The sequence below is a fragment of the Helianthus annuus genome, chromosome 4 (assembly GCF_002127325.2).
Source record: "Helianthus annuus cultivar XRQ/B chromosome 4, HanXRQr2.0-SUNRISE, whole genome shotgun sequence".
NCBI classification, from domain to species: Eukaryota; Viridiplantae; Streptophyta; class Magnoliopsida; order Asterales; family Asteraceae; genus Helianthus; species Helianthus annuus.
Genome location: NC_035436.2, coordinates 5854061 through 5926149, shown reverse-complemented (window position 1 = coordinate 5926149; position 72089 = coordinate 5854061). Strand labels below are relative to the sequence as shown.

Below are 72089 nucleotides of genomic sequence, written 5' to 3'. Positions count from 1 at the left end.
TTATGAAAGTAAAGTATAGGGTTTTGTATGTTATAGACCTTTTAATGTATAAATACCCATAACGGGTCGAATAATTCATAAGTGAATAATAAGCCGATAGTGTAAGTTAAGAATTTCCTTAATCCGGATATGGGATTTTAAGTTCATATGATAGAATGTGAATTTACAAGCATGTAGGAAGAAACGGGAGGTTAAACGGGTAAACGGTTCAAAAGTTATGCGCGTTTTAGTGCGTACGGACGACGAAACGGAGCTGCAGAAAAATGCAAAATCTAGAGGGCGTAGCCGACGGGCATGGGGGCGTCGCCGACGGGCTCTAGAAAATCAGTTTTTGTGCTGACGGGTTAATTACCTGTCTACGGGTTTTTGGGCTACGGGTAAATGCAAGGCCCGTCGCCGACGGCCCTAGGGGCGTCGGTGACGGCCTTCCCAAGTCCCAAAAGCTGAAATCTTGTTATTTAAGTTAATTTATGTACCGTGGGCTTCGGTTTGATATCCGTGGACTACGGCGGACTTCCAAACATGATTTCGAAGGTTCCTTGGATGTTTATGGGCTATAAAGCTAAGACTAAGACCCACGTTAATAATGTATGATTATGTAAGAGGTACGCGTGATCTAGTACGTGTTCGTTAAAGTATGTACATATATAGATAAGCAAGATTGTGTGCTTGTATGTATTTGTATACGTATGTAGAAGTTAGGTAAGCATGTATGTAGGCATACACGTATGTATGTTTATAACTCCAACTGTACGTATGTAGTAGGATATGTAGTTATGCTTAATGATATGTATGAGTGTATGTACGTATGTCTAGTTGTAGGAAGGATATGTAAGTATGTAGTTGTGTATGTAGGTATGTATAAGGGTATGTATGAGTGTATGTACATATGTAGATGTATATGTATGTGGGTATGTAAGTACATATATGTGTATGATTTAGACACATTGAGGATTAACGTTATTAATGGTGTACCTTGAGAATGATAAGTAATGCAGGTACGTTCATGAAGCCTCGCCAGGAAATGGATACGCAGATGAAACGCTTGAAGTTTGATAAAGAACGAGATGTGAAGTGTATGCGAATGATCTTGTTTATACATTGTGTGCTAATGTTTTTGAATGTATGTGGTGAATGCAGGTTGTGCGGGTCACGGAGGATCATCAAGGAATAAAGATCGAAGACCGAGTCACTTAAGGGATTGTACGGGGTTGTCTAAGGATGTAAATTTGTTGTACATAAGCTATGAATTATTCTATAATAGAGTCAGTTTGTTGTATTCGATATAAAAGAGTTATTTTAAAAGTGAACTTTCAAGTAAGACGTAAGGTTTATAATGAAAGAATTTTTATGGCATGAACTTCCGCTGCGACTTTCGCTAATTACGTGTTAGGGTGTAACAAGTTGGTATCAGAGCCCTGGTTTGAGAGAATCAAGTACAAGAAAGTAAGTACTTGAACTCAAACTTGTGTGCTCTTATGATAAGGAACCCGTACAATCCAAGACTCGATCAAGGCCTAAAGGCAAAAGCAAATGTAAGTAAGTATTAATTAGCTTATGTAATTGAAGGAAATTAATAGTATGTTATGTGAAGGGTAAGCGCAATTGTTTGGAAGGGATGATCCGTGGATGCGGTCTAGGACCGACATCAAGGCAAGTAATAAGGCGAATTGACCCCAGGTACGTAAACCTAACGTGTGGGCATATGAAATGGTATAATTAAGCAAGTAAAAGAAAATTTTTAGCAAAATATAATAACGAAATAATAAATAAGTTGAAAAGGTCACACGAGCCGAAACTAAACTCTTCAACATAAGGTGGCAATTACACGAAGGCACGAAACTAGTACGTGGAATGTGTACCTGGCCAGTACACAAGAAACGTATGACGTTCGTGAGACCGTGATAATTATTACAGGTATGTCCGATAGAGTTTGGTAGCAGCTAGGCGTGTGGGTGAAATGGGTAGTAAGACTCTCGGAGGATTGAGAGTACCTTGTAGGAACGAAAGATGTGAATGCAATGCTTGAATCCGCGAGACGGATTCAAGGAATGAAAGATGTGAATGCAATGCTTGAATCCGCGAGACGGATTCAAGGAATGAAATATGCGAATGCAATGCTTGAATCCGCTAGACGGATTCAAGGAATGAAGGATAAGAATGATGCAAATCCCTGGCGGATTTGGTTATGATAGCGAATGCTATGATAAGCTATGTAAGTCGACCGGTTCAAGTTGAACAAGTCGAGTAAGGATAAGGTACCATCCGTCTAGAACGGGTGGTCGTGAATGCAATAACGAATGTATGAAGTTCAATCCGTTATACGGATAGAACAAAATATTTATGTTGAAAGCAATTAGCCCAATGTGACCGGGTCGTAAGTGGTATGCTTGAATCTCATTATGAGAGTATATGCCATTACCCATTTAATTGGGTAATCGAATACGTAAAAGAAATAAAAGTATATAAGCGAATGGAACTAAAACGATGGAATTGTAAGCGAAATAAGTATTATGACTAACTTTTAAAACGGGAAGGGCAAGTGTTTGCAAGAAAACACTGAAACAGTGAAGCGATGAGATCGCAAGCATGTCTGAATTAAAAAGGGGTACCAACATGTACTCCGATACGCATATTTATATATATATGTATAATAAGAAATAAGTGACAGTTTGACCTTGAAAAGTCAAACTGCAGAAGCTAAGAAATAATTTAATTTCAAACCGTGGGGCTGCTAGAGAAGAAAGGAAATGTGTAGAGTAGTACACCAAATAAGTTATAGAATTACGAAATAATGGTTATGTATCTACCTGTCAAGAACGTGTCAAATAATAAGAATGATATATTAAGAAATGGCCATGTATTGACCCGTTATGAATAGGTCTAACACACTAATGTCTTACGAAGGAATTGAGAAAGTATTAATATATAAATAAGGCGATGTGATAAACATTATGTCTGAATGAATCGAATGGAATGTGTAAACCCCTAATTTTATAATGAGATTGGCAGGAATCACGATGCGAAGAAACTACCTAGAACGGTGAAAGAATGCTCATGAATGAAAGCTTATGACACCTGATGGACAAGATCAACCCTATTAAGTTATGGATTCATGAAGGAGCAAGTCAACTCGGGTTGTTACACGTTGGTTTGTTCCAAATTACCGAGGTTAGTAAATGGTTTAACTTGTGGATGTTAAATAGAAAGTTACATATTGAATAATACTTCTATGCGAAATGGTGGTACTGAATTGAGTGATCGTAACTGTGGAAAACTCTGATAGAATATAAGAGACGACAAGCATCGATAAGAAATGCTAACCTTGATGCTCGGCTTGTTGGCCATGTTCATTTGAACAAGGCATTGTAGAAAAGATATGCATGGCATAAATAACAGTAGTAACCATGGAAATAATGCTTAGTCTTCGTGTTAGGTACGGATAAGTAAGTTTGAGGAGGGTGATTTTAGTTGCAATAATAAGTCCTTGGATGATTATAGTATGCGTATGATAATATATCGACCCCTCCTAAGGGCTTTAAGGTGATCAGAAGTAATGATAGTAATGGAATGTTTAGGTTGGCTCGTAGTGAACAAAATGAAAGATAGCATATGGTGTATGAGTAGGATGAAATAATCGATTTATTTCGATTAGTAAATAAATGAATGTAATATGCTTAAATAGGAAGCTAGAAACAAGCCATAGACTTGGGTTTGCTAGATTAATAATTGTATACAATTGGAATAAATTCGATGAATGAAACGTTAGTGATGATAGGCGTTAAGAGCTAGTAGCATAAAGTGAAAGACACTAATAAGAGCTCTGGAACAGATTCTGAGTTTCATGTAATTATGGAAGTAACTTACATAATTTAAGAACGTAAGGACAATGCGTACAATCATGTTTAGGTATGAAACGAACTTCTGACCAAGATCCTGAATGTATTCATGTTGTGATGAGCATCGTTAATGAATAGATGGAAAATAAGAGTAGTTTTAGTCTACTAAGAATGAGAAAGGTTTCGGGGACGAAACCTCGTTTAAGGGGGGTAGACTTGTAACACCCCAAAAACGGGTTTGGTAAATTAAAAACCCGGTTGATGTAAACAAATAAGTTTTAATCTCTTATTTAACCGAAATGAAACTAGAGGGACCAAAACCGTTAAGTGGGAAACATGATTTTATAAAAAAAGAAATTAAAACACCACACACACACATAGAGTGTGTGTGTGTGTCGATGAGCAGGAAGGAAGAAAAGGGTTCAAACCCTAGTTTCTTCAAAATCTTCAAATTAAAAGGGAAATCGAAGGCTAGTTGACTGCATAAACTAAGAATGGTGATCATCTAAGTATTTCCTACATCAACATTAGGGATCATGTGGATGTGGACTCAAGCACGAAAGACTAACGGGTCAAGATGAGGCAAGCAAGCGGGTATGAACACGGATGCACAAGGTAAGTGATTCCGTAATCACTTCTTAGTTATTTATGTAAAGCTATATGCAACTTAACTAGGTATGATAATTGAGGTCGAATAGGAACAAATGGTATGATATCGATGAAGTATTAAACGGATCTCAGCTTTGATCCGAGCAAGGTATGCGTGATTGAGAATCGTAACTAGGAAGTAGGATTAGTTGCTTATGCAAGGTAGTGCTTGTTGTTAATAATGGGGCAAGGTTGACAAAAACGCCCTTGGTGGGGATTTCGGGTAAACGACCTTAAAAGTCATTTGGAAGTGAGTTATTCGATTAGAGTAATGTCTTTGTCTATTATGAAAGTAAAGTATAGGGTTTTGTATGTTATAGACCTTTTAATGTATAAATACCCATAACGGGTCGAATAATTCATAAGTGAATAATAAGCCGATAGTGTAAGTTAAGAATTTCCTTAATCCGGATATGGGATTTTAAGTTCATATGATAGAATGTGAATTTACAAGCATGTAGGAAGAAACGGGAGGTTAAACGGGTAAACGGTTCAAAAGTTATGCGCGTTTTAGTGCGTACGGACGACGAAACGGAGCTGCAGAAAAATGCAAAATCTAGAGGGCGTAGCCGACGGGCATGGGGGCGTCGCCGACGGGCTCTAGAAAATCAGTTTTTGTGCTGACGGGTTAATTACCTGTCTACGGGTTTTTGGGCTACGGGTAAATGCAAGGCCCGTCGCCGACGGCCCTAGGGGCGTCGGTGACGGCCTTCCCAAGTCCCAAAAGCTGAAATCTTGTTATTTAAGTTAATTTATGTACCGTGGGCTTCGGTTTGATATCCGTGGACTACGGCGGACTTCCAAACATGATTTCGAAGGTTCCTTGGATGTTTATGGGCTATAAAGCTAAGACTAAGACCCACGTTAATAATGTATGATTATGTAAGAGGTACGCGTGATCTAGTACGTGTTCGTTAAAGTATGTACATATATAGATAAGCAAGATTGTGTGCTTGTATGTATTTGTATACGTATGTAGAAGTTAGGTAAGCATGTATGTAGGCATACACGTATGTATGTTTATAACTCCAACTGTACGTATGTAGTAGGATATGTAGTTATGCTTAATGATATGTATGAGTGTATGTACGTATGTCTAGTTGTAGGAAGGATATGTAAGTATGTAGTTGTGTATGTAGGTATGTATAAGGGTATGTATGAGTGTATGTACATATGTAGATGTATATGTATGTGGGTATGTAAGTACATATATGTGTATGATTTAGACACATTGAGGATTAACGTTATTAATGGTGTACCTTGAGAATGATAAGTAATGCAGGTACATTCATGAAGCCTCGCCAGGAAATGGATACGCAGATGAAACGCTTGAAGTTTGATAAAGAACGAGATGTGAAGTGTATGCGAATGATCTTGTTTATACATTGTGTGCTAATGTTTTTGAATGTATGTGGTGAATGCAGGTTGTGCGGGTCACGGAGGATCATCAAGGAATAAAGATCGAAGACCGAGTCACTTAAGGGATTGTACGGGGTTGTCTAAGGATGTAAATTTGTTGTACATAAGCTATGAATTATTCTATAATAGAGTCAGTTTGTTGTATTCGATATAAAAGAGTTATTTTAAAAGTGAACTTTCAAGTAAGACGTAAGGTTTATAATGAAAGAATTTTTATGGCATGAACTTCCGCTGCGACTTTCGCTAATTACGTGTTAGGGTGTAACACGCGAGAGGTTTGTTTTTCAGATTTTTAAAATCTTTTGTCATGATTATCAGAATCCGGTAATTAATAACGAAATCTTTCGTAATGATTTACCTGACCTTTCGGGTTTGAAGGGGTAACTTTGCGGTTTGGCCCTCGGTTATTTACCGATAGGGGCCTCGTGTTATTTACCCGCATTATAAAGTCCCCGGTTAGTTTATTAATTATTTGGAAAGCCTTAACTTTCACTGTTGACGCTTTTAACCCTTCTCATACGAATTCGAGTATAACTTCCTCGTTTTAAGACGGAACTTCGCGGAATTTATATAGTATATTCTAGTGAGCGTATAATACTGTTACGAAGCCTTGGGAACGTTAAAGGGTCACTCAGAGGTATAATTAAACATGTTGACACAGTTAACCCCTGTAGCTCGTAATCTCTCACTTTCTTCCGCGTTTCGATTCCGTACGATTTATGATTTATTCGTTTGAAGGTACAAGCATTATTTAGGGTTACTATATAGTATATTTACCCTTGTTGACATTTATAACCCTCGAATTTATATACTTTCAAGGTTTGTCAAAATTAGTCCTTTATTTATTATCAATGCCACGTGTAAACAAATGACACGTGTTAACACATTATTGGACACAAAATTTCGAGGTGTTACAGCAATCAATTAAACGAAAGCGTAGCTAAACGAGATAGAGGAATAATGGATTGATCGCTAGGGAGGGTTTGGAGAACACAAACTGCCGTCACACAGAAGAGGGGAACTCTAGGGTTTTCAATTGTGCTAAAAAGTGTGACGGATGAACCCGTTTCACGTCCTTTATACGCATATAAGCGTACCAGGCTTAATGGGCCTCGGCGAATCTCTGGGCCGGCGAAACACTCCGTTTCGTCGGAGTGTAGATGACGAAACTCTCCCTGTTTCATCGATCCCTGTTTCGTCAAAGTGGTTATGGCGAAACGCCCTGTTTCGTCGAACTCATTCAGGTTTAAATAGTTCATTTTTTTCAAATAGGTTACATGTTATAACAACAAACATATAGATGCAACAATCACAAAACGTCTCAACATATATCAAACACGTGTACAATTTCACTAACGCCTTGAGTCGGGGGCTCCACCTGAGTGCACTCGACATCCTTAATACCATTTAAATTCCACTCGCACACTTCCTCATTAGGGTGAGGAAGTGTAGAAGATGGCCCCCAACTGTCAAAACCATTCGATGTAGACCCCTCAAACAATTGAATACAAAGCTTGGGGTAAGATAGTGGTGCTCTTCACAAAGCTTCTACGAATTTGTTTGACTATGTGAAAAATATTATAGAATACTATAAGATTAGTGAAAAATAATAATAACTATTATTTTGAAAAAAAAATACCTTGATCTCAGTTTGCCATTCTTCTTCTGATAAGTTAAATGTGTTTGTTATAGGATCATAAACATTGCCGGTTTTGCTTTTAAGTTTTAACCAGGCTGCAAATTTTGATTTTGCATAGTCATATCGGTTCTTCATTTGTTTTTGATCCGCTATGAAATTGTGTTCTACTTTTAACTTTTTAGCTACATTCTTCCATGAGTATTGTTTAAGACTGCTTCCTTCATGTCCACGAAGTGTGATTTCTTGAAGACATGTTTCAAGAAACGTTTTCTCAACACCCTCTAGGTTCCAGTTAATCCTACCCTTTTTTTGTTCCATTTCTATGAATGATTTAAAACACACACATACAAAAAAGGTACTTAATACGAGTCAGGTCAACAACAATCATGGCAACACAACAATCAGGTCAACACAACAAGAACAACTCAAATCATTCAAAAATAACATACTAGTATGGCAACACACACATACTGTTTAAAACACACACATAAACAGTTTCTAAAATCATTCAAAAATAACATACTAGTATGGCAACACAACTGGGCAACACAGATCCACACAACAATCAGGTCAACACAACAAGAACAACTCAAATTTTGACAAAAAGAATCAAATTTTCTATAAAAAGAAGGACCAAATTCAAATCAACAAATCAAACCCACAACTTAAAGATCAAGAAAAATCAAACCCACGGCTTAAATCGAACCCATTTATTCAAAACCAAAAAAGCATACTACTAGATGGGTTGCAGGTGGATTTATTAGTTGCTGTGGACCATACATATATACATAAAGATGGTTGAAACCCTAATCACTCGAGTGGACCATACATGTATATATAAAACTTTGGACGAGATCACAAGAGTTCAGGAGGAGACAAAAAAAAAGAGCGAGAGGGATGGTACCTGAGAGACGCAGCGACAGAGGAGAGCCCACAATGGACGTGCGACGGGGTGGAGGAGGTCGGTGAGGTGGAGGAGACCGGTGGAGGAGGCCAGTGGAGATGGAGATGGAGGCGGGTCTTCTGTGCAGAGCGAGAGGGAGAAAAGGTAGGGCAAAAGGTATTTTGTGAAAAAGTTTCATTCAGCGACTTTTATTATCTGAATGGATCAGATCTGAATAGACCCATTTAGATGTGGGCCTTTAACCGAACCAAACAAGCATACCTCTAACTGGTTCAGAGGTTTCATCTGAATGAAACCATTAAGTGGCTAACAAACAGCCCCTAAGTAAGTTTTAACTCACTTCTACTATTTTCTTGAAGAATTTGGAATTCATCAAAAAAGTTTGGAATTTCAAGGAATTGAAAATTTCCAAAAGAATCACATTTTAAAGAAATTAATTTATCAAGGTAATTAAATATGTAGTGACAAAACCGTCATAAAGAAAACGGAAATATATCATTGCGATCGCTATACCGGTCACACCACCGTCATAAATCCCAATAGTCATTAAAGCACTAACATGATTCCAAATCAAACACAAATTAACGAAACACAATAATGGTTTGTTGCCTTAAACCTTTGAATGTCAAATGTTTAGCGTAAGTTGAGTAAAGAATGTAACTAGTTCCACTGGTTAGCTTGGTATTGGTGGTTCGAAAGTTTTCTCTAAAAATTAAAAAACGCACACACAACTAACATCCATATTTTACTGTTTTTCCCGCATCAGTTAGTTGTATATTGTGCAACATCAGTGAGACGGAATGCGAGTCAATGAGTGATCTAAGCAGATCCAAATTCTAAATACCAATTTTCATGGCGTTCAATATCAACTGCAGAAACACTGGGTTGGACTCTTTTGATGGCTTCTTCAAAGTCGCGCATGGTGACCGGCACTTTTGCAAAATTATCTTTAGGCATGTTTCTAATTTCCTCACGTGTTTTTCCTGCTAATTTACGTCGCATGCCTTCGAAAGATGCATCACGGCATACGTTTGTCAAATCATCACCACTGTATCCATCTGTCCGGCGTGCTATAACAGTGAAGTCCATGTCAGCAGCTACCTGACAAAGTATATTTGTTTTACAGATATGTTGTTCACAAACTGAACACTAGTCCCTTGATTGACTCACAAGTTAGAAATTAAACCGTAAACAAACCAAGTAATTAGTGAACCCTTCATCTCATCTATTTTATAAAGGAAAATTGGTTTTTAATAAACCAACCTTTGTCTCGTTGGTAAATAATAATTTTACCTACGTGATTGGTATACAATAATCCTACCTATCAACATATTGGTACTCAATGAACTTTCGTTAATTTTTTTAACTGAAGTTAGCTTTTAAGTTTTATTTATTACACAAACAGTCCCTGTAGTTGTAATTTACTAGTTTTAACTATTTTATAAAACAAAAAAAAAACCTCAAGAACAATTACTAGTTTTAAGTTGTCAACGTTTTTTTGTTTCACAAAATAGTTAAAACTAGTAAATTACAACTACATAGACTGTTTGTGTAATAAATAAAACTTAAAAACTAACTTCAGTTAAAAATAATTAACGGAAGTTCATTAAGAACCAATATGTTGATAGGTAGGATTATTGTATACCAATTACGTAGGTAAGATTATTATTTACCAACGGGACAAAGGTTGGTTTATTAAAAACCAATTTTCCTTTTATAAATGAACAAACACGAACAACATTCTTGTTAATTTAGTAAACATTCTTGTTAATTTAGTAACATGAAGACAAGTCTTATTTGTTCATTAACATTTGATCAATAAGGTTCATGTGTATATTATTTGATTATATGTATTTATAAATGTGTCTGTTTTGGCTTGTTTAGCTTGTTACTAAATATGAACTATATGAACAAATTTGAACAAGAAAATATTTCCGTTTGTGTTCTAGTTTGTTCATTTGTTCAAATAAAGTTAAACAGATGAACATGAATAAAACCTTGTTTGTTACGATCGTAACTAGACAACTAGACCTATTGTTATGTTTTATCATAAATTATTAAAATTAATTAAAAAATATTAGCTTAAAGGAAAGGTATAAACGGGGTCAAACAAGATAAAAGTTTCAATGCATAAAATCTTGTAAATCAATTTATACGTAAAATAATAATTTATTCTCAAAGTAATATAACCTTTTTAATCATATTAGACACTAAATTTGATACTACATAAACCGTCCATATTGCTACTACATGTCTAGTGACAATTATTGAAGACATATTTTCTTGTGAGTATATTTTTTTAACTTGTTGGCAAAAACCGAGCTCTATGGATAGAAATTTGTTCAAACTGTAAAATTCGATGAGAAAAATAGTGGGATGGGTAGCAGGTCAAACGGGTAAAATTTTTTACAAGTTGGGAGGTCGGGTTAACTCTACCAACACTCATTGTCAACTATATTATTTCTATAGCTCATAAACATAACTAATATACCATTACAATACTAGTTTTATCAAAGAGAATGATCTAGTTCATTTTATATAAAACAACCTACGTGGTTCGGGTTATATCTCATCATCAAACTTTAAATAGAACTTCTAAAAGAGAAAAGGGTCAAACTGATAAATAGTCGCTCAAATTGCGCTTTTAACTCTAACACTTTAGAGATCATTTTTTCAAGAGTAAAATGCTAAAATGGTCCCTCAGTTTATGCCACTTTAGTAAAAAATGAAACCTTTTGTATCGGGGTCCCTAAGGTTTCATTTTTATTGTCATTTTCATCCAATTGACAAACTGTGTTAGAATTTTATGTTAAATTCTCCCATTTTTTGTCGTTTTCCTCATTTAAATAAAATTATAACCTAGTTTGTCAATTGAATGAAAATGGCAACAAAAATAAAACCTCAAGGACCCGGGACCCAGATACAAAATATTTATTTTTGGACTAAAGTAGCAAAAGTGACCTAAACTTAGGGATTATTTTTGCATTTTACTCTTTTTTCAAACACTTAGATAATTGTTGAGTTATTATCTTTTTGTAATTATATCTAGCAAGTTAATTGCTCACAAAATAAATGTTTCGGGTGAACCAACCCAACACATTTTGACCCATACTAAGTAGTACTCGTTTTGACTTGTTACACTTTACTACCATCTACGTCATCTTCCTTAAACTATGAGCATTTACGAAAGAACCCTAGGCATTTCGGTTCATACCAAAAATATTCGTTTTGACCCATTACCAAATCCTCCATTTTGCCGCCTATGACAATTTAGGTAGAATATAGAGTAAACTACACTTTGCGTCCTTTATGTATTACACAAACTATGAAACGTGACCTTTAAAAAAATTGATTACATATTATGTCCAAAAACACCATGTTATGTAACATTTTATGTCCTTTTAACCTAACTGAGTTAAGTATCTTAGTTAGGTTAAATCATGATAAGAACAATATTGTCTTTTCACATACCATACAGGACACAAAATGTAATATACTTAGTTAGTTATCATTAAAGACACAAAATGTAACTTACTCTTAAAAACATTTTGTCTTTTAGTTTACTTTTAATATTAACTAAAAGATAAAAATGATTTCAAGAGTAAATCACACTTTATGTCCTTAATGATAACTAACTGAGTATATTACACTTTGTGTCCTTTATGGTATGTGAAAGGACAATATTGTTCTTACCTTGATTTAACCTAACTAAGATAATTAACTCAGTTAGGTTAAAAGGACATAAAATATTACATAACATGGTGTTTTTGGACATAAGGATAAGGATTATTACAGAACACTAATTATTGCGAGAACAAAAAGAACAACTCTAAATCACTAAATTTTTGGATTTAACGTTCATATTTCTTAACTTTTTTGTTTCTTACATTCATATGTTTATTATATATACATAAAAAAATCATATATTTTTCCCTACACATATTCTACATACATGTAGGTAATTTAGCCTACACATAACCTACATGTGTGTAGGTTATTTAAAAACTGAAGATTTTTCATATTTTCTTTTAAATTCTAGTATGAGAAACAATAAATCTTACATTTATAACATTTTCATTTAAATTTTTTGGTTTTTAGGATTGAAAAAATGAATGATTCATTTTGTTCTGCGTGTTCTCGCAATATTTAGTGTTCTACATAGAACCTTCCCCCTTGGACATAATATGTAATTAAATTTTTAAAGGTCACGTTTAATAATTTGTATAATACATAGAGGACCCAAAGTGTAATTTACTCTAGAATATATCTTCAAAAACATGAACCGAACAAATATTTGATCAAATAAATGAATTCACCTTAACAGTCTTCAAATTAATCTTTATAAGCTCCATTCTACTCTTAAAATTTGGCAGAGGAATATATATACGTTTTTCCAATCGCCGCCTGCATTCCCCAAAATAAACAAAGAAACGTCACCACCCGATCATATCCATCTCCACTAGGCTATAATGCATATACACCAATTCAGGAGAAAACCTAATAAATCTGGGAAAAACCCCCATTGTGGGAATCGACCCAGGACCTAATGGTCCCTAAGCTTTATCCCACCCTTAGGGGATACGGTGTGGGAAAAGATCACCCACGGCAAACCATGTTTACCGATCGGTAAACCACTGCCAAGGTGGTTACCGCTTTCATTTTACCGAAAAAGGGGGGGTAATCGGTGATGCATTACCGACGCGGGGAAGGAGGAAGGGGAGAGAGAGAGGGGGGTGTGGGGTGGGGTCCATTCCTATCTCAACCAATCACACCTTTTTCCTTTTTTTTTAAAAATAGTTTACCACTTCACCAAGTGTTTAAACCATTGCCAACATTTTTCACCAAAGTTTAAACACTTTTGCCTAATTGACATGGCGCGCTCTCATTGGTCGGTTTTTTGGTTTGCCACTTTAAAGTGTTTAACCACTCCTTATACCCTTAAGATGTCACTAGGCTATAATGCCATAGGCAATTACAATATTAAGACCACCCGTAGTGGGGTGTTATTTTAAAAAAAAAATTGAAAAAAAAAAACGCCCGGAAACGCCCCCATCACCATTACATGGGGCGTTTTTTTATAAAAAAAAATTCACAAAGTTGAGTTTGGCGTTTTTATGATAACGCTGAAAAGGAATTGCATGGGCCAATGGGAGTGCCAATGGGAGTGGATAAGGTTTGACTGGCCAATGATAGTAGTTTGCTTTTTTTTTTTAATGATTGGAAGAGGCATTATGAGGCATTATTCCCACTACGCCACTTTTGCAATAACGCCCCATACTGACTGGACTGTCACGTGTCGAATAATGCCCCATGGTGGGGGCATTATTTTGTTTAACCAGTACACATGTTCTAATTGTAGTAGACTTCTTGAATTGTTTATTTATTATTATTTTTTTGTGGAAAATAATTTTAGGACAAGAAGTTGCATAATATAAGAATAGACCTTAGTCCTTGATCTATATCCCATGGAAAGTTTGTAGCTGCCAACACCATCACTAGTTTATGGCTACCATCTTCATTAGTTCTTGAGCTGTTTGCACCATCAATCTGAACTAGAAGTTCGGATTTAACCCTTCTTGAAGCCTGACTTTCCCCTGTGGCTCTATATACATGAAAATTTGAAATATAGCGCTTGTACATTACATACACAACTTGAGGGGGGGGGGGGGGGTGTAAGCGCTAACAAGTAACAACCATTATTCTATCTAGGGAAGGCAAAAAAACCCAAGCCCGACGGGTATACTCGAAACCCGAAACATACGGGCCGGGTATATCCGAAGCCCAATGGGCATAGGCCGGGTATGGGCTTAAAAATAGAAAAAATCCGGGTATGGGTACGGGTATGTGATTTAGTGATACCCGCCCGATACCCGGCCTATTTACCCGAATAATACCCGAAAGTATCATATTATAGATTTCCATATATATATATATAAACTTAGTACATGCACTTATTACCTTCTCTATAGTCATATGTGGATATGTATATGGCAAGTGTTTATTGAACATATAACTTATTTTTGAGTATGTATATTAGATATGGAAGCAATCATCCTTTATTATATGGATGTTTTATGCAATTAGGTGGTCCTAATACAATTACTTAATTAAGTAATCATTTTAATTTAGTTTAGTATATGTGGTCTGAATATGATATGTAAGTTGTTAATCATATTTTCATTTGTTATCGTCATTAAAATAGTAAATTATATAAACATCAAATTAAAAAATTGCAAATTTGTCCCAACGGGTATCTTTAAGAAATTAACGGGTATACCCGATACCCGAAGGTATGCCCGATACCCGACGGGTAACGGGCCGGGTATGGGACAAAGAATTACAACCGGGTACGGGCCTGGGATTACCAATACCCGGCCCAAGCCCGGCCCATTGCCATTCCTATTTCCGTCTCTAGTAAACAAATATTTTGACCAAATTTAAAGGAAAAGAGAAAACTCACCCACGAGAACTGCAAAGAGAATCAATCTCATCAATGAATATTGTGCTTGGAGCATAAGCGCGGGCCAAGTCAAACAAGCATCGAACCATGCGTTCACTTTCTCCGTGCCATTTTGAAGCCAAGGAGGCAGAAGAAACATTAAAAAATGTGGTCCCACACTCCGTGGCAACAGCTTTAGCGAGTAGCGTTTTCCCAGTGCCAGGTGGACCAAACATAAGAACACCTTTCCATGGCTTTCTAATTCCCTGAAATTATCATATGATTCAACACGTCGGGTCAGTGGGCTGGGTTGACCCGTAACACTTGTGTCCTAACTTTCTTTTTTTTATCTTGAGTAAAATGCACGGATAGTCCCTGTGGTTTGGTGAAATTTCACCTTTAGTCCCTAACTTTTCAAAATTACACTCTTAGTCCCTGTGGTTTGACAAGTTGTTACTCGGATAGTCCCCAAAGCGGATGTTGGTTAGTTTTTCTAGTTAAGTGGGTGTAAAATGACAAGGACTATCCGAGTAACAACTTGTCAAACTATAGGGACTATCCGAGTAATAACTTGTCAAACCACAGGGACTATCCGAGTAACCTTCATCCACTTTTGGGACTATCCGAGTGACAACTTGTCAAACCACAGGGACTAAGAGTGTAATTCTGAAAAGTTGAGGACTAAAGGTGAAATTTCACCAAACCACAGGGACTATCCGTGCATTTTACTCTTTTATCTTTTCATAAATAATTATTCTTGAGGCGCATTCAAGGCACAAAAGGGTCACTGAAACAGCCAATGATCTCTAGATCAAGTGGTGGAGGGCTTGCATTTCTCTTGAGAGATGCAGGTTCGACTCCTACTTGGTGCAGAGTGAGGCACTGGTGGGCAATGATAGGAGACCCAGGGAAACCTCGGTTGGATCCTTGAGCCAAACGGGTTTTACCGGTAATTCTACTGCCGTGCCTACGGGCGGGTGGGTTACCGGGTTTTCTCCGGAATTCGTGGTGGACTCGGGTTACTCTCGGAGTACTCCGTTTGTCCAGTGGGTGCCCCAAGAGTGCTCGGGATTGATTCTGTTGGCCGTTAAAAAAAAAAAAAAAAAGTTTCACTGAAACCAAGTATCATACCTGGAAATATTCAGGCATCAATAAAGGTAGAACCACAGCTTCTTCTAGAAGTCTTTTTGCTTCACTCAACCCTGCCACGTCATCAAATCTTACTCCAGGGGTGTCTTCTAAGACATCCATTTCAAGCATTGCAGCAAACTGATGATCAGGCCCATCATACTCCCCATGTTGTGATGTGTGTTTTTTCTCAAGTTTTGATATTTGTTTTTCAGAACCTTCATTCTAATAAAAGTGGATAATATCATAAAGAAGTAAAAGTAACACACATTTAGTTGTGTGACACTACTTCCCTAGCTAATAAAAATTGTTGCAAAGTGAAAAATATCTATAAATGCTAGATTGAAACTCTACTTGAAAGTTATGTAAAAAAAGTAATAGTTAACTAGTATTGCTTATTGATGGTAATAAGCGTTAATTCTTGACAAGAGCAGCAACATCAATAACCGTACTCAGTAAATCCCGCCCATAGCAGAGTTATTGGCATGGTTTGGGGGAAGGGGATGTAGAGAAAACAATACATATCTATCCCAAGGGTTAGAAAGACTACTTCCAGTAAGACCCCCCCCCCCCGGACTCCAAACCATATCTCTCTTTGTGTATCTATTGGTAGGCGAGAGGTTAGTTTATTTATTTTCACACTCTAGAGCTATCACATTCTCATTCTACAAGGTCTTGTTGTGTAATATCATACTCGATATATAGAGCATTAGAGCCCCTATGTAACCCTATTATTAATGTTGTTAGTAGCGAGCACAGCGCTCGCTATAACGTTTAGCATGACGATGCGTTTGCAGGTCGCAATCTGATTTTGACGCCTTCGTAGTGTGAATATAGCAGGGTTCTAGGTTTTTTTTGTTTTAATATAAAAACAATTATATATGCCTATAAAATAGCTAACTTTTCGTTTTTTACATATTTTGATAAAATACACATATAAAATATTTCTAAAATTATCTTCTTTCTATGTATCACTAAACATTAAATAGTGCCCGCTATTTCATCGCCGTCGCTACACAGCGTATAGGTAGCTTGTCGCTATCGTCCACTATTCGCTATTAACAACCATGCTACACACAATCTATTAACTATTGTATCACTTTTGTTTAAAGAAAAAAAAAACCATGAATAATTGAATAGCATACTTTGGTCGACTTTTGACATGTTGAACTGATTTGATTTAAGGGGGGTTTTAATTTTTTTTAACAGCAAAACTTACTCTTATCTAATTTGTATCAATAATCTAAATTACTTTTTTGTCTAGGTTTGAACCTTCGTTTTAAGAAACACGTGTCTCTACCAAGTGATTCTATATATCCGACTTTATTTTAATCCTATTTTTAAAAGTCATGCAGGCAAAAATATTAAAGAGCTAATAAACCTATGCATCGAGGCAAAATATTATCCTAAAAAGAGCTAATAACCTATGCATACTTCACTATATAAACCTTTTTCCCCAATAAAATTCAAAACGATAACCTAAAATAAAAATAAAAATAAAACTAATATCAAAAAAATCTAAAACAATAACACCAAGAAAGATGTATACAAAAAGGTATGTAACGTATGTTTTAAAAAGGAAAAGTAAAGTAAATGTACATGTAGTAGGTTCTAACTCATGTTAAGTTTGTTTATATCTGTTCAATTAATTAACGAATACGACAACGTAGTTCTTGTTTATTCGTTTAATTTGTTCACTTATGTTCGTTTATATCTGTTCATTGATGTTAGTTTACTTTCTTTTGAGTATTCATTCGAATTTATTTATTATTTCAAATAATGAATCATTATCCACATGAATTATATATATATTTTTAAAACCATTTGTGTTTAGCCCGTTTTCTATGAGTCCAATTCTAGGAGCAATTAATTTTAATTTGCAAATTTAGCATCGCATTAAAGAACATAAACGAACATTGTTCAGTAAATTGTTGCGAACTGTTTGTTTAAAATACTTAAGAACGAACATGAACAAACATTGTTTATGTTTTTCGGTTAAAGATATATTAATTATGAACACGAACAAGAACTGTTCATGTTCGTTCATTTCGTTAACCGGTAGATAAGGAAAAAGAAAGTATAAAAAGTTTACCTTCTTGGGCGAAGAACACCGAATTATCACCTCTCTCTTGTTTCTGATTAAACGATTGAGATGTAAAAAACTACGAGCGGATTGCGAAGAAAGACATTTTTGTTTGTTTTGTTTAGTGTAACATGGTGAGGAGAAATAGTTCAACTTTGAGAAGAACATGGTGAAGGAATTTGAAAGGTACATTATGATTTACAGTGGATTAAGAGACAAAATTAGGGTTGGCCTGATTAATTCTGTAACAGCTAAATAAATACCATCATGCAAAGAATTAATATTCATTTATGATTGATTGTTGAATCATAAGTATTTAAAATTAATTCCATTTGTTAAAAGTAAGTGTCATGAATGATCAACATTACATACATAATTTTTTATCATTATCGATATTTTTGTTTATGATATAGTCGGTTAGATATTGCATTAGGCTATAGGGTATGGTTTGAAGGTAGTAGAGGCTCTTCTTAATAGCTAGCATGGTATGGGATGAAACCCCTTCTTTCTTATTCTCACCAGTGGCGTCCCCTTTGTTTAAATAACTCACACACACAACATCTCGCTATTGTTCACTATTGCAGTTGCTGACATTTAATAGCGTCCCCTAATGGCGCTCACGGTATGGCTAGGGTGGAGGGTGGTACTATTGATTTTTTTTTTTTTTTACTGAAGTGACATGAGTATGACGCCCAATATCGTGTAGCGTTAATGTGTGTATATATATGAGATTAATTATTGATACGCATAGAAAGTGTGTGTATATAACTGAGATTGAATAATGATACGAATAGAAATAAGTTTCTTCCAAACTTTCTACTATTCTTTTTATCTCTTGTTTACTTTATCACTATGAATGTCTCTCTAGTGACTACAAGACTATAATTAATTTTATAAAAAGTCTTGACCGTATTTGGTTTATTATAATAGAAAATTTTCTTTTATATAAACCTCTTTGATTTTGTAAAACCATTTTAGTGAACTTGATGCAGTGTTAGATTTTAACATAACAAATATTTTTTGTATATTCCACTAACTAATAATTGCGCAAAATCGTAATTCTGGGAACTATAGACGCAAAGAGGGGATCGATTCGTTACTCGATATTTATAAATCGGAGTATAGGAACTCTCGTTTTTTTGCAAATAAACTTGTATTGATTGTTACTTTACACCAATAATTATAACACCCTTTCGTCAAGGTTTAAACTTGTGACATCCTCTCCAAAAAGTAAATGTCTCTACTAAGTGGGCTAATTCTATACTCATACCCGGTTGTAAAATCTTGTCTCGTACCTGGCTCATTACCCAGACATACCCACATGGCCACATGTATAAGGTATACCCAATGAGATTTTCATATATACATTTTTTTACTTTTCTTTATAGTTTTATGTTTTAAGAATCTATATAATATATTAAATTATAATAAATAACATACATATCATCATAACTATAATAATATTTGATATATTTAAAAATGTAAATATATTATAATATGAATCTCAAAACTAATATATATTAAATTAAAATTGTAAAAATTATTATGTCATTATTAATAAAACTAACTAGATTTAAGCTCTCCCGACTCCCGCGTTGCGGCGGGGGTGTAAAACCATGTCAAATAGCACTAATGTCACACCACCGTCAACGACTACCAATAATGAGTCGATCCAGGACCCGCGCGTTGCGATGAACTTGTCAAATGAAAAAAAATAAATGTAGAACATTGAACCACACATGCATGTTGCGTCGTGTTAACTCGCATAATTTTGAACGAAACAAAAAACCGTTAAACGACACACGCACATCGCGCCGTCTTAACTCGCAAAATTTAGAACGAAACATAAAACGAAAATTTGCGAAAGATGAAAAGTATAGGGACCAAAGTTGAAGGTAAAATATTGTGAGGTTAAATTAAAAATAACGAAACTTTGAGTTAAAAGTGAAAAAAACAATTTATATGGGTTAAAATTGCAAAATATAAAAAACTTTTAGTTAAAGTTAAAAAATAAAATATTTTTTGAAAACCCCCAAAACATGAAGTATAACACTTTATGCACAAAATTGTTCTAAATTTATGGAATGTAAATGTAAATGTAAATGTAAATGTAGATATGTATTAAAAATGTAAAATTGTTATGTCATTATTAATAAAACTAATATATATTAAAAGGTGTGATTACTATTTTCACTTTTTAATTTTCTATCAACTTTCAATATTTATATTTATACCCTTTTTAATTTTTATAAAATGTCATTTTAACTGCCTTGAGATTTTAAAGTTTAAAGTTTATTTCCCGTACTTTCATTCTTTAATTTAAAAAAAACTTTTATGTTCTTATGTGCTTATTTTTATATACGTGTAGGTATAAGTTTAAGTTGGTTTATGTTTCGACATTATTTTTTTAAATGACAAGAGTCAAAGATAATACGTTTTCATGACTATTTTTATGTACGTTTTCAGTTGATCTACGTTTTGACGTAAGTTTTGTTCGGAAACAAGCCAGATTAAATATAATACGTTTTTATTCGACGATATAAATTCGACTTACTGTATGTTTTGACGCCGCCGTAACGCACGGCAGGCACACTTACTAGTTATTTATTAAATAAAGTGTATTATGTATTAATGTTACTCCTTACTTGTTGGAAATCCTAGTTAAAATTTGTCGTTCCTACTCCCATTCAAGGCAGACGTGATGCCGCTCTCATTTCAGTCTCCGATTTAAGGTTTTTTTTGCGCTCGTGTTCTTTGTCATTTTCTCAGTACAAGACAAGGGTGGTTTGTGTTCCTGTATGTTCATGAACGCCTATTTGTGTTTGTTTGCCTTCCTTTGCGTTCGTCTATGTTCACGAACGTTCGTCTATGTTCGCTTTTGTCCGGTATCTAAAATTAACAAACAAACACAATTGAACAGGAACACGCTCATTTCCTTAAGAAACGAACATGAACAAAAAATCTTGTTCGGTAAGTGTTCATGAACACATTATTTTCTTAACAAATTAACACAAACAAGGTTGTGTTCATGTTCGTTAGATTCTTTTGTAGCCATAACTATCTTTTTTGTAACAATTTAATCCATCAAACGGTCCTTCATGTCAAGAAGACATTCTCATGGTAAGTAGTGTATTTCCCCCTCTATAATTTATCAAATTTTTTCATACACACAAATTTACTGTTCAATTTTGTCTCTTTTCATTGGTCACGCGCTCTCTTTCTCTCTGTCTTCCTCTCACTCTCAAGCTTCTCTCATTCTCACTGTCTTTCTTATTCACTCCTGATTATCTCCTCCCACCACCATGGGCAGAACCTTAATGATTTTTCTCGGTTACCATACTCTCTTCTGATATGTGCCTTTCTTTGGATCAATTGTGATTATGACTTGGTTCGTATCATCTTCCTCTTTCTCTTTGCAAATCTATTAAGGCAGTGATGGTTCTGGGGTTTTTCGAAGATGGTCGCAGACTGGTAGTAAGAGGGTCAGATGAGAGAATGAGTGTGTTTGGTCCGACCTGAAATGTTTACCGTCGTCCTCGATGCTTGAACATGGGGGTTCGTTAATGACATCAGAAACCCAGGAGGTCGGATTGGATGCCGGATTAGGAGGTGTGTGGCAATGATGATATGAAGATGAAGATCTCGGGTGAGAGCATGGATCCGGTTATGTAAGTGTAGGATAAAAGGAGGTGGTTGCAGGAATTGGATGAAGTTGAGATAAAATCGTGAATATCAAGAAAAACAAGAAAATGCAGATTAAGATGGTGAAGAAAGAGCAAGACCAATCGAAACTCCGGTTGTGGTGGAGATGCCATGGTAGTCACCGGTGGTGATGGTTTGAGGAGATCTCACGGTGGGGGATGGTGGTGATGTTTTTTGGTCTATATTTTCTTTGATTTGGAGAATGGTGGCCAACTGTTTCATTGACCCTACATTTACAGTGGGCTGGTTTTTTAAAAAAGTGGTTTATGGATATAAAAGCATTTTTAAGAAATAGAGAAATTTTGTTCAAAAATTAACTCAACATCTCTCTTTTTATTTCGCACCATATCAATCTATCTATTATACTAAAGCAAAATAATGTTGACTTTTTGACCTTTGATGTGGCAATGCTCTTTGGCCAGAGAATAGTTTTTTTGGGCGGCATTTTCCTTCTTCTTACCTACGCTCTTCTTCAATTTGGAAACCTAATCAATTCTCTCAATCAGTTACGCTCTTCTTCAATTTGAAAATCATTCTCCAGGCAAATTGATTTCTCTTTAAATCTCAAAACCTAATCAAATTGACATTGTTGAGAAGCCAGGAAATTGAGAATTGAACGACAATACTTTTCTCCTCTTTTTCTTTCACGCTAATCGTGTTCCTTCATCATCTACGATCCTAATCTCTGTCGTTCTTATTCATAAAACAAACAGGTTAGCGATCTTTCAATTTTTTTGTGTTCTTCAGTTATTGAATCTATTTAATTTCTTATCATATGATCGTCTTTTCAAATCGAGGGCTAAGTGGTAGGTAATTTCACTATTAATTGCAAAACAGAGGGTATCTAGGGTTTTGCAAATTGAGTAGTGATTTGGGGGTTTATTCACTATTAATTGCAAAACAGAGGGCATCTAGGGTTTTCGATTATTAGTTGATTAATCACTCCATGTGCCTTTTTTCATGTTATTCAATAGGTTTTTATCGATTATTAGTTGATTAATCACTCCGTGTGCCTTATTTAGGGAATTCAATCGTTTCAATCGGTTTAGTTTCAAGCCGGTTGGAAAGAACTGGCGTCCGTTTTCACTTAGAGCATGCATGAAAGAAAGGTTTGAATCTGAAACACTGTATTTGGTTTAGTTTGACTGGCATTAATAGTTAGTTTGACACTTGATTTTTTTTCCAGTGTGACCGTAACTGTTAAACCTGGAACTTCACTCCAGATAACAGTCGTTGCTGTGGTACGGTTGTTGTGTTAAAAAATTTTGGTTTAGTTTGACTGCCTTTAATAGTTAGTTACACTTGATTTTTTTTGTTTAGGAGGGACAGGGCACTGGTGTCACTTTGGTGGATGTGACACCCCATGGTTTCGGAGTGGAAAAACCTGATGGATCTGGGTCTAATGTAAGCAAGGAAAGCACTGATCCAAATAAAGATCTGGAAGCTACTATTCGTTCAAAAAAACCGAAGGTATGCCTTTTTAAATTATTGTCATAGATATGTAGATTAATACATCGTACGTAAAAACATGTTTATGACCTATTTATCAAAATAATGTAGCTTTGTATATATTGAAGTAAAATGGGATCATGGTTTTTGATAGCTTTTATTTACCGGTCCTTTTATTTCTTAACCGTGTTTAGTGAGTCATGTCAATAATTGTGCTAACATGCCATGCCATATGTGTTATTGAACTCCTCATAATCAACCGTGTTAAACATGTTGTCGCATCCATGTTCCTATTAGTTTTTAAGAAAATGGCTTTTTCGGGTTCAATAGACGTGTTAAACATCTCAGGATGAACATGAATTGTTTAACAAACGACATTTGGTTCTGTGAGCTAGCACCTAACTTAAGGAAAAAATTGTTTGTTTGGTTTACTTATTTATAATTTACAATACATATAAAATTGCTTAGACAATGTTTGATTGATTAATTAATTGTGTTTGTATCTATTTTTTTTATCAGCTCTACGGAAGCGTTGATGCTTTCTTTGACCGAGATTTTCTGAAGATATATTTGAAAAACAGCCTAAATGAGGACAAGAAGAAGCCAGTAGATATAATTGACATTGCTTCAAAGATTCTACCTTTCCCAGCTGAACGCCGCCTCCTTTCTGCTGCTTTCAAAGTTGCGAAACCATTTGCTGGACACTTTGCTAAACAGGCCTTTCGTTTCATTCTCGAAATAATACCTCCTAACCTCCCAACACTACCTGCTGCGGAATCTGAGAATCACCCCGATGAATCTAAGAATCACCCCACACTTTCAGAAGGTAAAGATCACTCTGATGAACCCAAAGGTTGACCTGTGGTTATGATCGGTAAGTACTTTGAAATTTAGTTCAGACTTGCGTACATTGAAATATTACTACTGTGAATGTGGTTATGATCAGTAAGTACTTTGAAATATATTACTACTGTGAACTAAATCAATCCATCTTTATATGGTTTGAGCACTTAACTTGATCATTGTAGGTTAGACGAACTGTTTGAAAACGTTGTTTTTAGCGATAACTAGAATGGAAAACCCGCGTGTTGCGCCGTCATTGTAGGTTAGACAAACCGTAAAATCTGCTACTTGTAGCTGCGGATGTTAGGTAAAATTCAACCAATTGCTTCTTCAATACCCCAACCGAAAAAAAAATCTTATCCCTTTTCCTTCAATCCATTCCCATTGATCCTGTCCGATGTGAGAGTTGTTCACATCTTTATCATGCGTATTAGCTTTGTTTACTGTAGTGTTGAATGTTGACGTCTTTGTTATGCATGTTAAGTTTGTTTTACCATAATACCAATCTAAGATGACCTTGAATGAGATTCATGGTGAGCATATGCTGCAGTTGACTACGCTTGCGACCTTAAATTGACATAATGAGTGATCATTGTTTGCATGTGATGGATTTCGTCTTTATTTGTTTGAGATATTGTGTTAAACATCGTTAGCTGCGTAATTACTTTTTTTGTTAAAGTTGCCAAAGATGGCCTTTGAATAGATGTCTAATAACAAACCTGGTGGTTTTCTCCTTTAAGTTTGTGATTGGTGTTGGCATGATTTTCGTGTTGACATATGTTACTTTGCTTTTAGTTTATGTTAGTTGTCGTTTCAGGCTTTCTTCACTTTTTTAGATAGATTGTATACTGTGGATTTGTAGTTTTGGTTTCATTAGTTGTCCACATGTGGATAATAGTGACCTTTGGCTTTCGAGTTAATATGGATCTTCATGACAGGGCTGTAGGGGCTGCCGGTGTCAGTTGAAAGCGCCAGTGAATGACGGCTTGGGGGTTTCGGTCGAAACAACCATGTGGAAATCTAGCCAAGTGTGTATACACTTGAGGTGAGTTCATAACCCCTCTTTTCTAATTGTTTTTAAATATCATTGCGACTGATCATGTAAAAGGAGTTAATTGTCTCGGAAGGGTTTATTAAATCGTATATTGTATATTGACGGTTATAATTTAAGTAGCTGAATGTCCCATTTAGGTGACCTCCAGTGTTGTTTTGAATAGGATTGAAAGGGATATGTTTTAATGAGTTAATTAACCAAAGATTGTGTGAAAAATTTGGGTAACATACTGGTTAAAGGGTTAGTATGTTTAGACATTACAATAGCTTGAAATTGTGAATACGTGTATTGTTAACCATATAAAATATTTATGTGTTGTAGAGATGATTGTGAGCTGAGTTTAAAGAGGTCAAAGATGATGTGTTTCAAGGTGACGACGGCTACCCACTTAAAGCATGCTACCCACTGATGTTACATGTGTTCTTCAAATTCTTAGAGGTATATATATGCTCTCATAGTGAAATTATATATGTATTAAGATGATAAGTTGAAGTAGATCTGTTTTCTTGATAAATTAAGATGATAAGTTGAAGTAGATCTGTTTTCTTGATAATAAAATGTGGATTTTTTTTCCAAGAAAGCCCTTTCACCAATGGCTATTGTTGTGCTTCTAAAGGTTACTTTTTCGCTTTCAATTTAAATTTGTGTTAAATATCATGTATTAGTAGTTTTCTTATGGTGTTGATTGGTTTTTTATTGGTTCGGTTCAACTTTAAAGTGGTTTCAAATGAGAGGAATACAAACCAGTTAAAAACCTACGGTTTGTACCAGCTCTGAACCGGTTCTATATATACCAACTATAAACCGGTTTCTGTTCGGGTTGGTTAGCCGGTTTTAGTTTTCAAACCGGATTGAATGTGCATCTTTACACTCCTCTGCTACCACACTACACCAACACCCAAACATACTAGCTTCCAGAAACCGCTCATTCATCGTAAATTTTTTACAAGGTTCTTGCTGCTTCCTTCTTATCAACGATTTCAAAAGCTATTGCACCCCTTCTTTTTTTTTTCTTGGTGCTTTTAGTGATTGTTATTGTCATTCCTCAATTTATAAAAATACTAATTAAGGGGTTATGTAACAAAATCGGGTTGTTGATAAGGATCAAGATAGTGGTTCTGCCAATTCTAGGTCTAAGGTCAACGATGGTCGGTGAGTAAATAACTAACCATGTATGTTTCTATAGATCGAAAATAAACTCATGTTATTCAAAATTGTTTGGTTTAGTTTTACAGTGATTATGACAATTATGTTTTTTGTTTGTTTTGTATTATAATAGGATGAAGATGTGATTGCTTGCATATAAACAAGGGTTTCAGATGAACTAATACATGGTGTTCTCTTTTATAAATAATTCTTAACAATTTGTGATTTTTTTATTCGATTTTTTCAGTTCAATGTTATAATTTAACATTTTTATAAGTAATGGAATTTTTTCTTTCACTTCAAACGTGTCATTTAAATAAAGTGTCGGTTTGGTCGGGTTAAGAAGGTTACATGTAGAGTTAGTTACTTCGTTTATTTTTTTAATTAAGAAATAAGTTACCTCATGTATTCTTTATTTCTTTATATTTACAAACCGAAAGATAGTATTGTTGATGCTCCTTAATACCCCCTATTCATGAAATTATAATCAGTGGCGGAGCTTGACCAAAAGTTTCGATGGGGCGTAAAGTGATGGGATCCAACTTTTTTCCTATCGTTATGTTTCGGGTCGGGTCAGCTATTGATTCGGGTCAGGTCAAATAATAATAGTTGCAAATAAAGTCAAAAAATTTCATTCATTCAAAGGACCCGTTCTTACACATAAAAACTTGCGATTAAGTTTATTGTGTGGTGTGTAATCTAGGGTTAAACAAATAAGACTTAAAATATATTTACAAAACTACCCATCACTTATATACAAAGTGATAACAAATTTTACTTTAATTTGTATATTGTATAAATATTTAGGATATACAAAGTGGTAACAAACTTTACTTTAATTTATATATTGTATAAATATTTAGGAAAAATAATTGGGGGGAGACGATCCTATATAATTTTTAAAATTTTCGGACGAAAAATTGGAACCTGTACACTTCTAACCGAAACATTGGGGTGGGCGGGTGCACCCCCGAACACCAACTAACCTTCGCCACTGATTATAATATATATTTAATTCATACACTTTAGTATTTCTCATAAGAGTACTGTAGCTATTGTAGTTGCTTTTAAATTATGTCATATAGCTTTTAATTTTACAGCTCAACTTTCATCTTAATAAATATATATTTGGTACACAGGTAGAGAGAGAACGGACGGGTTGGGTGATGGGCCACTTGAGTTTGGGCAAAAGGGCCACCTCAATAGTAACAAGCACCAAGTAAATGAATGTGTTTATTTATTTATTTTTTTTATTTTAATTTTGTGAATGCAGACTGTGATCCCAAAATATAACGATTTCAAGCAGCCCGGAGACAGATACCGATCATGGGATCTAGCCAGGTACGTGTTTTATATGGTTTGTTTTTTTAAAATATTCCAAGATGCCATAAATTTGCTAAACTATGTCTGATCTTTCTATAGGCAAGAGAGATTCATTGTCCGAATGTGTAAGATATTGTCTGACCCACGGGTAACCCATGAACTCCGCAGTATTTGGATCTCCTACTGGACCCAGGTTTGTACACGCTTCCCATCTTAAGTCTTACTTTCATTCCCACAAAAGAAAACGTTCATCCATCCCATTATATTTACAAAAAAAATACCTTTAGTATAGTTTAGAACTTCAATGCATCGTGTTCTTAATAAGTTTACGTCAAATGGAAGAAGTTACAGCTGGTAAAATGGGTGGGTTGAGTAACGGATAAACGGGCCAATCTAAACATGTGATTTTTTAGTACGAGCCAAAACAGGCTTAAAAACTTTCTTTAGAAATATATGCTGAGTTGGTACATTTTGGGTGGTGTTGTTGCAGGCTTACCAGTCTCTGGGGCAGAAGATAGCATCACGCCTCAATGTGCACCCCAATTATTGAACACGGTTATCTTGAGTTTGGGCCCGCTTAAGCTAGATTGATGATCATGCTATAGTAGGTCCATCTCTAAGATTGTTATGTTACACAAGCGGTGTTGTATGTATCAGTCCTACCTTTCGTCTGTAATATTTTATCATACTTAAGGAACCTGAAACTTAGAATAAGTGCACACCTAGATGTGTGAGTTACAATATAAAATTATAATTTTTACTTACAATTTTAAAAGACTTAATTTTTACTTCAATAGTTCAATTCACATTAAAATCTATTTTGAAGTTTACATGGCCTTTTGAATCTTTCTGCTTTTTACAGCTGGTAAACCATGTTTACTTTTCGCCTGATGGGCAATGGATTGCAATTGCAATTGGTAAACCATCTGTTAGAGTTACTTATATCTGAGAGGATATAACTATATAGCATCTTGATTACTAATATTTGATCCTTTTTTTATAGGCTGGTGGACCATTTTATCCTGTACACACTGGTAGGAAAGACAGTGATTACTCTTTCCCTGAAATTTCATATGAGACCATCCGTGTAACACACGGGTACTTAGACATTGTGAAAAATTATGTTTACGATCAATATACATAACTTTAGGATGTCAAAGAGAAGCACTCAGTTACTCTCTTATAGCTCAATATCACCAGGATGTAATAAAGTATTTATGTATTAAAGTATAATTTTTTTGTTGTTTAGCCACCCGTGTATTACACGGGAACTTATTAGACTAGTTTAATGATAAATGATTACATTGCTATCAACTAATTAGCTAAGAATAAGATACTATAGTCATATAAAATAATTATTGAAGATACAGTTTATTTGTCTCACTATTTTCAGTGCTAATTTCTTTTATAATTGTAACTAAGAATATGTTATTTGTTCGATTTCACACTCCATAATGCATGTACATAGTTCAATATTTTTATTTATATAGTTTGTTCGATTTAATGGTTCCACACTTTTGTTTGATTTTACGATTCCGTCGCAAAGCGCGGGTCTTAAAAACTCATTTCACATAAAATGTGAGTGTGTTTATGTTATGGAACTGTAAGATGTGACTTCACATAAAATGCGAGTGGGTTTATGTTATGAAATCTAGAAATCGAAAACTAATTTATTAAAATAAAAAGGGATATTGAATTTAAATAACTCAAACTTTCACCAATTGGCTGATAACACTCTCAAGTTTTGATTTATACAACACAACTCTTAACTTATTTTCCAATATCACTCCCAAACTAACCTAGTTTGCTAACGTAAGATGCCACCTCACCAAACCAGTGCCACATCAGATGCCACGTAATAAAAAAACCAAGTCACATGCCACATCATCAAAAAGCCAAATTAGATGCCACGTCAGCTAAAAAAATGTCACGTCACTACACAAGTGCGACATCAACAAAAAACTAACTGAGTTAGGATTTAGTTAATTTGGGAGTAACAAATGAAAATAGGTTGAAAGTTACGAGTTGTGTGATACAAATCGAAAGTTGAGCGTATTATCAACCAATTGGTAAAAATTGAGCTTATTTAAAACTAATCTAAATATTAATAAAAGACTCCAATTAATGCCACATGACAATCTCTCATTAAACCTCACAATTTTACTTTTAATTATTTAAAAATAATTTTATTATCATTATCCTTATCATCATCCTTATTATTATTATTACTATTTACATAATTATCCAATAAACATAGCATCAATTCCTTCTTAATTATTTACGATTCGTCCATTATGGCAACATAAATCAACACATGAACTCTTAAAAATTAATGATATTTTAAACTACAAATAATATAAAACAACTGTGATTATAATAAAATATATGAATGGTAAATCAACATAATATCAATTATTTATTATCTATTATTATATGATATTATCTATTATATATATATATATATATATTAATTATTTATATATATTAATTTATAACATTTGAGAAATAGTGTCTATTTTTTTTTGTTGTCCTTTATGCTAATGTTTTTTTTCCCTATTTTTTTCTATTTTTTTTCTTTTGGTGAACTTTAATATTATTTATTTTTATTATATTCTTATAATTTTCCCCATAATTAAATGAGTAGAGATTTTTATTAGTTTTTGTTTTGGACTTTTTCTCGTATATGGTCGCCGTTCGGTTGTTACTTAGCACGTTGTTTAATGGTCATATTTGATCCCTCATGTTTTTTAACCCCTTCACTTTTTAATATGTATCGGTATTGAAAAATAGTGCATATTTTGTCTTTTGTGGATGTTTCCTTTGTGTTTATGTATATTTTTTTTTCTTTTTCGTTTGGTGAACTTTAATGTTTTTCATTTTACCCGTAGTTAATTGAGTTTAATTTTTTTATTAGTTTTTGTTTTGGGCTTTTTTTCCCGGAGACGGTCGCTATTTAGCACGGTGTTTAGTGGTCACATTTGATCCCTCAAGTTTTTTTTAGTCCTCGATTTTTATATGTGTCAGTATAAATTAGACTTTATCTACGTTTTCACGTCACGTAAGCCGCTTTATGTTAGAAATTCATATTTTAATATCATTTTGATCGTCATTCGGTTGCTACTCGGCTAGTAGCACGGTTTTACATCACCTCCCTGCAACGCGGGGCTAAAGACTAGTATCTCAAATAAAAAAATATATAAATTGGACAGTTGGCATGGTCCATAAAATTCCAAACTAGATAAACTTGAAACCGTTTATGGTGCCCTCCCTCCATATCTCACTCTCTCACACTCCACAAAGCCACTATCTATGGCGGTGGTCATGGATGCTTTGCACCGCCCAACGACGCCGTTAATCTCATCCTCCTCTCCGTCGTTCTCCGCCGCACACGATCGGAACCACCACAACAACAGCAGCTTCAGATTACACCGAATCGCTTCTCAATTTCACCTCCATTCATCCAAATCAGGTACATTAGGTTTATTCTGCTTCAGTTTTTTGTTACATTTTGACAGTTTTTATGTGGATTAAGCTCGTTTTGTATTCAATTTGTTTGTTATATATATATCGTTGATTCGTGATTGATGTTATCTACTTCACACGCATGAGCGATTTCTACTTCAATTAGTTGTTACATTTTCACCATATTCTGTAGGTTAAGCTCGTTTTTCTATTCAATTTGCTTATCTCGTTGATTCATATGAGCAATTTTGTTTAGGTGTGCCATGTTTGTAAGTGTTAGATGCTACTATGCTAGGCTAGATTGCTTTAAGCTATGATATTATGGTGTTTTGTGTGAGATCTCTTTGTGTGATGCAGTTTAGATTCGAACTGCAAATTAGGTTATGAGTTTGTGTACTTGTTTGGTTCTGTGTTGAATAGTTAATCTGTGAGTAGTGATTTGATTAGAATGCGAGAACAATGTGGATGGTTGTAGATAATGCTTGTTTTGCATTCGGTTTGTTTAATGTTTATCTCATTGTCGTTGTTGTTTACTTCACAAGTGTGAGCAATTTTGTTTACATATACAATGTTTGTGAGTATACGATGATATTATGATGTTATGTGTGTGACCTCTTTGTATGATGCAATTTACATTCAGATTGTATATTAGGTTTATGATTTTGTCTACCTGTTTGATTCTTTGTTGAACAGTTAATATGCGAGTAGTGATTTGATTACAATGTGAGAATAATGTGGCTGGTTGTACATTATGCTTGCTTTGTATTCAATTTGTTTATTGTTCATCTCGTTGACTCGCTGTCATTGTTATTTACCTCACACGCATGAGCGATTTTGTTTAGCTATACAATGTTTGTACGTATTAGATGCTAGGTGGCCTTAGATCTGTTATATTGTGGTGTTTTGTTTTGTTTTGTTTTGGATCTATTGTGTGATGCCGTTTACATTCAAATGGAAAATTAGGTTTATGATTTGTGTACTTGTTTCATTCTGTGTTGAGTAATTTATCTGTGAGTAGTTATTTGATTACAATGTGGCTGGTTGTAGATTATGCTTGTTTTGTATTCAATTTGTTTATTGTTCGTCTCGTTAACTCGTTGTCGTTGTTATTTCCTTCACACGCATGAGCGATTTTGTCTCCTTAGACAATGTTTGTGAGTATTAGATGCTAGGTTGCTTTAATCTACGATACTATGGTGTTATGTGTTAGATCTCTTTGTATGATGCAGTTTACATTCAGATTGCAGATTAGGTTTATGAGTTTGTGTACTTGTTTGGTTCTGTGTTGAGTAGTTAATCCATGAGTAGTGATTTGATTACAATGTGAGAGTTTTCACTCCAGTTAATCCTTAAATTTTCACAGTTTTCTGTAGAATACGCTCGTTTTGTATTCATAGATATATCTCGTTGACTCGTTATGGATGTTATTTACTTCACACACATGAGTGTTTTTGTTTACGTATACAATGTTTGTAAGTATTAGATGCTATGTGGCCTTGGATCTATTATATTGTGGTGTCTTGTTTTGGATCTCTTGTGTGATGCAGATGGCAAATTAGGTTTATGAGCTTGCGTACTTGTTTCGTCCTGTGTGAGTAATTAATTCGTGAGTATTGAATAGTGATTTGATTACAATCTGAGAACAATGTGGCTGGTTTCGATTTCCTTGTCATCGTTAGTGAGATCTATCTACCACATATGAAGTAGTCTATGATATTGTGTGATTCAAAGAGCTATGATTTGTGTTTGAAGAAGAATAAGATGCTTTTGGGAAGATAATATGTTTTTCATTACAAAAAATGAGATGGAGAAGAATAGGATGCTTTTGGGAACATGTTATGTTTTCCATTTCATAAAAATGAGATGGAGAAGAATAGGATGCTTTTGGTAAGAGAATCTGTTCTCGTTTCCAACAAAATGAGATGGAGATTTTATTTTACTAGTATCTAAAGCTCGGCTGTTGCGGTCAAATAGTCAATGCTTAGACCTTAGAGAGAGAAGTAACTGCTTACGGTTTAGGTTAATCACATGTCATGTTCAGAATACCAGACTATCCGTCATTTATGAGCAGTTGATCTGTTGTAAAAGTACAGAATTAGGTTGCTATACTGGAAAAGTGCAGTTGGAAACCTAAGATTTCAAGTTCATTACAAGTCAATGCCAAATGTTACATTATTGTACACCATCAATTATTGTAGAGTTGATTGATATTTCTGCTGCCCCCCCCCCCTCTATATATATATACATGCATATATATATATATACATAGGGGATGGTTCAAATGAAAACCACTTTTATTGTGAAAACTCGAAAACTAACTAAAAAAGCCTAAAAAAACATACAAAATTTTTTTTTTTTTTTTTACAATTTTTTTAGAAAAATCGCTACTTTTTATATATGGAAAAAAAATTTCAAAAAAAAAAAAAAAAAAAAAATTTTTTTGGTTGTACTGCACATGTGCACTAATACGGAAAGCCTAAACCACTTAACCCACCCCCCACCGACACCCCCCAAAAACCTAAACCCCCCCCCCCCCCCCAAAACCTAAATTCACCCTCCCACCAAAAGCCTAACCCCCCCCCCCCCAAAAAAAAAAAAAAAAAAAAAAAAAACCTAAACCCCCCCCCACCCTCCCGAAAACCTAAAACTAAACCCTAAACATAAACCCGAAAAAAAACTAACCCCCCCACCCCCACCCCCCAAAAACCTAAACCCCCCTCCCCCCACACCCAAAAACCTAATCCTAATCCTAAACCTCCAAAAAAACTAACCCTAAAAGCTAAACTAGAATCAAAAAACTAATTTTAAGCATGTAATGCACATTGTAGTACATGTTATATTGCACATGTGCACTACTATAATAATAGTATTGAAAACAAGACGACACCATAAATCTTTTTTTATGTCATAAAAAATATGCTCGAATATACTTGAATGAAAGATAAGAAAATTTGTGATCTTATGGTGCCATTTTTGTTTTAAAATGATAACGTATGGAGAAATGGGAAATGTTTGAAAAGTTATATATTTTTTGTTCCAATTTTACCCCTCTTTCATTAAAAGTCTTCCCTCCCTCCTTTTTAGTGGGTTTTAGTTAGTTTTCTAGTTTTCACAATAACTAGTGGTTTTCATTTGAACCTTCCCCTATATACATACATACATATATATATATATATACATACATATATATATATATACACATACATATATATATATATACACATACATATATATATATACATACATACATATATATATATATATATATATATATATATATATATAGTAAGGTTAACATACAAAAAGCCTTATCATACATCACGTAGGAGACAATGGTAACCGTTGGATCAGGGGTATAATCACGCATGGGACCACATAATCACGCATGGGACCACATAATCACGCATGAGACTATAATCACGCACGTTCTATGATAATAACGCATGTTATATTTTTTGTCATGTATGTTAATGTAGGTTAAGCCTTGAAGTACATTATACTTTCTCTCTCTCTCTATATATATAGGATCCGTTAGGAACCACCCTTTATTGCGAGAACCACGAGAACCAGTGTGAACACAACCAAAATCCTGGCCGTTGATTTACATCATCAAATCGTAAATACACTAGTGTATTTTCATCATCAAATCATGATCAATTCCTGGCCATTGATATACACTTGTGTATTGATAATCAAGGGCTAGGATTAGTTCACACAGTTCACTATCAAGTGGGTTGTTCATAAATGAACCTAACCCTATATATATAGGATCTGGTTCAATTACGAACCACTTTGAGTTGTGAGAACAGTGAGAGCTCCTACTTCCTGCGCGAGTTTTGCCACCATTTTTTGCACTAAACGTAGATGAAAATGTTACAAACACATCTGTAAAAAAAATAAAAAATTTCCGAGCGTATTTATTCTCCATTTACATGGATGTAAATTTGTTTTACAAAATGAGCTGTAAATTTTCGCAGGCGACATTTTTTTTTTTCTGAAACAATTGATATTTTTAAAAAATTTTGGGAAAAAAAATTAATGAAAAAACCTTTTGTAAGGCCTACTTCTCACGGTTCTCACAACTCAAGGTGATTCTCATTTTACCCTTTCCCTATATAAATGTTCACTCTAGAACCCCACCCTATATACCTATATATATTCATATATTATTATATGACATTATTGATGCAGGGCATGGATGTTCATGGATGCTTGACAGCTCAAAGTATAAATATATTCTAGCCAACAGCAAAAGGAATCATGGTCAATTACACGCAATGTTTCCATCTACACCTGCAGCAGTTTCATCTGTGAAGGATCTTTTCGAGTTTATCTGCGCAGGACCCCTTATAGAGAAACTTGGGTTCACCCCAGAAACAATAGCTGAGTCTATAGACAAGTGGTTAGAAAGCGGTTTTCACGTGTGTAAATTGTTTCAGCTCAACGAGCTATACCTGACTACACCCCAAAAAGCTAGAATCTATCACTATTATATCCCAGTCTTCTTGTGGTGTGAAAAGCAAATATCTGATCATAGGTCTACGTTTAAAGATGGCGATGACATCCCTCCTTTAGTGGTATTTTCCTAACCTTCTAATTGCTCTATCCTTGTTTGTTAGGATTAGGGGTGTTCGGAATTCGATTCGGATTCGAAAAATTCGAAATTCGACTTAATTCTATTCGATTATCAAGAAATCAAATTTGAGTCCAGTAAGTCAAATCATAGTTGTCAAAAGCACAAAAGGCGCGCGCCTAGGCGCTCGGGCGCAGCGAGGCGCGCCTATAGCGCCTGGTGGTAGCTTAGGCGCAAAAATGGGCTTTTTTTTGTTTGTAAAAACGGTGCTCAGGCGCAAAAGGCGCGCGCCTAGGCTCTCGGGCGCAGCGAAGCGAGCCGACGCTGAATATCTATTTGATGTTGATGGAAGTTCTGATGACTTTGATGATGGCCTTGATGATTGATGATGAACTATAAGTTTAAATGTTTTAGTAACCGCAAACGTTTGTATAAGTCCTAGTAACTTTTGGTATAACTTTTGGCATCACTACGTGTGTATAAGTCCTAAACTTTTGCTACTAACTATTACCTACATGATCTTAAATGGCATATATAATAGTTTTTTTATTTTATATGTGGAATCTTATTTATTTTTCAAAGCATAACATATTTTTTATATTTTTTTTTCTCTATGTGCGCTTTTCTTAAAAAAACCCACGCTTTTTTTGCGCCTTGCGCCGAGGCTTCGGGCGAGGCCGATGCGCCTCGCCTGCGCCTTGCGTCTTTGACAACATAGAGTCAAATATGAATCAAATACGAATTTGTAATTTTAAATTCGATTCAAAATCAAATTATACATATTCATTTATTATATGTATATATAACACACACACATCTAATTTAATTATGGGCTATAGTATAAACTGATCTATAAATTTAATCTAAGTCTTAAAACAGCCCATTACAGTATTAACTTGTAATGTGGAGTGGATAATGCTGAAATCCCCTTAAGATGTTTTGAAAAGACAAGTATTACATTGTATGGAGCTATCGATAAGCATTAAGCAACCCATTAATGTTAAAAAAAACTAATGGATTTTGTCATGTTACAACATTTGGCATGTTTTAGCTGGATTTCGTATTAACCTATAAAGAAGTTTCAAGATGTGAGTGTCCTTGATGAAAAAAAGGGGCTGAATACTTCAGTGTCCTTCACATGCACTATCCCTTGTTAGAATTTGTCTTACGGTCATAGTTGTTAATAGCGAATAGCGGACGATAGCGACAAGCTACCTATATGCTACGTAGCGATAGCGATGAAATAGCATACGCTATTTTATGTTTAGTGACACACTAGGAGAAAATTTTAGGAAATATTTTAAATGATTATATCCAAATACGCTGTTTTATATGTATACTTAACAAAAAAACCTAAAAATCCTGCTATTTTATACCTATACAATCCTGTTATTTATATTAATGGAGAAAAAAAAAAAACAAAAAAAACTTAAAATCCCGCTATTTACCTGCTATGGAGGCACCAAAATCAAATAGTGACACATGAGTGCTATGCTACGCTATTCGCTATAGCGCTCGCCATGAGCGCTATTAACAACTATGTTTACGGTAGTTTCCTGTTTTCTCAAATTTGCTTGTACATCCTTCAGACGTTTGCTTGAATAATTTGGTGATGCAAAATAATGGGGATGTTTGGCATTGTCTTTTGAAAGTAATTGTATGATATCGAACAATCAGAGTAAGGGGCTGTTTGGCAACATCTGAATAGTTAAGCCTGTATAATGCTTAACCGTTCAGAGGCAAATGTTTGACCAATTCAGATTAGAGGTCTTAACCATTCAGACTCTGTATAAATCTTAACCATTCAGAGGCAAATGTCTGAACCATTCAGACATCTGCTCGTGAAACAAACACTCTGAACCATTAAGTGTTGAACCAGTAAGAGGTCTGAACCATTAAGAGCCTCATTAAGAGGTAAACAAACAGCCCCTAAGATAATCAACAGAACGGGCTGTAGGAGATGGTCTTTGGGTTTGCTTTGCCGATTAAAGTTATGATGATGAGATAATCACTTTTCTGGTGCTAGGCAAATTGTGGTTTATTTGTGGATTTCCATACACACTAAAGTCCAACTCAATCGCTAATAGCATTTAACTCCTAAATACTCAGATAATCTGATTCAGTTTCAGTATACCCACCCACATACTATAAATTGATTGTCTGTGACTTGAAAATGCAATAATCAAATAATTTTCAAAAGATAACGCGAAACATGACTGTAAGCTGCTAGCTGACATCCTCTGTTGTTATGCAGATTGGCTTTAGTGCTCCACAAGGTTGCGGGAAGACTACGCTTGTCTTTGCTCTAGACTATCTTTTTCATAATTCCGGGAGGTAGGGTTCAGAACAACGATACACTTTTGTCAAATAGCAATGTCCTTATCACCGTTGTCAATAGCGATCGTAGCGATCGCTATAGCGCGCTACGTAGCGTATAGGTCCAGTGTCGCTATTTGGGTTGTAGCGACGGATAGCGAGAATAGCGACACTTTATTTATTTATTTTTTAAATTAAATATAAATATCAATTAAATATAGCTATAAAATAGCTGGATATTAGGATTTTGTTAAATATACATGTAAAATAACATATATACCAGGGTATTTTGATATAATATACATATAAAATTTTTAAAAATTCTTTTTCTAGTGTATCGCTATTTATAAAATAGCCGCCCGCTATTTATCGCTATTCGCTATGTAGCATATAGGTACCTTATCGCTATTTGTCGCTATTCGCCATTAACAACTATGGTCCTTATAGTCACGGATTCATATTAATATTGACATTGAGAAAAGTAAGAGTTTTTAACATGCTTTATGTTTCAGGAAGTCTGCAACTATTTCCATAGACGATTTCTATTTAACACATGATGATCAGGTAATAATACTCACTGTTTAGTCATCATCGGTTTTTAACCTGATCTCTAATGCAGTTATACTTCCATTTTAGGCTAAACTAAGAGAGAACAATCCTGGGAATGCTCTTTTAGAGGTAAAAGATCGATTTTAATCTTCTTTTAGGGCAGAAAACTTGAAAACAACAGGATTAAGGGCACTATTTAAGTAAATAATTCACAGGAGGCTTTTTCTTGACCCACAGTTTCGTGGAAATGCTGGAAGCCATGATCTTTCTTTGTCCGTTGAAACACTAACAGCTCTTGGAAAATTGACTAAAGAAGGTATTTATCACCCACCCTCTTATAATATATTTTGCTTAATCACAAATTTTGAACTAAAGTTTGATGCACGAAAATGTCCAGGTATGAAGATGAAGCTTCCCAGATATGATAAAGTACACTTCATACATTCGTATCTTTCGAATTACTTTGTGTCGGTCTTTCCAAGTACGATTTTTAAATAGAGGTGGCAAAATCTGTGATGTCAGGGTAAAATATGGATAATTATTTACTCAAAACGGAAACACTTTTGTGTACAGTTTTTTTATATATATATATATATATATAGGGAGAAGATCATGCGAGAACCACCTCTTATTATGAGAACCGCGAGAACCAATGTGAACACACCAAAAATGCCTAAAAATAGCTAAAAATCACACAAAAATTTTTTTTTTGATTTTTTTAATATTTTTTAGGTTAAAATCGCTACTTTTCGAAGCAAAAAAAAAAAAAAAATTTTTTTTTTTAATTTTTTTTTTTTTTTTTTTGCTTCGAAAAGTAGCGATTTTAACCTAAAAAATATTAAAAAAATCAAAAAAAATTTTTTAGATTTTTTTTTGATTTTTTTAGATTTTTTTAGGTTTTTTGGGGGTTTAGTTTTTAGCATTTTAGCTTGGGTGGGGGGGGGGGGGGGTGGGGTTTAGGTTTTTGGGGGGTGGGGGAGGGGGGTTTAGGTTTTTGGGGGGGGGGGGGGTGGGGGTTAGGTTTTTTTTTTTGTTTTTTTTAGGTTTTTTTTAGCTTGGGGGGGGGGGGTTTAGGTTTTTTGGGGGCGGGGGGGGGGGTGGGGGGTGGGGTGGGGGTTAGGTTTTTTTTAGGTTTTTTTAGGTTTTTTTTAGGTTTTTTTTAGGTTTTTTTTAGGTTTTTTTAGCTTGGGGGGGGGGGGTTAGGTTTTGGGGGGGGGGGGGGGGGGTTAGGTTTTGGGGGGGGGGGGGGGGTTAGGTTTTTTTTGGGGGGGGGGGGGGTGGGGGGTTTAGGTTTTTGGGGGTGGGGGGGGGGTTGGGGGTTAGGTTTTTTTAGGTTTTTTTAGCTATTTTAGGTTGTGTTCACATTGGTTCTCAAGGTTCTCACAATAAGGGTGGTTCTCGCATGAGCTCCTCCCTATATATATATATATATATATATATATATATATATATTCAGTTGATGTGTAAATAGTGATTGTCGAATATCATTTCAATAGAAAGTGATTTTTTTTTGGTAAAATGATTTATGAGGCTTTATGCATTGAAAACAGGGGTGACAACTAATAAATGGGTTAGGGTTGGATCGTAAAGGGATCAGCCCATCTGACCCATTGGATAAACATTTCAAGTTTGGTTTGGGCTGTAGATAAATGGGTTGACCCCGACCCGGCATCCCATTTAAACTCACATTCAAAAATATATACAACTTATAAGTTCAACCCGCCAACTTGTTTAAAGCCCTTTTAGATAAACAGATAATGGGGGTTGTTACCAGGTTACATGGATTAAGTGCATCCAGGTTAGGTTTGAGTTTTCCTGACACTATTAACTAAACGGCTCGTGTTTGGGTTACGTGATACCATCCCGCAAACCAAAATCTAACACGAATTGCCACCTCTACAGATTGAAAATACACTTTGGTTGACTTTGACCCGTTTCCATTTAGCTATCTTTTTTAGTTTTATGTGTTCGACCCATTCCGAAATCATACCGTTGAAACGTCGTATGTCGAGTTGTCCACCTCTAAATTAGATGTTCTCCCTTGTGCAGTCTGCCTACAATGGGAGAGGTGATAGAGCTGACCCTTCAACATGGCCTGAAGTTGAAGGACCTCTAACAGTAAGTCAAACTTCATTAGTGGTAACTGGGTTTTTTTGTTTGTAGATGGGTTTATGTTGGAATTTTTTTTTTTTTTTTTTTTTTTTTCTAATGACATTCATGTGCCTATTCTTCTGCTTCATAATTTAGGTAGTTCTTTTTGAGGGTTGGATGCTTGGTTTTAAGCCTGTTCCTGCTGACGTGGTCAAAGCCATTGACCCACAGGTTAGACAACGAAGATCACACATCCTTTTTTTTTGTGTGAAAATCAACGTAACCAAAATTTTTGCTGCAGCTAGAAATAGTTAATAAAAATCTCGAGGCTTATTATGATGCATGGGACAAGTTCGTGAAATCATGGATTATTATCAAAATTAAAGACCCAAGTTGCGTCTACGAATGGCGGTTACAGGTTTGTCGTCATTGTCATCATCATCATCATCCATGTTCTTATCGTTTCTTTTTTTATATATATATTTTGGGAAATCTTGCAGGCAGAGATTCAAATGAGAGAAGCTGGAAACCCCGGGATGACTGATGAGGAGGTATGCAATATTAGATTCATCTTGCTTCACGTCTTGTCAAATAGGGTTCCATTCGGGTCGGGTCGGGTCGAGTCAAAAAGGGTTCAAGTGAAAAGGGAGTCTTATATATAGATAACATTGTGGCCAATATGATTATAATTTTCTAAAAGAGTAAAATGCCACTTTCGTCCCTTAAGTTTGGCCAGTTTTGCGACTTTTATCTAAAGGTTTGTTTTTCCGCATCTGGATCCAAAAGGTTTGAAATCTTGCCGTTTTCATCCGGCTCGTTAACTCCATCCATTTTTCTCAGGGGTATTTTTGTCTTTTTTATTTAGTAAGGGTATTTTAAATACTTGTACATTATGCTAAAGTGCTTGTGCATAAAGTGATAAAGACCAGATTGCCTTTTAAGTTAACAAAAAAGACGGAAATACCTTGACTTAAGTCCTTAACGGTGAAAAATGGATGGAGTTAACGAGCCTAATGAAAATGGCAAGATTACAAACTCTTTGGATTCAGACGCGAAAAAACAAACCTTTGGACGAAAGTCGCAAACCTGGCTAAACCTCAGGGACGAAAATGGCACTTTACTCTTTCATAAATGAACAGGTTATCCATGTCCCCCCGTTAATGACCCAAGTTTAGACCCAATGCTCTCTTGCTTATTTAGTGACGGGTCGGGAATGGAGTTTATAAGTGAACGGGTCAAAATTGAGTGTTTGTGAGCTAACATGGTTTGTTGTGTGTGATCCGAGTTGCAGGTGATGGATTTTGTGTCGAGATATTTACCAGCATACAATGCATACCTCCCTACACTGTACACAGAAGGACCAAAAGGGTCAGATTCTGAACACACACTCATTGTTGAAATTGATGAAGGAAGAAATCCAATTCTTGCTGGCTAGATACAAGTAACTACTACTTTTTCTTCGTCTTTGTTTATTCGGTTTTTAACTTGTATATGTAAAACCTGACATGCATTGTATACTTTGTTCTATTCTTTTATATCCGATTCTAGTGTATAATGTATATGCTGCATACTCACTGCTTAATAAGAGTCTCTCTCTCTCACAACATATATAGTTGGGTAAAAAGAAGGGTTTTTTTTTTTTTTTTGGGTACAATGTGTGTTATGTGTTACTGCTAAATGTGGTATTTTTGATTCATAACATTGTTATATAACCTAACTTTTTAGTCATATTGGGTGCATTAGTTGTTTATAGTTTTTTTAAGGTGAACAAAAGGCACCTCAACTCTTGTACAAACATGTTTTGACCCGTTATCCGACATCTCCTGTTTGCCAAGGGAGATCCACCTATAAGGCTATAAGGTAGTATGGTGATGGTCCTCCCTTGGAGGATGGTCCACCACGTAAGCGCCACGTAGGATGGGCATGAGAATGAGGCAAAGAGGATGGAGGTATGGAAATGAGGGATGATCCTAAATATATATATTATATATTGTATGTATATATATGTTTATGAGGTAGTTTTGTCCTCACATGGACCGTCCTGGACGGCAAGAAGAAGACGGAGACGACGAGACAGAGGGGGGGGGTGGGCGAGATGGAGGGTGGAACGGCGCCGGAGCTGGACGGCGGAGGACGAACCTCCATACCGTCCAGCCTAACATTATAGACGTGTAGTCTAGCAAACGCTATACAATTTCATGTTTTTAAGATTGAAACACTACCCAACATGTCCGGTTTGCCAAGCGGCATCCACCTATAACAATATAGACATGAAGTCTAGCAAATACTATACAAATTAATGTTTTTAAGATTGAAACACCATGTATTTTACTATGTATTTTTATTACTTATTTTTAAAATGATTAAGAATTTAAAAGAAGTATGTTGAACAAGTCATCTAGACGGATTCCTATAGCTCAGTGGTTATGGAAATGAGGGAAGACTTTTGACCGAAAGGTCTCAAGTTCGATTCCTGATCCACCCGGGTTTTACCGGCTTTGCATTGTCGTGCCCTCGGGCGGGTGCAGGGTCGGGTTTTTCCCGGAACTGGTGGCATGGTGGGCTAGGGGCTCCGTGCGTGCAGGTTGGGCTGCCGCGGGCTACCTTTCGGCCAATGGGTGCCGCGTACGGAGTACCCGGCGATTCTTATGTTGGACGTTCAAAAAAAAGTATGTTGAACAAGTCATCTAGACGGATTCCTAAATGATAAAGCGCACCCTATCTAATAACCATATGCCAGTCATGTTCATCACCAATGCATTCAATCTTGAAAGAACATTTATTTCCCTTCCAATCATGGATCCTATCCTTCACAAACATCCTCCATTTCCACATAAGCTTTCATTTATATTTTTTATAATGAAAGTATCTAGTATAATAAACTATTTATTTACTTATTTCATATTATTAAAAAGTATGATAGTTTAAACATTAAAAACATATCCATACTTGTGTACACTTTTTTTTAATTAGCCTTTTATCGTACAAAAATTTGAACAAATTATCTAATCAAGGTTTACAATTTATTAGTTTTAGCTCGACAACTATAATTCATAGACTTAATTTGTCGGCCACATTTCTCCAGATGTGTAAAGTTACAACTTTTTACACTTTTTAAGTGTTAAATTAGCCCAAAAAGTGTTTAGGATAATAGGATGGATTGAGATTCCCTCAAAACAGGATTAGAAAAACGTGTAATGTAACATAGATTAAAAAACAAAATGTTGTGTTGACCGGGAAAAATGTCTCATTCTATTCTATTCTAGTGTGCAACTAATTAGTGTCGGTTATGTTTTAGGTAAAAGTGTTATGATAAAAATATTAACTAAAAAGTAGCACACTTAACGTTAAAAGACCTAAATCTATAAATAAATTTAACCAAAAATTTAAAAGATCGATCACCACAATATATACACACACATATTGTTTTCCAAAATACAAAATCTGACATCCAATAGAAATGGGTTGTTCATAAAGCTCGCGACTCGCAGCTCGGCTCATAGCTTGCTCGAAAGTAGCTCGAAAAAAAAATTAGCTAAAAAAACTCAATTTTAGATGATGAGATCCGAGCTGGCTGATTTTGTAACCGAGCCGAGCTCGAGTCAAGCTCGGCTCAGCTCGTTGGCTCGTTTAACTCCGAGCTAAAGGTTGAGCCGAGTAGAGCCGCCTCAATTAATTTAAAGTTTGAGCTCGAGCCCACCCTGGCTCGACTCGGCTCGACTCGTTTTTAGCCGAGTAGAGCCGCCTCAATTAATTTGTAGCTTGACTCATCAATTGCTTTATCGAGATGATGTTTCATAAATTGATAACAACATTAAGGAATTTTAAAGCAAAAACAGTATTATAAGTATATAGTATTTGTTGATTCAAACATTACATTTTAACCTATAGTCTCTAGTTAGACTACTACATATCCAAGTACAAATACATAAAAAAAAATCTCCAAAAAAAAAACCGTATTGCATGGATCCAAAACAAAAACACCATGCTTACTAGTCCTATCTAGTATTCCTCATCAATTTTCGCTATAAATGTAATCCTGGTCTATTTCGACATAAATCAAACAATCATTTTTCATTCAACGATTCGAGATTCAACAACTTGATAATTTTCCTGGAGCCGCATTGCAAAATGAAGTAATAATCGACCAGATTACTACAATTGTAGCAAATGTGCGTTAGATATGTCTAGTTGTGTAATAGCCTCCGAGCTTTTCATTAATCTTATTCGCGTACATGTTTCGACAAACATCCTGAAAAAAGACAACATGAAATGGTTAATATTTTTAAATGGTTGTACATAGTTAAAATGTGTACATATATATATACATGTAAGTGTGTATTGTAGGATTGCACTATGCAAACAATATAGTACAATTTTATAATATAATACAAGTACGTTAATTATGATATACAACCTTAAATACAATGAGAAAGTAAGAACCAGAAAAAATACACATTTAAACTAAAAAAAATTAAAATTTCAATTCTTTACAAAGATGTTGCCATATTATATTAAGAATTTTAAAGGTTCCAACGCTAAATACATGTATATGTGTAAGTAGAGGGACAATCATTTTAGAATCAATGATACGTCAGAACTGCAAAAACCGCATAATGTATTTGTACATATTGCTTTGAATGTGTTACACTAGACAGTTATGTAACGGCCAATGTTTCATCCTCCCATAACTTTAGTATGTACAAACGCATTATGCGGTTCTTGTTATTTGCATCGTTATATTGGTTCGAAAAGAACGCTAAGTGTGTATGTATATGTATATGAAAACTTACTTCCATGGAACATCACCAACTAACATCCAATCACCATCTTTATCTTCATATGTTGGAACATGCTCTAATCTATTTCCATGATCCATCAACTTCTTCTCATTCAAAACATTATCTAGAAAATTAATCATACACATTAACCGTTAACATATCGAATTATATAGATGATCAATACATCTAATTAAATATCGAATACAAATCACTTTTATCATCTATGATCACTTACAGATTGTGAAGCAGGAAAACATCTCCTCTAAAACACGAAGAAGCTCTTGATAACTCGTGCATGATTTTAAGTCTACTTTTCTAAGATACGGTGCTCCATCAACCGCCACTTTCACATACTTGCAGTTGTTGATCATCGTGTTCTTCCTGTAAGATCTCACTGGCGGCCATCCGATTACTCGTTCCCTGTAAATTGAAGGGAATAGAGATTAACCTACTTTGTGTAGGAAATTAAAAAAAAAAAAACAATATGCTTCGGGGAAAATGCAACGTGTAGGAAGCTATAAAAAGATAAACTAAAAAAAGTAACTAAAATAACAAGTTTCGTTGTAAATGCGTAGGAAACTAAAAAAATAATAAGTTTCGTTATAAATCATAAATGCATATAAACAAAAAATAAAAATAATAAGTTTCGTCGGAAATACTTTGGAAACTAAATAAAATAAAAATAGGTTTTCACCATAAACAAAAGGAAAATAAAAAAAAAAACTAAAAATGAAAAATAATAAGTTTCGCCAAAGTATGTAGGGAATTAAAAAAAATTAACTTTCAGCGGAAATGAAAAGAAAATATAAATTATTAATAATAACTTTTGACAGAAATGCTTAGCAACTTTAAAAATACTATTGTTGTTCGAAATTAAGTCAGAAATTGTCGCATATTTTCCAACGAGGGTATTTCCTACTAAATGGGTTTTCCCCGGAACTGTTGGCTCGGATATGCATCCAGCTCTGACCGTCATGAAGGAGGGGATGCATTTGCTCGATTGAGGGCATCCAGGATGCTTATCCAGTGATTTAGTTTGCCGTTAAAAAAAAGGGTTTTGTTAGAAATGTCATTTCATACGCATTTCCAATGTTCTTTTACCTAGGAAATCACAAACTTTTATGGAAAAAAAAAACTGAATTGAAGCGATTAACTTACTTTGCCGGGGATTTTGATTCAAAATCAGAGGATTCACAATTGGATTCATCGATTTCCGGACTTTCAAACCTTCCAAGTTTCAAATCAACCATATCTTTAAACGTCCGTTTTGTTCCAGACTTTCGCTCGTGTGAATCCCCTGGTAACCCTAAGGTGAGTTCCATTTCATCGAAACGAAGACCATCACCCGCGGTAGTTAGTTCCGACGATCCTGTCGACATCTAGCTCGAAAGTCTTGATTGCCTTTACAGAAATATTGGAAACAAGAATGATTAAAACGCGTTGGTCGTGGTAAATTGTTATGAGCTAGATGTTGAGTATGTATATATAGGATTGGAGACAACAATGCTGGCCAATGGAGGAGTGACACGTGTCAACATATGAGTGGTTGGCATGTTACTAGTGAGTGCACCATGATATCGTGGGATTCGTTGGCACCTTTATTTTGTGTCATTTTAATCAACATAACACGGTCTCCGTATTTTCTTGTCGGAACATGTTTTGATATCACAAATATTATGTGTGTATATTTATTTAGGCTGTCTCAGGTGTGTTGATAACCAATTTTAAATAAAATTTTATAATACTTAAAACATGTGTACTATTTTAAAGAGATAATGACATAGAGAAAAAGAAAGGTATTATTATTAAAACTCATCATCCATGTTAAATAAAAAAATACTGGTGTAACTAGTAAATTTTATGTTGAATAAGAAATTTAATAAAAATATGAAAATAAAAAATAAATAGATTTTATGTTAATTAAGAGATATAATAAAAAGATGAAAATAAAAAAAATAATTAGATTTTGTAAAACTGATTTAAACTTAAATAAAATTAGGTGTTAGTACCTAAAGGTTTTACATTGATAAAATTTAAAAAAAATGGAGGGGTATTTTAGTCATTATATTGATAAAATTAACTAATTTTGGTGTTAGTACCCAAAGGTGTTACAAAATTGAAACCATAAAACTTAAACCTATTAAAAAAAAGTTAGTACCTAAAGGTGTTACAAAATTGAAACCATAAACTTAAACCTATTAAAAAAATTAGTATCCAAAGGTGAAACTAGCTATAACCATAAGGTCCATCTGTCTAATTATATAACTATCTAATTCGTAACATGTTTGTGTATCATGGTCTTGTAACTTGTGCTTTATTGATGTTTCATGCAATGACTTACTTGCATCTTTTTCTTTATGGTTTGTACTATTTTCTATGTATACCATGTTGTACACTATGCATGTCTAATTGTATTGTACTTTATTTTGGTTTTTTGTTAAACCATTGTGACTTTTGAAAACCACATTCAGCTTCTCATATTTGGATGTTGATACGTATTGGTATTTTGGGTTTTTTTTACACACCACAAACAGTTTCTCTCTTCACCACATAGAGATTCTCTCTAAAATCTCTCTTGCGGCGTAGTTTTTAAGGGGGTTTTGAACTTCACCGCTGGCTGTTTGTTGTTTCTGTGCCGTTCTTGCCTTCTTGGTTGTTGTTTTTGGGAGTTCAAATCCCACAGATCAAATGCGAGATGATATTTGGGTTTGTTTTGATAATTTAAATGACTCCAATATGGGGGTTTATGTAGACTTTGGGATTTAAATTGTTTGTACAGATGATTTAACTTGAAATGCAAGTGGCAGTAGTTGCTGAGTTGCTGCTGATCAACCTTTTGTGGGACTGTTAAGTGTAATGAGAAGAAACAAATGGCCACGATGAATAACCGGATTCCAGTTCAGCCCAAGACTCTAGGAATGTTATCGATGTCATAATAAACAAGTCACGATTTTATGCCCCCGGCGCAACGCAGGGGTGCTTAATCCTAGTTAACTCTAATGTATATCTCAATAGGTAACTAGCTTAAGACCCCGCGAGCTTCGCGGGTGGCTAAACACCAACTAAACACATAAAATAGTTTAAACATAGAAGCGTTAAAGTGTGATTTGTTAAGCCTAATATTTTGAGACAGTTGAGCACGTCCCAATAGTACATCTACATAATGTTCGTTACAAATTAAGTTTTTGTCAACTAAACCTTCATGATGTTTTCATGATGTCTTCTTTAACTCCACTGTCGCATTCATCCTCTGACATTATCAATTCCAATCAGGACGACTTAGAATTTAAAGCTCTATTGCTAGATTATTAAAAAGAGTTAATGACTGTTTTCGTCCCTGTGGTTTGTCAAAAATCACTATTTCAGTCCATTAGTTTAAAAATTGCGATTTCAGTCCTTGTGGTTTCACTTTCATAACCATTTCAGTCCACCTCGTAACCATTTCAGTCCCTGTACTTACAGAGTAAATTGATTGAAATGGTTACGAAAGTGAAACCACAGGGACTGAAATGGTCACGAAAGTGAAACCACACGTACTGAAATCACAATTTTTAAACTAATGGACTGAAATAGTGATTTTTAACAAACCACAGGACGAAACAGTAATTAACTCAAAAGAGTTAATTACTGTTTTATATACATGAAATTAATTTGAAAAAAATAGATTCTTACTTAAGTGTAAGAACAACTCAAACGGGTTCTTAGAGATATCAACTGGTTGGCTACCCTCCAACACTTGATTTGCTATAAATCCCTTTTACTGTTACAGAAAAAACTAAGGTTATAACCCGGAAATTTTCCAGGTAGGAAAATTTAATTTATAACAAATAAAAGTATAAAAATAACACTTTAACATCTAAAGTATGCTCTTTTCCTTTTCTCCATCATAAATTTTTAATTGGTTTCTTAAACTTTTTCTTGTTGTAAAGAGCCATAAAAACATACAAAAGCAAGAATGTAAAGTAAACGTCTATATTTAGAGCATTTACATTGGAACCTCTATTCTATATTATATAGAGAAAATAATAGAGGAAACAACAAAAATACCATCACATTGGAATTTCTATAACAGAAAAAAATTAAAGTAAAGTACACCTCTATATTTATAGGGTCACATACATTCAACCCTCAATATTATTATTCTGAGTGTGTAATATCTAATATGATTTTGAAAAGCTTCATTTATACCACAGCTTCACCAATTTTGAAAAGACCCAATTTTAAAAAAAAGACTCATTTCATCACAACCTGTTTTAATCGAGTTAATCATAGGTTATCCTCTAAATATCTTTTGGCATCTATACATAAAATAAATACAAACAAACTAATCATAAGTCCGTCTTTAAACAATTTTTCAAAGTTTACCTACTTGAGCAATTAGAGATAAATATAAAGCAAATCACCCGTAAGGTAAAAACGGTTGAAATTGCGTTTTTTATTTCAGTAAACCAAACTTTATTAATCACCAAAAGAGGCATACAAACAACAATTAAGCTTCCAAAAAAACACACTAAGATACATCCAAAATACTCTTACCCCATTACACATCCAATCACTTTAAAAAAATTATCTATACACATACACTAACCAATGTCTAAACCAGAGAAAGTGGATCGGATTGAGAGATTGACGCCTATCGATCTGTTAATCATCCACCAGAGAGTAGTCTCCTTAATGTCTTGCACTATTTTAGTTTGAAAAGCATCGACCCCTTTGAAGATCTTATCATTTATCCTTAACCATAGCCTTCATACTGTCATGAGAAATACAATATAAATCGGCATTTTTTTTTCGTGGGCGTATCCAGACTAATTCTACATACACAAACCTTCCAACATATTGATTTAGCGAAGATACGTGAAGCGAACAAAAGACAGGAATAGCAGCTTTTATATTTTTTTATCATACCTGTAATCATTTTATAAATAATGTTATACAAAATTACAGGAAGAGAAACTGTTATAGTTATTTTTTTATAATATCAATCATAATGCGATACACACCTTGTCGTAGCTTAAACACATTTCTTCAGATTATGGCCCAATTTGATCAGATTCTAAAGAACGAAGAAATATTATCATGAGATACTGTAAAGCTGGGGTTTAGGATGTAAACCATAAAAATAACAAATTAATTTAGATGATTAGCCTTGCAGAAAACCCAAATCGGGAAAGTTTACCTGAATCGTTAACAAAAAAAATCAGACTCAGATTGGGTTACTCAAGCGGATATTAATCACTGGAATAAGATCGGGTATCAAACATAAGAGCACACATGAGTTGATTAATGGAACAAAATGGTGAGAAGAAGAATATACATTAGTGAATCGAATAGAGATCAATTTCCCATAGGATCCCATTTAAAATATATAGATATAGATAAAGAACGGTGCAAGATATACCTTTCCTTCAACTTCTCATAGGATCCCATTCAAGAGTTCCTTGTAGGGGAAGGAGTCTGAAAGAAGCTCATCACCTAAAATTACAAAACACAATTTGAATAGTCGAAGAAGACTCGAAGCATCCCTAAAATTACAAATAATATAGTCAAAGCATCTCATAAAAAAAATCAAGATTTCAAAGCATTCAAAATTTAAAATCAAACACAATAATGGTTTACTTCAAAATTTAAAATTAAAATAATGATTGAATTCAAAATTTAAAATATGGAAATCAAATCACTAATATCCAATCCCGTAAATCAAGCAAACTTATTAGGAAAGTCTAACCTTTCAAATTTAAATTCAATTTACAGATTCGAAATTTAAAATCAAACACATTAATGACAAACTTTCAAATTTAAATTTAAAATAATAATTGACTTTGAAATTGAAAATTTAAAATCAAACATAATAATGGTTTACTTCAAAATTTAAATTTAAAATAATGATTGACTTCAAAATTTAAAATTAAAAATCTGAAAATCAAATCACTAATATCCAATCCCGTAAATCAAACAAACTTATTAGGAAAGTCTAACCTTGCCAAGCAAAACCAACCGACATAGAAACAAACTCATAAGAGAGGGAAAAAATATAAAACAAACAAAAGGAGTGGTTTCAAAAAACGTAAATGAATTTATTTATAGAAACACTACAAATTTTCCAGAAATTAATACAATACCAAATTTATTAGTAACTAAAAAATACAGCCAAAATTAAATGAGCATAAAGGATTAAACCAAACATTATACCGGATAAAAAATAGGAAAAAAACAATAAAACTAAAATTTTTGATTAACATGTCCGACGGAGTTTAATAGTCCGGCAATGGCATAAAATTTAGGGTTAACCATGAAAAAAAAAAAAAAAACAAAACAAAAGAATCATTAATACATATTAATACAATACAAAATTTATTAGTAAAAAACAAAGATTTTCAAATTTCAAAAAATATCATAGTTTGATTTGCCAAAAAAAAAAAACAAAATAACTTAAAAATTATAGAGATTAGCATAAATGATGAAAACTATCATTATACCGGATCAAAAAACACCAAAAAACGATAACATTAAACTTACCTCTTGTTTTCGAAGAAGATTCAGACTCCTGCAATTGCATAAAAATTAGGGTTTATCATGAAAAAACAAAAAATAAAATAAAAAAATCAGTAAGAGCATCCCTCTTTCAAAGACATAAAAAATAGATCCATTAATAAGATTAGATTCGAAAAATTTAAATCATCATCAGCAACACAAAAATACAGAAAAATGTTTAAAAAATGTGATTAAGCATTTAAAATACATAACAATCTAATCTAGTTTACATACCTGCAGAATAAGTGGAATGATCTACAAAAAAAAGAAGAAGAACAAATTCTGAAAAACTTGAAAATTAATGTGATTGTCGAAAATTATGGAATCTAACACAAAATTTGGAAGCAATTAAAACTTTAATATAAGTTACCTTGATAAATTTGGAAATACGTTACAATTTAGACAACTTTGATAAGTATACATAATTGATATAAATTTCAAAAATTCAAATTTTGAAATAATCAATCAAAACAATTTACCTAAATAGTTAAATATTATTCAAACTTAAATTCAAAACCAATGAGGTTAATATATTCATAATATAATTAATATCTAAATGATTGTAAAAAAAAAATCAATCACAAAAAATACAGAAAAATGATTAAAAAAAGTGCGACTAAGCATTTAAAATACATAACAATCTAATCTAGTTTACATACCTGCAGAATAAGTGGAATGATCTACAAAAAAAGAAGAAGAACAAATTCTGAGAAACTGAAAATTAATGTGATTGTCGAAAATTATGGAAACTAACACAAAATTTGGAAGTAATTAAAACTTTAATATAAGTTATCTTGATAAATTTGGAAATACGTTACAATTTAGACAACTTTGATAAGTATCCATAATTGATATAAATTTTAAAAAATCAAATTTTGAAATAATCAGTCAAAACAAATTTCCTAAATAGTTAAATATTATTCACACTTAAATTCAAAACCAATGATGTTAATATATTCTTAATATAATCAATATCTAAATGATTGTGAAAAAAAATCAATCACAAAAAATACAGAAAAGTGATTAAAAAAAGTGCGATTAAGCATTTAAAATACATAACAATCTAATCTAGTTTATATACCTGCAGAATAAGTGGAATGATCTACAAAAAAAGAAGAAGAACAAATTCTGAGAAACTTGAAAATTAATGTGATTGTCGAAAATTATGGAAACTAACATAAAATTTGGAAGCAATTAAAACTTTAATATAAGTTATCTTGATAAATTTGGAAATACGTTACAATTTAGACAACTTTGATAAGTATCCATAATTGATATAAATTTTAAAAATTCAAATTTTGAAATAATCAGTCAAAACAATTTACCTAAATAGTTAAATATTATTCAAACTTAAATTCAAAACCAATGAGGTTAATATATTCATAATATAATCAAGATCTAAATGATTGTGAAAAAAAAATCAATCACAATCATGGACCTGAGAAGAAGCTCGAGACCACTGATTCAATTCATACCTTAGTTGTCGAATGAAGTATGTTGTCTGGAAAAAAACTCATCTTCATAATCAGTACATTGCTAGAAACCCTTAATAAACCCTTACTATCTTGTCGGATGAAATACGAAGAATATCAAAATAGAATACGCAAAATTGAAGAACGTAAATCAAATAACAAACCTTTAAAGGATTAAAAAGATTGAAAATGTAAGATTTTGTAGAGATATCATGTCTTTTCATTGCCTTTAAAGATAATCTTGCAAATTCTTAACCCCAAATTGAAATTTTAATATGATAATTTCTAATATAATTTTAGTTAATTCATCAAATTTAAATGTTCAAAAAGAAAAGGACAACAATGTTTTTAACTACAATACATAACACAAATATCATTTATAAGTAAAAAATTATGTTCTCTCATCTTGAAAGTTAAAATCGCCATGGTATCATCTTTTAAAAAAATGTTATAAAAATTGAAAACATATATCTGTTAGGGCAAAAGCAAAGAATTTGCAAAAGGGGCTAAAGGTATGGAAAGGATGGAGAAATAACTCACCACAAAATCATCAAATCAACTGGAATTTGATCTTCTTCTCCACTTATGAGGAATTGATAAACCCTAACAGATAATCATAAGACCGATTTGATGAAGAGGGACTCAAAATAACACCATATCGATAAGAAAATGAACCTGCTTACAATCAACTGGATGAACGATAAAGAAGACTCAAAATAACACCAAATCTATGGAAAACAAACTTGCTTGCAATCGATTGGAAGAATGATCAGCTCTCTAAAGGACCTGTTGTCAACAAAGACAACACAACTTTAAGGATCTAAATAGAGAATGATGGATGAAACATTGCTTAAGCTTAAACAATAATCTGTACTATAACCTTTCTGGTATGCCAAATCATCACTCCCAATTGTTGAACTGTAATAGTGTCAGCAAACAACGTCACCTCTAACAATTGATCAAAATCTACTTCTATACGTGAATTTAATCGGAAAACCTAAAGATGAACATATGATAGAGAACATCAAACAGGAAGCGACATTATCAAACATGAATCAATATTTGAAGAATTGTTACCTATTTGTTGAATCGTTTGGAGAAGACAGTGATAGATCCCATCTTTCAAAAACCACCAAATCTTGAAAAATATCATAGAAGCACTCAAGAAATGAATATAGGTATTGATGAATGCATAAGTTAGAAATCACTGAAACCCTAAGAAGAGGCGGCGGCTAGGTCTTCCAGACACCAACAACGCCGCAAAAAGAAAATTGAAAACACGGATACATACCTTATACGCCGCATAATAAGGACTGGTTGCTTCCACTCGCGATTGAAGATGAAGAAATCTAGGGTTCAGGAGATTGCAAATAACATATTAAAGATCGAAGATGATATCTAGGGTTTAAGGAAGAAATAGATAGTGTTTAACAATGACAAAGAAAAATCAAAAAGGGAAAAGAAAAATAACATACCTATGTTTTTCGAAGATCAATCGATGAAGAAGGAAGAACCGGATGCAGGAGATGGGTATTAGGGTTTTGGAGTGAAGTGAAGCGTATTAAAGAAGCTAAGGATGATGGTTTTGGCGGAAAAAGCAAAAAAAAAAGTGGTCTAAGCAAATGCCACGTGGCAAGTAATGGCTTAAGCTAATGCCATGTGGCTTAAGCTTGTTTTGCTTTATTAGAAGTAGTAGATTTTTAACCATATACGAGCACAAATGGATATCCGACGAACTCAATGGGTATATTATATAAGGTACTAGTCTAAGTTCCCGTGTGTTACACGGGTGGTTTCACAATAAAATATATCATTTAACAGTGTTGACATAAAATTTTAGGCCTTTCCAAAGTTAGGCTTCATGTCTAAGGGTCGCCAGATACGAAGCATTGATGAAGCATGTCGGAACTAAATCACAACGTACCACTATATTTTACGCTTGAATATATGAAAACTCATGGTGTATCAACTTAAAATTAGATTTATATATGCATCTATATAAGTTGCCTAAGACCATGTGTAGTGGTGAAGAATTATAATGCCCCCACCATGGGGCATTATCCGACACGTGTCATCACAGTCAGCATGGGGCATTATAGCAAAAGTGGTGTAGTGGGCATAATGCCTAATAATGGCCCTTCCAATTATTAAAAAGGATTTAAAAAAAAAAAAACTTATTCAAAAGTGGTGTAGTGTAATCCCAGTCATCCACTAATCTATGCTCCTATTGGTCAGTCAAAGTTTATGCTTGTTTGTTTGGGCGTTTCAAAGAAAACGCCGGATGACTTTTTTTTCAAAAATTTTATAAAGTAACGCCCCATGTAATGGTGGGGTAGGCGTTATTGGGCCTTTTTTTTTTGAAATTTTTTTAAAGAAAACGCCCCACTACACATGGTCTAATATGCAGTAAGTTGCAATCCCATTCCAATTTAAGGAAACATTTGTAAACATCATTTAACTGAATTTGTAATACACTTGTAATTTAAAAAAAAAAAAAACTCTGAAGACATTCACCTGGAGCTTACCCATAACCTTTTTCATAAAAGAGGATTGCATCCTTGAGCTTACCCATCTTCAGTGGCGGAGCCAGAAATTTTATCTTATGATGTCATTTTTTATGGATACCCCGGTTTATAGTAACCCGGAGTCGAACATTTTTTTGATCGGTTCGGATCTAGTCGGGTCAAATCACATAATAAAAACAAATATTACAGTAAAAGTACAATGTTATTGAATTAAAACACATAATAAAATTACAAAGTCATTTGAAATATATAATAAAATGCATTTAATAGTTGCTCTGTACGCATTTTCATGTTTTCAACGGCAACTTGAAAAAAAACATCTTTTTCATTATAACAAACAAGTGCATGCATCATTCAAATTATCATCAAAGATCTTGTTAGGTTAAACAATTGAAACAAAACCTATTAGATATAGGGCTATACTGCTTACAGGATTAGAAAAAATAAAAATTAAGGATGGACCTTTAATGATTTAAAGTATACTAATTAAATTCAAGTAACTGGGCTTAATTCTTGAAATAGAAATTTGTTTATTATGTAACTGTTTTAGAAGAAAACAAAACAATGGTGTCGTTGGTAAAAAAACAATGGTGTCGCTCGTAAAAAATAATGGTGTCGCTCGAATTTTTCCAATTATACGTTGTATTTGCTACACAAAATTCAATGGTGTCGGACGACACCGTTGTTTAAAGTGTAGCTCCGCCACTGCCCATCTTCATTAAATAATCACCATCCTTCAGTTTGTCTAGCCCTTTTTTACCTACAATATAGCAGTTCAAAAAAGTGAGTATTTGTATGAGAGTAACATGTTGTGGGGATATATATAATATTAGTCAATGTTAATCGTATATAATAGATCAGTACAAACAATGTGATTTATGAATGGTAACAATTACCATATAATTACTAATACTAAGAAGAAAATAGATATATATTATTTAGATTATAAGTGAGAACCAAGTAGTATTGATTTCAAAATGAGAAACAGCGCAAACAATACTTTTAATATTGATTTGAACAACACTGTTACTTGTCATCATTGTAAACTTGGTAGACAGTACGTTGACCATTCTCAATTATCACCACCTCCTCAGAAACGTTTGCATTTGTCTGACTTAACTGTTGATCATCAAACGTATAGAGTTCAATGAGTTGATGCAACCACAATTCCAGCAAAACAGACGAAGTAATAAAGGAACCTTGTTCTTGTAGCATTTCCTAAAAAAATAGATTATAGAAATATGAAATTAATAGCAAACAGAGTTGTTAACAAAACTAATAGTATTGTCAAGTAAAGAGTATAAAACAATAAAATATTACCAGATAGTCTTCAACATATTACCAGTATTGTCAAGAATTCTATCTTTATCTAGTATAAATAACTTAACACGTCAAACAAATGTGATGTGTATGTCTGTTGGAAGATATGCCTAGAAATTTTAAATTATAAAGTATTTACATATAAACAACTTTACCATTTGTATATTTTTTGAAGATATGTCTGTCTCCACTCCTGTAGAATTTTTTTATACCTAAAGTGAAAAACATGGTTATGAAGATACATGTTCTACCTATCTTGTAAAAGAGTTAAAAAATGTCCAAATTGGACATCTTAATGTGTGCCAACATATGTGTTCTTATCCTATGATTTGATTAAAAAAAACCACTTATCTACAGCAGAGAAAAAGAATTAAAAAAACAACAGCATACAACACTTTGGCATATACCCAACAATATTTTGGTCTCCTAAACAAAAGAAATATATAAAAATATAAAAGTAATAAGCAAATAAAAAGGTGTGCCCAGAATCTTATCACCCATACTAAAATTAGTACCATCACATAAGGGCCTTTCGATGGATATATGTGGATTGGATCATGATCCGATCCATTAATAATGCAACTTAAATGGATCATGATCCGATTCATGATCCAATATAATGAACCGTGATCCGATCCATATCCAAATAATTTTAAATGGATGGATTATTATCCGGATCAATCCATAATAAAAAAAATATAATAAAAAAAACTTTGAAAAATCACAAAAAATCAAAATAATTCAAAAAAATCAAAAACAAAAAAATTCTAAAAAAATCAAAAAAAAATTCTTAAAAATTCTAGAATGGTATGGAAGTGAGGACATTTGATGGTGAAGAAGAGTTTCATGAAGAAAGAGCGTAAACCGCTGCACTTAGAAGTTGGGCTGACCCGACACCAAAGACTATGTATCGTCCTTCAGTGACTGCATTCCCGGCTATGGATTGTAGCTTACGAATGCAATTTTCGAGCTCTATTAACATCTTACTGCCGTCAGCGTAGTTGTAACCCATACGATGCCAACCCGATATGACGACTACAGTATAAGTATTGGCTGCATTTTGAACCAATACACTTGGTGGCCAGATTCCTAGTGACTTGTCTAGTCTCTTGAACTTAAAGGATCTTGATCTTATCATTAATAATCTTACTGGCACGGTTCCTTTATCCATTTACAACATGTATTCCCTCGAGTCGCTAGCTGTAGATTCTAACGATTTGTCGGATGATATACCTTACAATGTTGCAGACGCACTCCCAAATCTTCTAAATTTCAACTTTTGCATCAATAAGTTCACTGGTACTATTCCTGGTTCGAAGCACAATCGCACAAACATAAGATTTATTCGATTTTCACATAATAGATTGCATGGGACAGTACCATGAGGACTATATATAGTTTCTATTTCTTTAATAAGAAAATGAAGTTGTCAATGTTTATATTCTGGTATCTTACAAACCAATTGACACTTTTCCACATTACAGTTAAAAAAGTAACCCATACACACAAATATTCTTTCCTTTTTCCCTATCAAATCCCCTTTCAAAATCATAAACATTTTTTTTGGTTTTCTTTATGTCTGTTCATAATATCAAATAAATTCCGATTTCAGTAAAGATGTCGCTCATAATTTTGCATTAGTTTAGAAAACAATGACGGCGATATAAATCCCACCATCTAGAGCTCCCTAATAATATTTTAATCACTTTATTTATATAAGGTACATAATATAGCCATTTAAGACATATAACTAAGTTATCATTCAAATAATACTCTTTGATAATCATATTAAACATTCAAGTCATTTTATCAGCAGATATACAAATGTATGTGAATACCTTAAGAGCACCAAAAACACGGTTTTCGGTGAATTTTTGATAAGACAACATCAAGTAGAGCACGAAATGACCTTCTGCATGTTTAACAAAATAATCTTCCCCAGTTACCCGTAAAAGCACAATCATTTGATTAAAAAATTATAGCAATTAGAAAAACAATAATTACAAACTAATAGAAAAAAAGTTTTAAGTAAAACTATACCTGAACGTTGCCTAGCTACTCCTTATCCATCTCAAGTTTTTCAAAACTTGGCAAGTCAATAAAAGCCGATGTAGTACCGATACAAAACCCTATACACATTAAAATATATATCAATGTAAATCGGCAAGCAGCGAAAAAATTAAACCTAAAATGCTAAAATCAGTTTGCATATTACTTATTTGTTGTAGTTGGATCACTTGTAAATGAACTGAGCCGCGTCGACTTGTTTTGTAAATAAGCCATGTCCAGACCAAGCCAAGCCAAGCGAAGCTATAAAAAGCAAGATATTACCTTTACAAAGTGGTAGAAGTCATTATTCAGTTCCGCACCAGCATCTATCGGCATAAAACATGCATTTTTTCATTTTCTACCGTTCAGGTCAGATCCAATGGTAGCAGGAGCTGCAGAATCTTGCAGTTTCTTTTTTATCAATCAAGTGCAGATGGTGAGACAGGAGATATGGCATCACAGCCACATGTGGTAATAGCAGGGGCGTTCAAGCTTAATGGGCCGGATCCTTTTTCAGTTAAAGTAGTTACGTTATGCATTGATTTTGATTGTTCTTTTAAAGCATCATTTTCCTGCGTCTTTCTTAACTTGGCCACATCTGCTGGTATTTGCCAGCTGCTCAGCTGAAATAATAAAAAATTGTAAACATCGAAACTGAGCTTACATGTCAATATAAAAGTAATGCAAGTCAAATTGAAGTAATAAAACTTCATTATAGCAAATAAGCTTGTGTTACCTTGGTTTTAGCATTGTAGTAATATCTTTTCGCGTCATTTGTGGTGACCAATGACCAATCGGTGCCAGCACACTTCTCAATAACATACAAAATAAATTAAGAGAACAGAAAGCTTCGGTAACGTAATACCATAAAAAAAGTTCGTCGTAAAATTTCTATCTTCAATTTTAATATAGGGCTGAGGCTATTGATCACATTATATCTTCTTAAAAGCATTTATAGAAGTATATAACCTCATTCAAGAACATCAAAAAGATCTAAGTTGTACATTATATTTCTCTCTATTGAAAAAAAGAGTAATTTCACAATACCATACTGATACTTGTTCCTTTGAATCTCAAACACGACTTAGAGTGAAGAAATGGGAAAAAAGTGTAAACAAACTATATATTCATGCAAATCAGTCACCATGAAAGAGGAGTTGGTTGTGCAAAAACTTTATCAGGCTGCCAACAAAAAAGTAGAAAACAAAACAAAAAAAGAAACCATTAGTTCATTCGGGAAAGGCACACATAAAACAATAGATCAGTACAATGATGCTAACATACATCAAGCTGGTTTCAAATTGTGCTACCTAAAAGAAAAGGAAGCTGCATGAATTTGAACGCCAGATTAGAGAAAACCACATCAATTAAAACTCAAATACAGTAGACATTTCATAGGTTTTAAAACTCAAAGACATGCCTCTCCCTTAAAATCCACAAGTCTGGAATATCCAAAAGGAAAGTTGAACATACATCTATTATATCCAAAAGAATCTAAATTATTCATGATTTAAACTACATAATCTCAAACACAAATGAATCATGAAAATAAAGATTCTGAAACAACCTTCGCTTAGTATCTTGAATTTTGATTTTTTAGATGCACTAAAAGATGAACAATGGATTAACAAATCAAGATTACACAAATATAATTAACGAATCATTAAGAATGCATTCAAATAAAAAAATTAGTAGATCGAAGCTGTTGACCGAATCAAATGAAAATATGATGCATCCACCATTACAGCTTCTTCCAATTGACCCAATCCTGGATCAAAGTCATATGATCAGTTGAACAGAAAAAAACCCTAGACGTTTTTTTTTCAAATTAAGTGGATTCGATTTACGCAAGAACAAACCCTAAATTGACACTTAATTTCGGCTTCCAAAAATCAATCAAGAACAGTTTCTCCATTTTTTTTCTAATATGAATAAACTCACTGAATTAAAAGTACACGTAAGAACCATAAAAATATATATATAACGATTAAAAGATGAATACAAACCTCGCAAGTCGAATCTAGACCTGGATTCCCATCCTTCTATGTCGCATCCCATCCTCTCGTTGCTCCTAACCCTAATATTTCACCTAAACGAAAAACATAAACTTGCCTTGAAGATAGATTGAAGAGGATTCAAGGAGAAAGAAGGGGAAAATCAAGAAAGCGTGAAGGAGATTTGAATTTAGGGTTTAGAGTATGAAGATTAGAAGACTTACTGTTTGATATTTGATATTTGTAGATACAGCGATGGAGGCAAAATAACATACTGGCTTTGAATGGATGATGAACAACTGAAAATGAGAAAGTTGTATTTGAAGATGTGAGATCGGTGTTTAATATCTGAAATCACCATTGTTGATTTTTGAAGAATATGGGTATGCGGCGCTAGGTTTTTGAGAGTGGCAACAAAGGAGTGGAGTGTTGTTGAATGAAAGAAAGCTGCTGAAAAAAGAGCGGACACATTGTGTGGTTTTACCGCTCAAATTGATTCAAGAAGGAACGATAGAAGGCCAGGTGGCAATAATAGGATTAAAATAATGCCAAGTGGCACCAAAGTGTTTTGTTTTAATATAGATAATAGATTAGACTCGGTATGATACATAGTTTAGTAATCAAATATGAGAGTATGTTTATTAAAACTCGTCATCCAGTCACTCGTTACTATCCCTAATAAAAAAAAATACAACGGGTGTTTTTACTTCTAAAAAATAGATTGGCTGTTGTACATATGATCATGAAAAAATCAAGATTTTTTACCCTTTTTGTGAAGGTATATTTGTATATTTTATTAGAGTGAATTTCAAAGATTGTCCTTTATCTTTATACTCATTTTCAGGCATTGTCCTTTATGTTTAAAATTGACGAGTTTTGTTCTTTGTGTTTTCATATCATACATGTTTTGTCCTTTAGGCCTAATCTAGTTAGTTTTTTCAGTTAAATTTGGTCATATGCTTTACACATGAGGGCATTTTTGTCAATTCAAAGGTAAGTTCAACGGTAGATTTACATCTCAAAGCTTATGCAACCTTTGAATTGACAAAAATGCCCTCATGTGCAAAGCACATGACCAAATATAACTGAAAAAACTAACTTGGTTAGGCCTAAAGGACAAAACGTGTATGATATGAAAACATAAAGGACAAAACTCGTCAATTTTAAACATAAAGGATAGCGCCTGAAAATGGGTATAAAAATAAAGGACAATCCTTGAAATTCACTCATTTTATTATTAAGGTGGATAGGACTAATCCATTAGAACTCTTTCAACAACTAATTATTGGTGTACATCTCATCTCATCTCTTTGATGTGAACCTGTCGAAACCCGAATACACTCGTGTCGGTGCCCCGGGCTACCCGCCCCCTTCCAGGCTCAACAGTCATAAACACACAAATTAACACCCTCCTCATATCGGTGAGTAGGGGCGGATCCAGTGTACGAGCATGGTAGTCCGTGCTACTCCTCAACTTAGTCTTCGTAGTGTAAATGTTTTTTTTTTCGGTTTTATAAAAAAGATACACTGATCTTAAAAAAAGAAAAAAAATTGAGATACCTCCTGAATTTTTGAGCTAGATCCATCACTATCAGTGAGTAACACCATGGAGTGAAACCGAAAGAATGCGAATGGGGCGGTGCCGGTGTTACCGTGGGTACCCGAGAACCCGAAAGGGGTACCCGAAGGTCTCCGTCCACCTTGTAAAAATACAACTCATATTATTTATTTTTATGATTAAAGAGTGTAAACAAAGTAGGAATATACAATTAATCACCGCCATAAATAGAAACCGGACAAAATGATTAAACAAGAGACAACTTTGTGGAGATGTTTGTGTTCCTTTCCAGACAAAACGAACCCCAATGCGTGTGCTTTTTTAATAATAATTTAATTTAATAAATAAAGTTTATAAAAATAAAAAGGACATGAAAACATAAAATTGACGGAGTAAGCTGAACATCGTCGGGTTGGATATCAGGCGGGTTTTTGGGATTTAGCTCGTTCGGATTTAGCTCGGAAAAAGCTCGCGGCTCGAAGCTCGTTCGAATTTAGCTTGGAAAAAGCTCGCTCGATATGGCTCGGTTTGAAAGTGAGCCGAGCCGGCTCGGCTCGGTTAGAAAGTTAGTCTTGCTCGGCTCGGCTCGTAACGAGCCAAATTGGCTCGGTTTGGCTCGCTTGGTAGCTCGGCTCGGATTAACTCAAATTATTTTACTTATAATATATTTTATTTTTATATACATCTAATATATTAAAAAAATGATTATTATTATTTACATGTATTTAGGCTTGTAGTTTGATATCTATGACGTATTTAAAGGTTTATTGACGTGCTAATGAACAAATATTGTATTTATTTGAAATATTAACTTATTTTGCATTGTTGAGCATAATTTTGGCTTATAATGTATTAGGTTGAACTTATTTTGAATATGTTCTTTTGACGTATTGAATGATATTTTAGAACACTGAATTTTGAGAGCTATGTATTAATTTTAATTTTTAAAATCGAGCCAAAGCAAGTTGAGCCGCGCCAACTCGGTTTAAAACCAAGCCAAGCCCGAGCTTAGATTTTCAGCTCGGTTTCAAATCCGAGCCGAGCCGAGCCAGCTCGGTTTATAATTGAGCCGAGCCCGAGCTGTAACGAGTCGATTTTATGAAATTCTAAGGACTTGATCCCTGTAGAGTATACTCATTGTCGGAGCCAGCCCAGCAAGTTCAAACCCGCACCGGTCAAGTCCATTTCGGTCGGTCACTCAGTTCTCCATTAACTCATTCGCATGATGAGGGAGTAACTCACATTAGTGAGGGCTCTTTCACCTTTCCACTACACATATGAGGCTACATCACCGTAGAGACGGATTTAAACCAAAGGAGCTAGTCTCATATTCTTTACTCAATATTCATGGATCATATACACAAAAACTCAAGTGATGGGTTTTTGATTCAACATTCGCATCATCCGTGGATCGCATATAAAACATGTTTCGTGTTCTTCATACACCACCGAATGAATATTTGTTTATCGTTCTCTATGCGATACAACTTATGAAGAATTAGATAACTATAGATCAATTAGAATGATGTTATCTAGCTACCAAAGTTTAGTTATGAGAATGCTCAGAGTGGATGAAACATGATGGTTTGTTGATCAAATATGGGTTATTGGATTTTAATAATCCAAAGTTTCACCTGTTGGCCGACAATATTCTCAACTTTAAAAATTCTCTCCAATAATCTCAAGTTCCAAGAATTTAGCCCCCATTGATCCTTTTATAACATATAAGAATAAGAATTTGGTCTTCTCAATAGATTCAAGTGCACCTACAGCCTCCTTAATAAAATTGTGCACCTACAGTTTGAAAAGGATCGCCAGATTCTTACAAATTAGGATCGTTGAAGCTAATTTTTAGAGTTGGGATTATTATCGGCCAACAGGTGAAACTAAAGATTATTAAAATCCAATAACCCATCAAATCTTGACAATGCTAGCTCAAACACTAGTCGGTGTTGGAAGTTTTCACTATGGCATCTTTAGCTTTAGTTGTTGAATAAACATTAAAACCTCACTAGCAGATTAAACTTTAGTTATTGTTTTATTTAATCATCGTAATGACAGACCCATGATTTTTTTCACCAGGGTCTTTTTTTCGATGGTCGAATGTCGCTTAACTCAACGTCAAATTTTTTTGTTTGAGTTGGGTTGGATCACATAACTAATGATAATTTGTTTTCTTAATCGATAAAACTAAGAGCTCAAATGAGGTAAGAATGACCACAAAAGGTTATGTATTCTCCAATAGCCATTTAGAAAGAATAAATGAAGTACTTACTCGAATTCATACTCAGTTTATTTGTTATTCACTTTGTTTCTCATATGCAACATGTATAGATTTGAAATTTTCTTAGTAAATTCAACAATCTTAGGGGTTGGCGTTTAAAAATATCATGAGACAGAAAATCATTATATACTTCACATATAAAATATGAAAACTACGGGATCGGTTGACCCAACGCCCTATAGAGTAGGTCCGTTTATGATCATATGTGTCTGAATCTCGCCATGATTGAAAGTATACAAAGTTGAACAAATAGTAAGAATATGTGGGAATAAGCCTTTTAATAAAAAGAAAAAAAAACTCTATATATGGTTTACAGAAATGATTTATGAGTGTGAAATTCCTGTAACTTTCACATAACAAGACTATCCACTGAATAACTAGCCTATTAAATCAAAGGTATCCTAATTATTTTTACCATGCAATCATATAATATAAAAAAAATGACAATAAATAAATCAAGTAAAACAAATACCTAACTAATTGGGCCACAATTTCAATCATATTATTAATAATTTGGGCAATTGGGCCACTGTTTCAATCGAGCTCCCTTATTCTACAAGTTTGGGTTGGTTAGGGGTATCCTCGTATTATTTTATAAAAAAACGAAAAAAAATATACTATGAATACGCACTTAAGCCGTAGCCGCTGTAAACCATTGGGTCCGCCCCTGCTAGTATCCATGAAGATAACAAACACTTACGGACAACTCATGGAGATCGAGTCTTTAGTGAATGCTTATTGTTGTTTAAACAATTATCATATCAATTCAAATACATTAAGACTTGTCACATGTAGTAAACTAAGTATACTTCACAAGGTAGAATTCAAAGGCTCAGACTACCTATCCTATAAAAGCTTGAATCGCCAAGGCTTCATTAGGAACTTTGTATATTTTAGATCGATCTCTATTCATGTGGGGTTGTTGGAAATGAAAGAATGAATGATACACACACATAGTCAAAGTAGTAAGTTTGACGCACATGGATGTCGAGGAAGAATCAAGCACAACTACGTACTTAAGTTTTTAGAAAAAAAATTATAAACATAAATTATTAAAGAAGTATCAAATTAACCGATAAATTAATATATGTTCTAAAAAAAGTTATTAAAAATGGTATAGGAAATATATGGTTTTAAAAAGGGGAAAAAATTAAAAATATGTTATTAAAAGTAAATATAATAATAAACTATTATAATATATTAAATAAAAGAAAAACAAAAAACTATATATTATTATAAAAGTAAAGTTACTATTCATCGTACTTCGTCAACAATATTTACTAGTTTTTTTATATCGCGCGTTGCGGCGAAACCGAGTAAATGATAATGTAAAACAAACATGATTTGAAAATAAAGCATGTTGTTTAGAAAATAAACCATCAGAACGATTTAGTTTATCATCGTACCGTTTTATGATAACAAATAAATACTTTATTTTGAGTATAACCTCGTTTGAATAAAACTTATAAAGGAATGTCAGAGAAAGAAATCAAGCACAACTACGTACTTAAGTTTTTAGAAAAAAGTTATAAACGTAACTTATTAAAGAAGTATCAAATTAATCGATAAATTAATATATTTAAAAAAAGAAAAAAACAATTATTAAAAATAAAGGTAAAGGAAATATATGTTTAAAAAAAGAAAATATGTTATTAAAAGTAAATATAATAATAAACTATTATAATATATTAAATAATAAAATAATAAAAACTATATATTATTATAAAAATAAAGTTACTGTTAATCATCCTTCGAAATCAATATATATATATATATAGGTAGAGGATCCTGTACAAAGTCCTACTTTTGTGAGAAGGGTGAGAAATAATATGGTGATGACAAGTGTCCTATATCTAAATTAATTCAAAAGGGTGAATTAGTAATTTTCTATTTCTTTCAATTAATTGATTAAAAGATAAATGCCCAAAATAACCGCCACCCTTTATTATAAGAATTCGAATTTAGGAATTAATCTACGAATTTGTGTAGTGTTATATAATTCTGTAGTGCAACAACCATTCAGAACTGTATAGTGTTATATATTTTTTATATAGTGTTATATAGTGTTACTTGGTGTTATATGGTGTGATAATATGGTTTTTGGTGTTATATAATTCTGTAGTGTTATATAATTCTGTAGCGCAACCATCAAAAAACACTATATAACACCATAAATTATTAATTATGTAGTGCAACTACCATTCAGAACTGTATAGTGTTATATATTTTTTATATAGTGTTACATGGTGTTATATAGTGTTCTTTGGTTATACAGTGTTAGATGATGGATGCATAGTGTTATATAGTGTTATATTTTGCTGGTAGCATGTCTATGATGGATGTATAGTGTTATATTATTATATAGTATTATATGATAGATGTATAGTGTTATATGATAGATGTATAGTGTTATATGATGGATGTATAGTGTTATATGATGGATGTATAGTGTTATACGTTTCTTGCAGCAGTTACATATTTTTGTATTTTTAGAATTGAGGATCGATATAATTTAGCAATTAAATTTGAATAGCTAGTTTTTAGGAGATTAATGGGGGGTTTTGGTTGTGTAGGATACGGTTACCATATTTGAAACATTGGAAAAGACACTATTGCCCTTTAATTTTACATAAGGTCCCTCTAATTAAAACACAATTTACATTTTTATACCCTATTGATCTCAACCATTAGATCAAATATCCAATGGTTTAAAACACTTCTTACCATTCTCACATTTTAGACACTTTTTACCATATCCCTACCCTATATATATATATATATATATATATATATATATATATATATATATAGAAGTGTTTTAAACCATTGGATATTTGATCTAATGGTTGAGATCAATAGGGTATAAAAATGTAAATTGTGTTTTAATTAGAGGGACCTTATGTAAAATTGAAGGGCAATAGTGTCTTTTCCAATGTTTCAAATATGGTAACCATATCATACACGACCAAAAAGCTCCTACATTTACTCCTTTTTCCTTAAATATCGGAATTAATGATTCACCTTAATTGTAGGAGGTCTTTGGTTGCATATTCGTCATACATTATTATAACGAGAACTGTAATCAGATTCATGGCATGGTGTTTTAAAACAACTGGATAAATTGACTATGATTCAAGTCATTGTGTTTTATCTGGAGACATTGTTTATGGCGTGGTGTTTTAAACATCTATGATTCAAGTCATGGTGTTTTATCTGGAGACATTGTATAAAAATCGTAAACACCATGACTATGATTCAAGTCATGGTGTTTTATCTGGAGACATTGTTCATGGCGTGGTGTTTTAAACATCTATGATTCAAGTCATGGTGTTTTATCTGGAAACATTGTTCATGGCGTGGTGTTTTAAACATCTATGATTCAAGGCATGGTGTTTTATCAATACAAAACATTCCCAGATTTTAAAACACCATGACTATGATTCAAGTCATGGTGTTTTATTTGGAGACATTGTTCATTGCGTGGTGTTTTAAACATCTATGATTCAAGTCATGGTGTTTTATCAATACAAAACATTCCCAGATTTTAAAACACCATGACTATGATTCAAGTCATGGTGTTTTATCTGGAATCCAAAAAACATTGTATTGTGATTACATCCATGGTGTATTAACACCTGGAGAATCAATACAAAACATTCCCAGAATTTAAAACACCATGAGTATGATTCAAGTCATGGTGTTTTCTTTGTAGACATTGTTCATGGCGTGGTGTTTTAAAACATCTGGATACATTCTGGAGACATTGACTATGATTCAAGTCATGGTGTTTTATCTGGAATCCAAAAAACATTGTATTGCAATTTAAAGATGAAAAGAAGATATGAACAATATACGATTAAAAGATGTTGCGATTAAGATGATGAAGAAATGATATGTAGGTGAAAATCGAATTGGATCTTGCAAAAAAATAGGACGACAGTTTTTTTTTTCAGTTATCTTGAAACTCAATTAATTGATAAGAAAGGTAAATTACTAATATACCCTTTTGAATTAATTAAGATAGAGGACACTTGTCATCACCAAATTATTTCTCACACTTCTTACAAAAGTATGACTTTGTACAGGATCCTTTACATATATATATATATATATATATATATATAATTGATCTTTATTACTATCAGGGAAAAAAACTTTCAAACAACAAAAATATCATCGTTAGACGGTTCACTAATGGATAGATCAAACCCAAAAACATACACTTTCTAACATTCGTCGACCATCCCTTAAGATTAGCGACATTTATGATTATCATTTATCATACTGGCTCATCCCCGGTCCAACTTTCTTTCATTTTAGGGCCTTGAGGCCCTTCTTCTCCATGCAACTTAGGAGGGAGCTGTTGCAAAACTTTAATGATAACTTCTTTGACATTATCTGGCAAAGTGTTTGCAAGATCTGTCACATCTTTTATAATATCATAAGTAATCTTAGGACCCCATCTTCCTGTATAATCTAACCATGGTTCAATGCCTAATTTCATGTAATCAACACAAACAACATTATAGGTTGATGCAATGTCCATCAAGTTTTTGCTTTTCGCAGTATCATCCCTAACACCAAACCCAACAACGCTATCCTTCTTGACAAATGATGATTTTCTTGAATCGTTCATCATCTGAAACTCATCATATAACATCCTTATAACGCTTGAATCAAGGTTTTCAGGCGTATGTATAAAAGAAGTTGGAGTAGAGTAATGCGCATGACCATGCAAAGATGCATACACCACTGGTCTAGTTCCATTCATGAGCTCGAATTCGCTAGGCGTGAACCAATTTCCCTTGGCGTGTTGAGATAGGTAGACCCCATGTAGAGTCCCATGAAAGTTTTCGACCCTTAACGTTATATGTTCCCAATCGCTAACATGCTCCCCTATCTTTCCTAAGTTTATGGTGTGAGGTCCTAGTTGAAACCTCTCTCCCCCATTAAAAGGGTAATACAACCATATGGCAAGATCGGTACATGTTCCCCCGAGTGCTGGTTTTACATGTATGTAAGCGACTGCATCAGCCAAAAACCCTTTTTGTAACCTTTCTTTGGAAGGTTGATCTTGTGGAAGGTCTAGAAAGGCATCATCTGCGGTACCATTGTTTGGAAGGTTATCGCCATCGTTGATCACAAGCCTTGGAGGTTGGTCACGTTGGTGTAACTCAGCCCCGTGTTCAAAGAACCACAAAACGGATGATGGAAAGTATTGCTCATCCGGATGGAAGTAGACCCATGGAGCATAAGCATTGATCATTGTTCTAATTTGTAATGAATTGGGCATAGCAGAATAAGGGTCAGTCTTGACCATCTTTAAACACACTAACTCATGCGTATTCGAGCCATTTCGCGCCAAAAACATACCTGTTGGAACACTTAGTGCTCTAGTTTTAGGTTTTGTAGTATGCAAATCGACCATACTCAAACCGCTCTGCATCTTATGACCCCATATCCATCTGTCCACCTTGGTTAAATCCGTGAAGTCGGATCTAACACACCTAACCTTGTCAAGTGAGGGTTTTTCAGGTGAAGTCGTGACAATGTGACCGATGGCTTTATAACCGTCCGGTGGGACTGGGAGCCAAATGTATCCATCTTGTCGTTGGCTTACATTCAAACCTTTACTAGTCCAAATAAGAGTGTAGTCTATGGGACTCTTTAGGGCACCATGTGATGGGTCATGTGTGGTGTCTTTAGCTGTAAGAACTGATGTTAACATAGCCATAGAGTTTGGTTTGCAATAGTGACCAATCACATTGAAGCCAACAGGGATGGAAGTTGGTTCATAAAATGACACACCAAGACCCTTTGGACCACCACTGTGTGTTTCCCATATTTTCTTAAAGTACAAAGCTTCATACACTTCAAGTCCTCCAAGATCAATTGTCCCCTTTCCAAATTCTCCACCTGTACACAAATTTAATTTTAGTATTTAATGTGTTAACACAAATGGACAATAGTTAATTTCTACACAACTATACATTTATTGCATAGTTTATTTAAATCCTAAATCTTGTAATCAAAATATTACAAAAATGGAGGATTCTTATCAATAAATTGATTTATCAAACACAAAACTATAATAATAAATCCTTACAAGCAATTGTAGGTTATAGTTATATAGGACTGAAATCACATGCTGAAATCTGAAGATTTTACATACATACGTACACAGTGGCGCAGGTTAGAAGGGGGGGGGGGGACCGGGTATCCCATGAACTTTTCATTCAGCAGTGTTATGTATATAGCTTTCGTATATAAATTTTTGGGTATATATACGACCCCTGTCGGAAATCTCAAGCTTTGCCATTGTACGTATATGCATGTATTGTATATGTAAAGATTATATAAGTATGTGTGTATCTTTAATTTGTATACATATCGTATTTGTAGTAAGATAACGTCTACAGTGGTTATGGTTACGCTTTTTTTTCCTTGCTCTCTATATCTTCTTTCAGTCTTCAATAAGAAATGGCATACAAATTGAAAAAAAAAAAAAACTTATTTTCTGAACTTGATAAACCATCTTAAAAAAAGAAACTATTGACAATATCAATAGCAAAAAAAAAAAAAAAAAAGGAATAATATGTAAATCATATATAAATAGAGGTGATACATTACCTGCAGGATATGAGAGTGATTGACCAATAATGTCAAATGATACAATTGGCCTAGTATCATTTTCAACATTATTGTTAGGATTAAGCAAGGTTGAGAAATCATTAGAGGCATAAGATGTGTTGCAAACAATTTGCAATATTATGAAAAATGTTTCATAGACATGAAGTGAGAACTTAGAAAAAGGAGCACCCGGCATTTCATAAGTAAATTTGAAACTTTGCATTGTGCTTAGGTGCATACATTCATATACATAAACATATACGTATACATATACATATATATGTATATATTATTGTATAAAAAAGTACTTTATTGAGTCATTGACCATGGTATTA

General features: G+C 33.8%; 6 protein-coding genes and 1 long non-coding RNA gene across 12 annotated transcripts; 2 read left to right on the top strand and 5 right to left on the bottom strand.

Annotated features, from left to right (window-relative positions):
* Positions 1-7227: 7227 nt before the first annotated feature.
* LOC110932799 (L10-interacting MYB domain-containing protein-like) lies at positions 7228-7863 on the bottom strand. Its single transcript, XM_022176055.1, has 2 exons — positions 7546-7863; positions 7228-7398 (listed from the first exon to the last, which is right to left on the bottom strand). The coding sequence occupies exons 1-2, from the start codon at positions 7861-7863 to the stop codon at positions 7228-7230; spliced, it is 489 nt and encodes a 162-aa protein (XP_022031747.1).
* A 1333-nt stretch (positions 7864-9196) lies between these two features.
* LOC110932800 (katanin p60 ATPase-containing subunit A1) lies at positions 9197-19430 on the bottom strand. Its single transcript, XM_035989180.1, has 7 exons — positions 19395-19430; positions 18105-18151; positions 16020-16194; positions 14910-15154; positions 13893-14051; positions 12766-12853; positions 9197-9550 (listed from the first exon to the last, which is right to left on the bottom strand). The coding sequence occupies exons 1-7, from the start codon at positions 19428-19430 to the stop codon at positions 9269-9271; spliced, it is 1032 nt and encodes a 343-aa protein (XP_035845073.1). The 3' UTR covers positions 9197-9268.
* A 2732-nt stretch (positions 19431-22162) lies between these two features.
* LOC110934318 (catalase-1) lies at positions 22163-28963 on the top strand. Of its 5 annotated transcripts, XR_004891953.1 has the most exons (11): positions 22208-22514; positions 22824-22910; positions 22988-23042; positions 23122-23271; positions 23770-24076; positions 25032-25138; positions 25469-25585; positions 27567-27634; positions 27716-27809; positions 28107-28533; positions 28620-28963. XR_004891953.1 is itself a non-coding variant. In XM_035989686.1 (9 exons), the coding sequence occupies exons 2-6, from the start codon at positions 22900-22902 to the stop codon at positions 25037-25039; spliced, it is 531 nt and encodes a 176-aa protein (XP_035845579.1). In that variant the 5' UTR covers positions 22163-22514; positions 22824-22899; the 3' UTR covers positions 25040-25138; positions 25469-25585; positions 27567-27634; positions 27716-27813. The 5 variants fall into 5 exon arrangements, 4 of the variants coding, with proteins under 4 accessions (XP_035845579.1, XP_035845582.1, XP_022033147.1 ...); XM_035989686.1 differs by lacking the exons at positions 28107-28533; positions 28620-28963 and having other exon boundaries at positions 22163-22514; positions 27716-27813; XM_035989689.1 differs by lacking the exons at positions 22208-22514; positions 22824-22910; positions 22988-23042; positions 23122-23271; positions 28620-28963 and having other exon boundaries at positions 23786-24076; positions 28107-28281.
* Positions 28964-30853: 1890 nt separating this feature from the next.
* On the top strand, positions 30854-42206 carry LOC110935609 (D-glycerate 3-kinase, chloroplastic). The gene is made up of 12 exons (XM_035989685.1): positions 30854-31085; positions 35270-35655; positions 37906-37985; positions 38480-38531; positions 38604-38645; positions 38754-38832; positions 38914-38945; positions 40566-40634; positions 40764-40838; positions 40909-41025; positions 41108-41158; positions 41899-42206. Exons 1-12 carry the CDS (start codon positions 30926-30928, stop codon positions 42040-42042), a joined length of 1287 nt encoding a protein of 428 aa, XP_035845578.1. The 5' UTR covers positions 30854-30925; the 3' UTR covers positions 42043-42206.
* Positions 42207-44448: 2242 nt separating this feature from the next.
* LOC110935610 (auxin-responsive protein IAA1) lies at positions 44449-46839 on the bottom strand. Its single transcript, XM_022177985.2, has 4 exons — positions 46547-46839; positions 45624-45808; positions 45401-45512; positions 44449-44859 (listed from the first exon to the last, which is right to left on the bottom strand). Exons 1-4 carry the CDS (start codon positions 46765-46767, stop codon positions 44763-44765), a joined length of 615 nt encoding a protein of 204 aa, XP_022033677.1. The 5' UTR covers positions 46768-46839; the 3' UTR covers positions 44449-44762.
* Positions 46840-56456: 9617 nt separating this feature from the next.
* On the bottom strand, positions 56457-61738 carry LOC110934319. Of its 2 annotated transcripts, XR_002588230.2 has the most exons (10): positions 61507-61738; positions 61295-61377; positions 60433-61056; positions 60025-60096; positions 59455-59911; positions 59280-59368; positions 59078-59151; positions 58473-58547; positions 56920-57137; positions 56457-56679 (listed from the first exon to the last, which is right to left on the bottom strand). It is a non-coding gene; the product is annotated as an uncharacterized LOC110934319 (long non-coding RNA). The 2 variants fall into 2 exon arrangements; XR_004891952.1 differs by having other exon boundaries at positions 60025-61056.
* A 7665-nt stretch (positions 61739-69403) lies between these two features.
* LOC110932801 lies at positions 69404-71950 on the bottom strand. The gene is made up of 2 exons (XM_022176057.1): positions 71755-71950; positions 69404-71040 (listed from the first exon to the last, which is right to left on the bottom strand). The coding sequence occupies exons 1-2, from the start codon at positions 71948-71950 to the stop codon at positions 69404-69406; spliced, it is 1833 nt and encodes a 610-aa protein (XP_022031749.1).
* Between the last annotated feature and the right edge of the window lie 139 nt (positions 71951-72089).

Bases quoted from the DNA above. Each gene is read 5' to 3' on its own strand.
- LOC110935609 (XM_035989685.1), top strand. From the start codon at position 30,926: ATGGCGGTGGTCATGGATGCTTTGCACCGCCCAACGACGCCGTTAATC. The intron at 38,646-38,753 runs GTAAAAGATCGA...CTTGACCCACAG, and splicing joins CTGGGAATGCTCTTTTAGAG to TTTCGTGGAAATGCTGGAAG. The intron at 38,946-40,565 runs GTACACTTCATA...TCCCTTGTGCAG, and splicing joins AGCTTCCCAGATATGATAAA to TCTGCCTACAATGGGAGAGG.
- LOC110934318 (XM_035989686.1), top strand. The intron at 23,043-23,121 runs GTACGGTTGTTG...TTTTTTGTTTAG, and splicing joins AGATAACAGTCGTTGCTGTG to GAGGGACAGGGCACTGGTGT. The intron at 23,272-23,769 runs GTATGCCTTTTT...TTTTTTTATCAG, and splicing joins TTCGTTCAAAAAAACCGAAG to CTCTACGGAAGCGTTGATGC.
- LOC110932801 (XM_022176057.1), bottom strand. From the start codon at position 71,950: ATGCCGGGTGCTCCTTTTTCTAAGTTCTCACTTCATGTCTATGAAACA. The intron at 71,041-71,754 runs GTAATGTATCAC...ATTTGTGTACAG, and splicing joins ATCACTCTCATATCCTGCAG to GTGGAGAATTTGGAAAGGGG.
- LOC110935610 (XM_022177985.2), bottom strand. From the start codon at position 46,767: ATGTCGACAGGATCGTCGGAACTAACTACCGCGGGTGATGGTCTTCGT. The intron at 45,809-46,546 runs GTAAGTTAATCG...TTCAATTTACAG, and splicing joins GAATCAAAATCCCCGGCAAA to GGAACGAGTAATCGGATGGC. The intron at 44,860-45,400 runs GTAAGTTTTCAT...GTCTTTTTTCAG, and splicing joins GTTGGTGATGTTCCATGGAA to GATGTTTGTCGAAACATGTA.
- LOC110932800 (XM_035989180.1), bottom strand. From the start codon at position 19,430: ATGTGGCCATGTGGGTATGTCTGGGTAATGAGCCAG. The intron at 16,195-18,104 runs ACTTTTTATACT...GAAAAAACACAC, and splicing joins TTCTTCGCCCAAGAAGGTAA to ATCACAACATGGGGAGTATG. The intron at 12,854-13,892 runs GTCTATTCTTAT...TGGGGAATGCAG, and splicing joins GATATAGATCAAGGACTAAG to GCGGCGATTGGAAAAACGTA.
- LOC110932799 (XM_022176055.1), bottom strand. From the start codon at position 7,863: ATGGAACAAAAAAAGGGTAGGATTAACTGGAACCTAGAGGGTGTTGAG. The intron at 7,399-7,545 runs GTATTTTTTTTT...CAATTGTTTGAG, and splicing joins AATGGCAAACTGAGATCAAG to GGGTCTACATCGAATGGTTT.